Raw genomic sequence first — 72,089 nt, forward strand, 5'->3', positions numbered from 1 at the left:
GCCCCTGATAGCGGTGGCCGCATCTCATAGGCAAAAAATGGGGTGACAGATTCCCTTTAATAAGAAATTAATAAGGGAAATTCAAGAGAATTATTCCTACATGTAAATAACGATGTTAGAGAATGAGATACGGTAGAACAAGGACAGTGGGTGCACGTCACTCATCCGTCTCGCTAGCTGAACCTATGAGGACCCGGTCAATGGATGACATTTCTGAAGTGGACACCAGACATTATTTTAATTCTACAGTTAGGAAACATGATGACTTGGAGGAAAATGTGTAGAATATTCTTTACACCTTCAATAATGTGAGAATACTTACTAATCTTTCCGCAAATCTGCTGACGGCGCTACGTGTTTACGGGAAGAGCCTCAGCAGTGAAAGCTTTTCTGTTTAGCTCTCGTGGAGGCACCGGTCTAGAGCGAAGAAAGAAAAAGCTTCAACATTGCAAATATTATACAGTTTCCACACACAATATGTTTTTGTTTTTTTAGGTGACGTTTTTGCATTCGAATTAAAAGGATTATTGAAATGAAGTTTTTTTTTTAAAAAAATAAAAATTCTGAATAAAAACTGAAGATCAAAAATGCTAAAAAAAAAATCACTAAATCCATAGCACAAAGTCAATGAGGCTCTGCTTTTGCAGAATCATAAAAAAGTTGAAAAAACGCAACAGATTTTTTTTTAATGCAACTTAATTTTTGTTGGGGGAAAAGATGAGACAGATTGAAACTTGGAGAAAATTAGTGACATAAAAAGGTGATCTATATGACCTTTACCCTGAAGGATATACTGCACATAGAAGGAGAAACAGGGAAGGGCGATAAAAGCAGGAGGTATACCATAGAACGTGCAAACGGGTATTAGCTAAAAGGTCTTACAAGACATTTAGCATGTTCCACAGATTCATTAAAGGAGTTGTCCAATGTCTCGCTCTTCAGCCCGATCTGACATCAGGCATGGAAAGACTCTGTTGTAGGTGGGCAGGATGGTTGCCAAAGAAGTGTCCAAGAGAAAGGTGCAGCACAAAGCCTATAAACACCAAGGCAGATTTCATTATTTGTACTGTCAAAAATTATCTCACTACTTAATCTGTCACCAGGTGTTTGCTATCTCCTCGGAGACCAGCATGATGCAGATAAAGAGACCCTGATTCTAGTGATGTCTCACGTACTGGGCTGCTTGCTGTCATTTTTATATCATTCTTATCTTCTCCAGATCTAGCAGAGCTCTGAACGCTGAGCCTTGTATAGCCTTGCGCACACCACTGATTGACTGCTTTCTGTGTACATTGTATGGTGACATAAAGCTGCTAATCAGTGGTGGTGGTGGGGTTACACAGAGCAGGAGGACTACATGGCACAAGACATTTAGTCACATCTGCCTGAGGCCACAGGCTCAATAGGACTACCTCAGACTTGCCACAAGCCACTCCGTTTGGCAGATTCCAGAGGAACCCCAATATACTTTAAGCCCTATACAGGGATCTGTTTTAACAACAGGATTCAGTGGATTGTGTTGTGAATTATTTTTCTGGCATCCCTCTGGTTATTACTGAAGGTTGTGGAGCTGGTCAGATTGACAGAGGGGTTGCGAGTTCTCTTTCTGGGCTCCCTCTGGTGGATACTGGAGGTAATGGAGCTGATCTGATTGACAGAGACTTGCCACCTGATAATGAGGATGACGATTGGAGATCTTGGGTTTCAGAATGGGATTTAAGACAGCCGACTCCCTCTATCCCTGCTGGTGATTTTCTTCCTGTGCCTTCAGAGGTCTGATGTCTCCTGCTCTTTCCCTGCATGGTTCAGCTAAGTGGTTCATTTGTTATTCTGTTTGCATTTGATCTGGTTTTGTCTATCTCTGCTTTGTGCGGGTCAGCCAGCTCTGGCTGGGCTGTGCTGAATCACCGCCCATATGTTACTGCTTGTGCCAGTTTGTTTTGTCCCCTGTTGTATTGGTCTCTTTTTGCTTTGCTTTCAGAATATACCAGAGTGCTGATATAGTGGGGGCGAAGTCGTGTGACTTCAGTGTTTTTTGTGCTTCAGACGTGTTGGACTTTTTGCAGGGTTTTTTGCATGATTGCAGACAGTGTCTTTCCTTTCCTGTCCTGCCTAGTAAGTGTGGGCCCCATCATTTGCTCAGTCTATTTTCCTACCTGCGTTTGTGTTTTCATCTTGTCTCACCGACAATATATGTTTGGGGGCTATCTATTCCTTTGGGGTCTGCTCTGGGGCAGTTTAGATTTCCCCTTTCTTGCTTTAGGCTTAGTTAGCTCTCCGGCTGTGTCGAGGCATCTAGGATCATTGTAGTTACGCTCCACAGCTACTGCTAGTTGTGTGGACAGGATCAGGGGTCTGCAATCCGCTTAGTTACCAACCTCTCTGGTTTTCTGTGGCTTAGCCTGGGCCTGCTATCCTCCTCGGTGACGCATTCATAACAGGATTGCTACCACAGAAGGGCTGACTTCTGGAAGTGCGATCCAGAGGTAGGAATGGTCGATAAGAAGGGTCAAAGCCAAGAGGTCACGTCAGGAACAGAATCACAAAACAAGTGAGTAGTCAAATATCAAGCCAAGGTCAAGGAGCGGGAATAATCGAGACAAAACATGGAAGAACAGCACAGAGGTCTGAACCAGGATAGCTGAACTATTGACAGGCAGTGGGAAGTGACCGTCAGGGGTTTATATAGAACAGCCCCACCCAGTGCTGACAGCAGACAGAAACTAAATAAACAAGAGTAATCTTGTAGCTTCTGGACTGTCCAGGGCCACAATTCACAGAAATAAAATAGCATTGATGCTAACAAGCATCACCCGCATCAACGGTGTGGAGCCGCTTAACGGCCAAAACAGAAACGGGCACAAATGTTACACTGGACCTGTAGATATAATTTCCTGCTGATAAAACACTTATTTTATTAAAACAACAACACGCAGCCTAGGAACTGGCACATGACTGGAATGAGGGTGTCTGATTACATTAAAAAACTGCTCTCAGATTACATGGCAAACACCTGCTGACAAAGGAAGCAGGAAGATATGAGGCGAACCTGGCATGACAGTAGTTTCAGGGGATTGGTCGTTTTTCATTATTTTTAGATAAAGCTGATTTTTAAATAGAAAAAGTAGTGGACTAATCTTTTAATCCAGAACTAAGGTGGCACCTCCAGTGACTGGACTTCTTTTTTAACCCAGTCACCAGTTGTCTTTCCTTGGCCCACATTTGATAGACACAAATCACCATATTCCAGGAACAAAACAGATGTCCTGCAGTTTTGGAGATGTTTTGAATCAGTCATTATCCATCACAATGTTGACGAGTGTTTCCAACACATCAACTTCAAGAATCGACTATTCACTTTCTGCCTAAGGGCTCATACTCACTTGCGAGAGACTCGCATGATTCTCGTGCGGGACTCTCTTATGAAAACCCGGCACTGCCGCTGGCACTGGGACTGGAGCGTGCAGCTGCATAGAAATACATGTAGCCGCATGCTCCGGTCCGAGTGCCGGCGGCAGTGCCAGGTTTTACGATACGAGTAGCTGATGCTGCAATGGGCTGCCAGTAGCACGGCGCCAGTATGATATCCTCTATCCCTCCGGCTTGCAGAGAGCAGACAGGCATGTCCACTCTCTCCGGAGTCTAGAGGAGAATCGTGTGAGTCTCTCGCAAGTGAGTATGAGCCCTAATAGTTTCCATCTCTTGACATATTCTATTGTCAGATAGGCAATGTTTCTCACGTCACTTACCAGGGGTTTAATGCTGGGTGTAATCTACATATTTACATACATTTATAATATCCTTAGATCATGTGAAAAAAATTGAGAATTTCATTTTGTATAGCAGCTTGTGGTGGTTTAGCAGTGCTATAGGTTTTATATCAAGGCCCAGAAACTTGAACTTGCCCAGCTAATTCTGTATTATTTGCCCATCCGCTATAATAAGGACATTTTTTTCAATTAATACGCAAATTCAATGATAATTTAAATCTAATTGTGCAAAACTGTAATTAGCTTGAATGTAACACTTATGGTAAAGCAGCGCGTCGCAGTACCCTGATGACATTATCAGACTCCTCTTTTACTCTCTACTCCTCTACATTCACAAATTTATATGCACATAAAACATCACAAATCAGAAATCTGTCTATGAATAATTCTGTGCTAATATCCTCTCTCTCACATTCCTCTACACTTTAAATCAAATTTAATCTCAGATATAAGTTTTCATTCTTTGAAACTTTCTCTGGCGTTACCATCTGTCATATAAAATCAGCCGCCCCTGACCTATTACCGCCTAAAGAAAGGAAGCAATGGGAGATAAAAGGTATTGGTGAGCATGCAATATTCAGCCCAGGCGCTTACACAGGCTGTATGTGTTTTTCTTACCCTTTCACAGAATCTGCAGGATAAAATTGGACTTCTTACAAAATGTTTGTAACTAGAGAGGAGCGAGCCAGATCTTAATAGTTCGGCGTTTGTACAAGACAGTTACAGTCCGGTGCTAAACTCCAAACATGGTTTCCTCGGAAGCCCTTTGCAATGTTCGGAGTTGCGGGGGTAATCCGTTGTAGAGAAAAAGAGAGAGAGATGTTTTTTTCAAGCTCAAAAGTTTGGGTCCCTATTATTTTCAATGGGGTTCAGATTCAAGTTTTGGTACAGTTCTGTTAACTGAACTGAACTTTGGAGTAAAGTTCAGGTAGGGTACCAGAACCCAAACTTCCGCAGGTCCGCTCATCCCTAATTGTAACCAAACCTTGGCTCTGTTAGAGAGAAATCATGATGAGACAACTGTTACTATCGGTAAATTAACGGTGCCACAGCATCCCCCATATAAAGGAACTTCTTATTATTTTTGTTGTTCTGAATTTGACGGTCTGAGGAAGCCTCCAGTACATTCTTGGCAATGATGAATGAGAGGGCTCAGTGATGAACCACCCAGTCATCCAATTTAGAATATCACTAATGTACCAAATTCCTCAATTCTGTTTTTGTGCACCCACTGACTTTAATCATTATAGCCATATCTGGCAGTGTCATGTTAGTCCTGCTCAACCATGTTCATCTTAAACCTCTTTACCCCAAGGGTGGTTTGCACGTTAATGACCAAGCCAAATTTACAATTCTGACCACTGTCACTTTATGAGGTAATTCTGGGACGCCTCAACGGATCCCAGTGATTCTGAGATTGTTTTTTTATGACATGTTGTATTTCATGATAGTGTTAAAATTTATTCGGTATGACCTGTGTTTATTTATGAACAAAATGGAAATTTGGTGAAAATTTTGAAAATTTTGCAACTCTCCAACTTTAAATTTTCATGCCTTTAAATCACAGAGGCAGGTCACACAAAATAGTTAATAAGTAACATTTCCCACATGCCTACTTTACATCAGCAGAATTTTTGAACCCAATTTTTTTTTTGTTAGGAAGTTATAAGTTTTAAAAGTTGACAAGCAATTTTTTCCAACAAAATTTACAAAACCATTCTTTAGGGACCACCTCACATTTGAAGTCACTTTGAGGGGTTTATATGATAGAGAATACCCAAAAGTGACACCACTCTAAAAAATGCACCCCTCAAGGTGCTCAAAACCACATTCAAGAAATATATTAACCCTTCAGGTGCTTCACAGGAATTTTTGGAATATGGAAAAAAATGAACATTTAACTTTTTTTCACAAAAAATTTACTTCAGATCCAATTTATTTTATTTTGACAAGCTTAACAAAAAAAAATGGACCCCATAATTTGTTGTGTAATTTCTCCTGAGCATGCTGATACCCTATATGAGGGGAAAAAAACACTGTTTAGGTGCACAGCAGAACTCAGAAGGGAAGGAGCGTCATTTGACTTTTAGAATGTAAAATTTCCTGGAATCAATAGCGGACGTCATGTCCCATTTGGAGAGCCCCTGATGTGCTTAAACAGTGGAAACACCCCACAATTGACCTCGCTTTGGAAACTAGACCCCTCATAGAATGTATTTAGATATGTGGCGAGCACCTTGAACCCTCAGGTGCTTCACAGAAGTTTATAATGCTGAGCCGTGAAAATAAAAAAAATCACATTTTCCACACAAAGATGTTATTTTGGCCCCAAATTTTGCATTTTCATAAGAGGAACAGGAGAAATTTCACCACACAATTTATTGTGCAATTTCTCCTGAGTATGCCGATACCCCATAAGTGGGGGAATACTACTTTTGAAGCACAGTGCAAAGCTCAGAAAGGAAGAGACGCCATATTGGAATTCAAATTTTGCTGGAATGGTTTGAGGGGGCCATGTCACATTGGCAGAGCTCCTGAGGTGCCAGAACAGCAGAACCCACTATATGTGAACTCATTTTACAAACTACACTTCCCAATGAATTCATCTAGGGGTGCAGTGATCATATTGACACCACATGTGCCAGTTTTATACCATTGTGCGTTGAAGAAAGAATAAATTACATTTTTACCACTAAAATGTTGTTTTAGCCACAAGATTTAAATTTTTCTAAGCACTAATAGGAATTTTTTTTCAACAAAAGGAGGTCCATTTTTCCTCAGCGCACCAATACCTTATGTGTAATAAGGAGATATTTTTCAGGCACAGTGCAAAGCTCAGGAGGCAAGGAGCACCAGATTTACTGTTATGGCTTGAGGGTGCCATAACCCACTGGGAGAGCCCATGTGGTGCCAGAACAGCAGAACCCCCCCATAAGTGACCCTATTTTACAAGCTACACCTCACAATGAATTCATCTAGGGGTGCAGTGATCATATTGACACCATGGGTGTGTCACAGAATTTTATACCATTTGGGCACTGAAGAAAAAATAACTTAATTTTTACCCCCAAAGTTTTGATTTAGCCCCAGATATTACATTTTCACACAAGAAATGGGTAAAAATGGCGCCAAAATTTGTCCACAATTTCTACTGAATGTGGCAATATCCGATATGCGGCTGTACAGTACTACTTAGCCATACAGAAAGAATGGGGAGGAATAGAGCGCTATTTGCCTCCTGGAGTGCAGATTTTCCTAGAATAGTTAGCAGACTCAATATACCGAGCCCCTGATTGCTAGAAGAACAGAATCCCTCCTCAAGTGACCAGGTCAAGGTGTGCAGAGCAAGCCAAAGTCTAGTAACACAGAAGTCTTAGCTCCAAGGTACAGGTGTGTGTCTTGGTGAGCCTTATAAAGGTCTAGACAGATACTCACTTGGGATGAAGCCAGGTCACCTGCAAAGCCTGACGTGGAGAGCAACAGATTCTAGCGGACTTGGGTGAGGTGTCACGTCCGCCATGTCTGCCATGTCTGTTTGTCTCAAGAACTCCTGGAGCGATGTGCATGCGCATGTTTTGTCTGCTGTCCTGCATGTTCGCTAGAGCTGTGTGCAGACTCACCTCATGTCTGAGCTGCAGGATCCCTGCGTTTCTGCTCTGCCTTCTGTGATCTTCTCGTCATGTCTGGAGTCCTTGATCATGTGATGTTTCTTAAGATCCTGCACTGTCTGGTTCTGCAATCATCTCGTCATGTCTAGAATCCCGGATCATGTGTTCTTCCTAGGATCCTGCACTGGTTGGTTCGGTGATCATCTCGTCATGTCTGAAACCCTGATCATGTGACGTTTCCTAAGATCCTGCACTGTCTGGTTCTGCTATCATCTCGTCATGTCTAGAATCCCGGAAGTTCTCCCCTGGTCCTGACCTGGAGGAGGAGGTGCTATGCGCTATATCAGGCCGCCTCTTCCTATGCTCAGGGCCTGATTATTGTGTGGCTTCCCTGCATGGCTGCTTGGTCTGTGGGGTTGCTCCCTCTATTCTGTGCCCTTGCACTCTGCTCTGTCGTGCGTCTCTGCACACGCTCCGTGCTCGTATTCCGTCTCTTGTCTTGTGGGGTGTCTCTCGTGCCATGTTTGTCTTTGCCTTGCTTTGACTTGTAGTCCTCCCTGTGTTCTCTGCCTTGCCTGTTTTGCCATGTCTTGCTTTTGCTATGCTTTGACTTGTAGTCCTCCCTGTGTTCTCTGCCTTGCTATTCCTTGCTTTGTGTTCCTCCCTATGGTCTCAGTCTTTGCTTGCTCTGCCTCGCTCTCTCCTATGGTGCTCTGTAGTGCTCCCTGGCACACGCACCATTTCTCCTCTCCTTAGTGCTCGTTTCTTTGTCTAGTCCCAAGGTCTTCCCTTGGCCCGGCTCTGGGCTTCTGCCTACGCTCCGCTGCTAGACTCTGTCCTCTCTCTGACCTGGCTCTGTTTCTGCCTGTATTCCTTGCCTTGTTCCCTGCCTTGTCCTTGCATTGAACCCCGGCGTGGGTTCCCCTTGGCCGTCTCCTGTGCCGTGGTAAGTGCCACGTGTTTGTGTACAGCCGTGTGTACTGGCCAGTGTGGCGTGCCTCCTGCGTGGCTCCTAGCACGCAGCCCTTCCTTGTGCCCTGGCGTGGCTCCTAGCACGCACCCTGCCTTGAACCCTGGCGTGGCTCCTAGCACGCACCCTACCTTGAACCCTGGCGTGGCTCCTAGCACGCACCCTGCCTTGAACCCTGGCGTGGCTCCTAGCACGCACCCTGCCCTGAACCTGGCGTGGCTCCTAGCACGAAGGTTCCTTTGCCCCCTCCTGTGCCTTAGTCGTGCCTCGTGCTGGCGTTACAGCCGTGTGCATTGGCCAGTGAGGTGTGCGTCCCTGCGTAGCTCCTAGCACGCAGCCCTGCTCTGAACCCTGGCGTGTCTCTACACGCACTCTGTCTTGTACCTTGGCGTGTCTCTACACGCACTCTGTCTTGTACCTTGGCGTGTCTCTACACGCACTCTGTCTTGTACCTTGGCGTGTCCCCTACACACGCACCTCGCTTTGAACCCTGGCGTGTCCCCTACACACGCACCTTGCCTTGCACCTAGTCTTGAACCCTGGTGTGTCCCCTACACACGCACCTAGCCTTGGACCCTGGCGTGTCCCCTACACACGCACCTAGCCTTGGACCTTGGCGTGTTCCCTAAACACGCACCCTGCTTGGATATCTGTCGTGCCTCCTTGCCTGAACCCTGGTTTGCCTGCCGGATGCCCGGAACCTGCCGACCGTTGCCAGAGGTCCGGAACCAGATGACTACGGCCTGATGTCCGGAGCTGACGTCCGCAGCCTGATCCCTGGATCCTGTCGGTTTGCCAGCAGTCCGGAGTCCGATGCCATCTTGCCATTACCTGTGCCTAGGCGTGCCATCTGGCACGTACCATGTTATGGACCTTGGCGTGCCCACGCGCGCACCTTGCACGTTTTGCTTGTTTTCTCTGTATGTGATCTTGTGTTATTCTAATGAAGATACCTTGCACCTACGTCTAGTCTCGTCTTGCTTCCTGCTTGTCGTCAGACACTCGTCTAGTGTCCCCTGAGCCGGCCGTCTGGTCCCAGCAGTCGTGGTGGCTCACCCCCTTGGTCTTGCCCCTGACACTCCCTGTATAGGGGGTGGATTCTCACAAGGTCAGCTCGCCCTCGGTGGGTGGGTGCCACGACCCAGAGGGTCCACTCAAAAAATGGGCTCAGCAGGAGCTGAGTCCGTCACATGAGGGAAGCAAAGCACAGTTCCTGGACAGGTGCGTAACACTGTGACTAGCTAATTATGGTTAAAAGAAAAGTCTATTTCCAGCAGTCTATGGCTCATGGCCATAGGCTTCCGTAAAAAAGCACATTTGAAAGGTTGACTCACCAAAACCCTGACTAATGCACTAGCAGGATGCAGCAGACCTCCATTGATAAAAGCTGGGGCAGCACAGGTGCAAACCACTGATGAGAACAGCCAGTAACCCAAGAGGGTCTGTGTCATGATCCATGCTGGATTATGACAGGTTTTGAAAAAGTAACTTTTTTTTCCTTTGAGCTGGTTGCTTGGAGTTGGTTTTGCCCCCGGTGGCCATTGGGGTTATTGCATGGTGGTGTCTTTTGTTTTAGTGTGCCCCCGGTGGTGGTTAGTGTTATTGCACATGATAATGAAGCAGGTGTGATTCCTTGGGTCCTGCCTATAAAGGTGTAGCAGGTGGTTTCACTCACTTTTGGTGATATTGCTCATTTCCAACCAAGACTGGTGAAGGAAGGAACTACAGAGAGCAGCTCAGGGGAGCTCTGGTGTAAAGTCTGGTGAAGGAAGGAATTACAGAGAGGTGTTCCTTGCAGCTCTGACAAAGCTTGGAGAAGTAGCAGCTATTCTGGAGGAAAGCTGCATTCTGGTGGTGGACTCTGTTGCTGAGAGCAATAGCAACAGAGCAAAGCTAAGTGGTGTATCCCTGTTTGTATTTTTCCCTGGTGTGTATTAGTACAGCGGTGGGGCCAGTGCCTGCACCACCCAGCTCCCTAGCAAGGGTTAGGTGTAGGGTGTGCTAGAGTGACAGGTTCCGGCTCGGCAACAGGTGAGGAGCCTGTATAGGGAACGTTAGGAGTGTGAGGGACACTGACTCAGGGGAGTGAAGGAGGTCTCCACGTCCCTGTTCCCTATCACAGGGCCCACCGTTGTAACTGTTTCCCCTTCCCCCGTGTCTTGTTGTTTTAGTTACCGGCCTGCGGGTCGTGTCACACAGGACAGTTACACGTGCCGTGTCTTGTTGTCTTAGTTACTGGACTGTGGGTCGTGTCACACAGGACGGGTTCACGTGACATTATCACCAAACATAACATTTTTTTCTGCTGAGCCATGGATCAAAGGCAGACCTTTGCCCAAATGCTGCAAATCTTTACTGATGAGATTAGAGGGCTGCGCATTGAGTTGGTGCAGCAGCTGCAGCTGTTGGTGGGTTTTGGGGGTCTGGTTCATAGAATCGTAGAGTTGGTAGGGACCTCCTGGGCCATCTGGTCCAACCCCCTGCTCAAAGCAGGATTCGCTAAATCATCCCAGTTAGATGTCTGTCCAGCCTCTGTTTGAAGACTTCCATTGAAGGAGAACTCACCACTTCTCGTGGCAGCCTGTTCCACTCATTGATCACTCTAACTGTCAAAAGTTTTTTCTAATATCTAATCTGTGTCTCCTCCCATTCAGCTTCATCCCATTGCTTCTAGTCTTTCCTTGTGCAAATGAGAATAAAGTTGATCCTTCTACAATGTGACAGCCCTTTAGATATTTGTAGACAGCTATTAAGTCTCCTCTCAGTCTTCTCTTTTGCAAACTAAACATTCCCAAATCCTGCAACCTTTCCTCATAAGACAGGGTTTGCAGACCGGTCACCATTCTGGTCGCTCTTTTCTGAACTTGCTCCAGTTTGTTGATGTCTTTTTTAAAATGTGGTGCCCAAAATTGGACACAATATTCTAGATGAGGTCTGACCAAAGAGGAGTAGAGGGAAATTATTACTTCACGTGATCTAGACTGTATGCTTCTGTTAATACATCCTAGAATTGCATTTGCCTTTTTTGCTGCTGCATCACACTGTTGACTCATATTCAGTCTGTGATCTATTAGTATACCCAAGTCTTTTTCACATGTGCTGTCACTTAGCCCTATTCCTCCCATTCTATATATGCTTTTTTCATTTTTATTGCCCAGATGTAGTACTTTGCATTTCTCCCTGTTAAAAACCATTCTGTTAGTTGCTGCCCACTTCTCCAGTTTATTTAAATCTTTTTGAATCCTCTCTCTCTCTTCTCTAGTATTAGCTATCCCTCCTAGCTTTGTGTCATCAGCAAATTTAATCAGTTTACCCTCAATTCCTTCATCTAAATCGTTGATAAAGATGTTGAACAATACAGGGCCCAGGACAGAGCCCTGTGGTACCCCACTTGAGACATTCTTCCAACTGGATGTGCAGCCATTTACGACCACTCTTTGGGTCCGATCACTAAGCCAGTTATGAATCCACCTAACAGTTGCCTTGTCCATTCCATACTTAGTCATTTTTTCAATAAGGATTGTATGAGAGACTTTGTCAAATGCTTTGCTGAAGTCAAGATATACTATATCTACAGCATTTCCTTGATCCACCCAATCAGTAATACCATCATAGAAGGAAATTAAATTAGTCTGACATGACTTATTAGTTACAAACCCATGCTGACTCTGTTTAATCACTTCATTCTTATCCAGGTATTGACATACATGTTGTTTAATAATTTGTTCAAAGATCTTTCCTGGTATAGAAGTCAGACTCACCGGCCTATAGTTGCCTGGGTCTACCTTCTTCCCCTTTTTGAAGATAGGAACAACATTTGCTCTTCTCCAGTCTTCTGGCACTTCTCCTGTTCTCCAAGAATTTTCAAAGATTATGGAGAGGGGTTCAAAAATTTCTTCTGCTATCTCCTTCAGTACTCTGGGGTGTAATTCATCTGGACCTGGAGACTTGAATACATTTAGGTTAGCTAAGTGTTTCCTCACTATCTTTCTGTTTATAGATATCCTGGATTCTTCTATTCCCTTAATAGGACAGTGAATAACAGTTGATGTTACATTTCCTTTCTGAGAGAAAACAGATGCAAAATAGGAATTTAAAAGTTCAGCCTTCTCAACATCCTGTCTTACCATTTCATCATTTTCATCCTGTAAAAATCCTATAGCATCTTTGACTTTTCTTTTACTTTTGACATATCCCCAAAATCCTTTATTATTGCTTTTGACATCTCTTGCAAGCCTCAATTCATTTTCAGCTTTAGATAATCTGATTTGTGCCTTGCAGGTTCTGCAGACAGCATTATATTCTTCTTTAGATATGCCTCCTTCTTTCCATTTTATAAACATTTTTTGCTTCCTTTTTAGCATGTGCTTAAGTTCTGTGTTCATCCATCCTGGTTTCCTTAAATGCTTCCTATTCTTCCCTCTTTTCGGAATTGTTAACAACTGTGCTTTGAGAATTTCATTTTTCAAGATTTCCCATCCTTCCTGGACATTTTTGTCTTTAAGGATATCCAGCCATTGGATCCCTCCAATTCTCTTTCTGAATCCCTTAAAATCTGCCTTTCTGAAATCTAACCTTGACGTCTGAGTCTTCACAGGTCTTCCGCCTCTAGTTATCCAAAATTCTAAAATAGCATGGTCGCTACCTCCTAGGGTCCCAGCCACTTTTACCTCCTCAACCATTTCCTCCCTGTTTATAAGGATTAGATCCAGGGTAGCAGTTCCCCTTGTTTTCTCCTTTACCTTTTGGAAGATAAAGTTGTCAGCAAGAGAGGATAAGAATTTCCTTGACCTGTTAGTTTTGCCTGAGAGAGATTCCCAACAAATGTCTGGATAGTTGAAGTCTCCCATGACAACTATGTCATATTTTTTGGAGAACTTGGCCATTTGATGCATAAAGAGTTCATCCATATCTTCAGCTTGCACAGGCGGCCTGTAGTTAATGCCTACAATGGTGTCCTTTCCATTGTTCTGTCCTTGTATTCTTACCCAAACAGTTTCCACAGAACTCCCAGTCTCTGAAGCTTCAATCTCTGTGCAGATATACGCGTTTCTAACATACAATGCGACACCCCCTCCTCGTTTATCAAGTCTGTTTCTTGCAAATAAGTTGTATCCTTCTAGTCTTGTATTCCAATCATGTGTATTGTCCCACCAAGTTTCAGTGATTCCAATGACATCATATTTCTTTTCCTGTGTTAGTAGTTCCAATTCTCCTTGTTTGTTGCCCATGCTTTGTGCATTAGTATAGAAACATTTTAGTTTGTGATTGGTTTCTCTTTCTCCAATATTTTTTTTAATTAGATTCTTTCGTCTTTGTTCTTCCTTTCCACTTCTAATAGCAGAGTTCTCAGTAGCATTTGTCAGGTGTATGGCTTTTTCTGGTCTTTTGCTTCCCTTCCCATGTTGTTCTAGTTTAAAGCTCTCCTTACAAGTGTAGCAAGGCGACTTCCAAATACCTGCTTTCCAGTCTTCGTAAGGTGCACCCCATCTCTAGCAAGTAGTCCATCGTATAAGTAGTTCACTCCGTGATCCAGAAATCCAAATCGTTGCTGACGGCACCATCGACGTAGCCAGTTGTTCACCTGCAGAATCTTATTCCACCTCCTTGTTCCATGGCCATCCACTGGGAGGATGGAAGAGAAGACCACCTGCGCTCCCAGTTCTTTCACTTTCTTGCCTAAGTCTTCAAAGTCTCTGCAGATGGTTTCCAGGTCGTTTCTTGCGGTGTCATTTGTCCCCACATGTAGTAGCAGGAATGGGTAGTCATCTGTAGGTCTGAAGAGTCCTGATATCCTGTCAGACACATCTTTAATTTTTGCACCTGGAAGACAGCACATTTCTCTTGAAGTTATATCCGGTCTGCAGATAGCGGCCTCTGTTCCTCTCAACAGGGAATCCCCCATGACCACCACTCTCCGTTTCTTCTTCACAACATTTTTCTTTCTCCATCCAGGAGGACTCTGAAGGCGTACAAGGTTGCTGTTTGTTGGCAAAGTCTTATCCTGATGTATTTCTTCATCGTTTTCCTGCGTGAGAGCCTGGTACTGGTTTCTGAGCAGTATGGGTGCTGACTGCCTCCTGATCCTCCTGCTTCTCTGGGTCACATGTCTCCAATCCTCTGTTTCTTCAGGTGCACTTCGAATTTCTTCTCTTTCTGTAACATGAAGAGATAATTCTGCTCTGTCCAAGAACTCTTCACCTTCCTTAATGATCTTCAACGTAGCTAACCTCTCTTCGAGATTTTGCAACTTTTCCTCCAACAGGGTCACAAGCTTGCATTTGTGGCATGTGAAGTTTGGCTTTTCCACTGGTAAATCTGTGAACATGTAGCAAGAAATGCAGCTCACCAAATGGCTCCTGGCCTCTTCCATCTTGAGATTTCTTAAAAAGATGAAAGATGAGCCAAAATGTTGGCGCGCGGTTTCTCCGATTTCCTCTTTTCAGCTGCAACGGCCAAAACCCAGTGATCGTTGAGCTCGCGGAGACTCTTCACTTATCCCAGAAGGCACTGGGAATATGCAAATGATCTCCTCAAGACTCTTCCCCTGGTTTCTCCGATTTCCTCTTTTCAGCTGCAACGGCCAAAACCCAGTGATCGTTGAGCTCGCGGAGACTCTTCACTTATCCCAGAAGGCACTGGGAATATGCAAATGATCTCCTCAAGACTCTTCCCCTGGTTTCTCCGATTTCCTCTTTTCAGCTGCAACGGCCAAAACCCAGTGATCGTTGAGCTCGCGGAGACTCTTCACTTATCCCAGAAGGCACTGGGAATATGCAAATGATCTCCTCAAGACTCTTCCCCTGGTTTCTCCGATTTCCTCTTTTCAGCTGCAACGGCCAAAACCCAGTGATCGTTGAGCTCGCGGAGACTCTTCACTTATCCCAGAAGGCACTGGGAATATGCAAATGATCTCCTCAAGACTCTTCCCCTGGTTTCTCCGATTTCCTCTTTTCAGCTGCAACGGCCAAAACCCAGTGATCGTTGAGCTCGCGGAGACTCTTCACTTATCCCAGAAGGCACTGGGAATATGCAAATGATCTCCTCAAGACTCTTCAGGCACAGGCTCAGCCAGAACCCAAGATATCCCTCCCTGACAGGTTTTCTGGAGGGAGAGATCAATTCTTGGTATTTCGGCAAGCCTGTAAACTATACTTCAGGCTGCGCCCTCGTTCATCAGGGAGTGAAGAGCAATGGGTGGGAATCATCATGTCCCTTCTTAAGGGGGATCCCCAATCCTGGGCCTTCTCCCTGCCGGATGATTCACCATCATTAGAGTCCGTGGACGAGTTTTTTGTGGCTTTGGCGCTAGTGTATGGGGATCCTGATGGCGTCGCCCTGGCGGAATCCCGACTCCATAGGTGTAAACAGGGAGCCCGGGTTGCTGAGGAGTACTTCTCAGAGATTAGGAGGTGGGCCACTGACACTCAGTGGAATGACCCTGCACTTAGGAGTCAATTTGTGCAGGGTCTGTCTCCAAAGTTGCAGGATACTCTGGTGCAATACGCCGCCCCCAGGTCGCTGGAGGCCACCATGTCCCTTGCCATCCGGGTGGATAGACGCCTTAGGGAGAGACATACACAAAATGTGCCCCCGTTGGCCTCGCTAGGGAGGAGGACCCACCAGTGCGGACGGAGGAACCCAGACCGCCCGGTGTTGTTGGTACAAAAAAGGGGGTGTCTGTGGCTCGTCGTGGTGGGGGGGTATGCTTTTCTAGTGGGAAGCCGGGCCATTTCATTGGAGCCTGCCCAGTACGTGCCAAGTCTCCAGACGAATCCATGCGAGTAGGAGGGGCTAGTTTGTGTACGAATCTGCCTACGGTTCGTGGAGTGGTGTCAGCATGTTTTTACTGTTGTCAGACTGTTCATGTCCTGAAGGCTTGCCCAATGCCCGCCAAATTATCTATGCCATCTCAGAAGCCACATTTCCCTGGTCGCTTGGAGGGAGGTGACCAGGGAGTGTATATTTCCTCCATTTTGCCCTCCCAAGGTACTATGTCAGCAAAGGTGTTGGCTGGCAGCGTACCGAAGGTGTTAGATTGGTGGGCGAGGGAAGTGGTCAGCTGAGGGCAGTCGTGTGAGGGCTGCTGCCTAGGGACTACTGTCTCTGCCGTCTCTCTTCAACCGACCCCTTTCTCTCCAGTGACAGCAGCAGATGTGCTGCAGGAGAGTAGGGGCAAGTCTCAACCCTCGCCATTAGCCAACCCTGGGAGGCGTAGACCTCGTGGTAGAAGGGGTTGGAGGGTGGTGTACCCCGTGGTGAATTGCGGGGGTGTGAGTGTGGTGACACAGGGGGACGCCTCTGTTGTCAATCCCAGAAAGAGTTCACCGAATTGTGACACACGAATGTGTGCCAATAAACGTTCAGGTCCAGACCTATGTGTGAATGAGCATGTATGGGTGGCCACCAAAAAACATCCAGTGGAAGTGTGTTGCGGAGTCTTACCAGCTTGATTTACCCCCAAACATACACATACACAACTAATTCCCCAGGTCGGCGCTTCGGAGATGTGTGGTGCCTCCAGAACATACATTGCCAATACCGGCGGTGCTCGTTTGCCATCAACCTGACGCGCAGGTAGTTGCAGGGGTGAACTCTGGATCTGGGCGTTCCCTCTGTAGGTGGTTCCCTGATAAGGAGCGGTGTTGAGGGTCCGGAGGCACCTCATTAAGTGGAGGGTACTGTCATAATCCATGCTGGACTATGACAGGTTTTGAATAAGTAACCTTTTTTTTCCTTTGAGCTGGTTGCTTGGAGTTGGTTTTGCCCCCGGTGGCCATTGGGGTTATTGCATGGTGGTGTCTTTTGTTCTAGTTTGCCCCCGGTGGTGGTTAGTGTTATTGCACATGATAATGAAGTAGGTGTGATTCCTTGGGTCCTGCCTATAAAGGTGTAGAAGGTGGTTTCACTCACTGTTGGTGATATTGCTTATTTCCAACCAAGACTGTTGAACGCAGGAACTACAGAGAGCAGCTCAGGGGAGCTCTGGTGTAAAGTCTGGTGAAGGAAGGAATTACAGAGAGGTGTTCCTTGCAGCTCTGACAAAGCTTGGAGAAGTAGCAGCTATTCTGGAGGAAAGCTGCATTCTGGTGGTGGACTTTGTTGCTGGGAGTCATAGCAACAGAGCAAAGCTAAGTGGTGTATCCCTGTTTGTATTTTTCCCTGGTGTGTATTAGTACAGCGGTGGGGCCAGTGCCTGCACCACCCAGCTCCCTAGCAAGGGTTAGGTGTAGGGCGTGCTAGGGTGACAGGTTCCGGCTCGGCGACAGGTGAGGAGCCTGTATAGGGAACGTTAGGAGTGTGAGGGACACTGACTCAGGGGAGTGCAGGAGGTCTCCACGTCCCCGTTCCCTATCACAGGGCCCACCGTTGTAACTGTTTCCCCTTCCCCCGTGTCTTGTTGTTTTAGTGACCGGCCTGCGGGTCGTGTCACACAGGACAGTTACACGTGCCGTGTCTTGTTATCTTAATTACCGGCCTGCGGGTCGTGTCACACAGGACGGGTCCACATGCCAGTCTGGCTGCCTAGCGGAAAAAATGCACACAAATAGGGCTTGCATAGGACATCAGTCACACAGATAAGTGGGGTGCAAAGTGTCTGAGCAGCCCATTAATGAAGCCCATAGTATTAGCAGGCTTGCTGCTCAGCACTATATATATGCATCACACAGAAAAAACCAAGCCAACGTGAAGAGGTCTAGCTGCATCCTGCAAAAATGATAAAAAGTGCAAAAAGATAAAAAGATATGGGGTATTAGTTACTATTTTGGCCAAAGCAGATTAGCTCACAACCCAGCGTCAAAGGTCCCCAAATTTTGCGAGTCCCTAACACTAAATCTGAACAGCGCACATAAGGAAAAAATTCCCAAAAATTAAAAAAAAAAAAAACACATTTGAAAGGTTGACTCACCAAAACCCTGACTAATGCACTAGCAGGATGTAGCAGACCTCCATTGATAAAGGCTGGGGCAGCACAGGTGCAAACCACTGATGTTTGCACCATCAGTGGTTTGCACCTGTGCTGCCCCAGACTTTATCAATGGAGGTCTGCTGCATCCTGCTAGTGCATTAGTCAGGGTTTTGGTGGGTCAACCTTTCAAATGTGTTTTTTTTATAGGCATGCGTGCAAGAAGTAGATTTCATTGTCTATTCAAACTGGAGATGTTAAGGACAAGTTTAAACGTTTTGCATATTGACTTCCAAAAAATGGGTGCAGCTCGAAAGTGTTGCAGCCAGGAGTGCGAGGGGGTAAAAGGAACGTTTATAACCGAGTGATTGACGGAGCGAAGAGTATAAGGTTAATAGATTTAGAAGAATCATCTTTCTTTCCCACAGAAATGGAGCATTATGGGTGATGTTTGGAACTCTATGGTCAATGATGCTCACTGGCAAGATCTTTTGCACCCCAGAGCAAAGCCTTAAAAATATCTTCACCTCAAGGTTGAGTAACAATGTTTTTACTATTATCACTGCTCGTAATCCCAAGAGAAATCCACTAATTTTGACTACCCCATTGATAGGCGTTGAGCGTGCGTCCTGCAGTTTTTTGCAGTTTCCTCTATCTCAGTCTTCGCCTTCTAAGACCATTAAGAACAAAAAGAAAGTTTCTTCACTTTGGCAACCCATGATAATACAAAACAGATGATGCTCCATCTCTATCGGGAAGAAAATGTTCTTAGTTGTGACCTATAGTGAGATATAACCACTCAGGCGGCATCGATTTCTCATTTTCTATGAATGTTATGGATCCCTTTAATTTTCTCCAGCCTCCACAGTCGCATCGGGCCTGCCAGGGATGTGCCAGTTTGATAATTCAGGAACAACCATTTTCTTTGTCAGTTATAAAATGAAGCAATTAGGAACTAGTGCACCCGACAGAGAGTTCTCATCGTAGCTTAAATGTGCGGACGCAATAACATTAATGCTGCGGTGAGTAGTCACTCATCATGCTCTGGGTGGATGAGGATGGCACCGCCTGTCATGTCTGTTTTAAAGTGTTAACAATCTGCAGCTAAAGAATTACTGAAGTAAAGGCCATTCCAACTGGTAATGATTGAAAAAGCCCTGGAAAAGGAAAAACATTGTAGTCACTTATTTTATCATTTAAATTTCTCAACTCGTAGCCTGCTGAGACTATGATCCTCAATATCACTGTCACAAATCATTAAGGGATTTGTGGCAGCTCTGGGTCTGCAGGAATTTAAACATAGGTTTTTCCTTGAGTCCAGCAGGAGTTAATGTCAGTTTCTTGTTGGCAGCTTCTTTTAGGCTGGTCAGCTGATTTTGGTTGGAAACCACTCCAAACGCCCTTTAAATAGGCACATGACCCATCAGCTGATCATCGGTTATAGAGTTTTCTACTATGCAGACCAGCTAGGTGTGTGGAGGTCTCCTGTCACAGTGGTATTGCTGCTGTTGGAGTCCTGTTTACTTGGTGCTGTTTACTCTGCTGCTGGTGAGCTTGGAAGCAGATTGTGAGCTAAGTTGTATTCTGTCAGCCCCTTGTTATTATTATTTATTATTATAGCGCCATTTATTCCATGGCGCTTTACATGTAAAAAGGGGTAAACATAATGAAAAACAAATGCAGTATTCTTAAACAATAAAAGTCACAACTGATACAGGAGGAGAGAGGACCATGCCCGTGAGGGCTCACAATCTACAAGGGAAAGGGATGGGTAAGGATAGAGTAGGTGAGGGTAGAGCTGGTCGTGTAGCGCTTTGGTGGTTACTGCAGGTTGGAGGCTTGTTTGTCTCTTTCCCTGTGTAAAATTAGCTGCAGTAGTGAGGCTAGCGTCCAGTGCACTAGCCAAGATTAGTAGAGGTGACAGCCAGGGGCTAGGCAAAGGACGGAGGCAGTGGGAAGGACCCGCATAGGGCATTAGGGGAGCTTAGGGACAGGCATAGGTTGGTGTCAGGAGGTGTCCCATCCCCCTCTCCCTATAATTAGGGCTTTTCTCTCTCTTTATCATCCCGATGTACCTTTATGTTGTGCCGTCTGCCGGACGTACCTGTGGGACATGACAAACACCCTCTGCCTATGGTTAAGTTCCTACCATGAGTATTTGGTGCATTTTTTCCGTTGCCTATTTTCATGCACAAAACATGCAGCGTATTACAGTTCCAGCAAAGTGTACAGTCATGGCCAAAAGTTTTGAGAATGACACAAATATTAATTTTTACAAAGTCTACTGCTTCATTTTTTCTAATGGCAATTTGCATATACTCCAGAAGGTTATAAAGAGTGATCAGCTTAACAGCAATTACTTGCAAAGTCAATATTTGCCTTGAAAATGAACTTTATCCCCCAAAACACATTTCAACATCATTGCAGCCCTGCCTTAAAAGGACCAGCTAACATCTTTTCAGTGATTGCTCCATTAACACAGGTGTGGGTGTTGATGAGGACAGGGCTGGAGCTCAATCTGTCATGATTAAGTAAGAATGACACCACTGGACACTTTAAAAGGAGGCTGGTGCTTGGCATCATTGTTTCTCTTCTGTTAACCATGGTTATCTCTAAAGAAACGCGTGCAGTCATCATTGCACTGCACAAAAATGGCCTAACAGGGAAGAGTATCGCAGCTAGAAAGATTGCACCTCAGTCAACAATCTATCGCATCATCAAGAACTTCCAGGAGAGAGGTTCCCTTGTTGCCAAAAAGGCTCCAGGGCGCCCAAGAAAGACCAGCAAGCACCAGGACCGTCTCTTAAAAGTGTTTCAGCTGCGGGATCGGGCTACCAGCAGTGCAGAGCTTGCTCAGGAATGGCAGCAGTCAGGTGTGAGTGCATCTGCACGAGCTGTGAGGCGGAGACTCTTGGAGCAAGGCCTGGTCTCAAGCCACTTCTCTCCAGGAAAAGCATCATGGACAGACTGATATTCTGCAAGAGGTACAGGGAGTGGACTGCTGAGGACTGGGGTATAGTCATTTTCTCTGATGAATCCCCTTTTCGATTGTTTGGGACATCTGGAAAACGGCTTATTCGGAGAAGACCAGGTGAGCGCTACCACCAGTCTTGTCTCATGCCAACTGTCAAGCATCCTGAAACCATTCATGTGTGGGGTTGCTTCTCAGCCAAGGGAATGGGCTCTCTCTCAGTCTTGCCTAAAAACACAGCCATGAATAAAGAATGGTACCAGAATGTCCTCCGAGAGCAACTTCTCCCAACCGTCCAAGAGCAGTTTGGAAATCAACAATGCCTTTTTCAACATGATGGAGCACCTTGCCATAAAGCAAAGGTGATAACTAAATGGCTCAGGGAACAAAACATAGAGATTTTGGGACCATGGCCTGGAAACTCCCCAGACCTTAATCCCATTGAGAACTTGTGGTCAATCATCAAGAGATGGGTGGACAAACAAAAACCTTCAAATTCAGACAAAATAAAAGCATTGATTTTGCAAGAATGGACTGCTATCAGTCAGGATTTGATCCAGAAGTTGATTGAGAGCATGCCAGGGAGAATTGCTGAGGTCCTGAAGAAGAAGGGTCAACACTGCAAATATTGACTTGCTGCATTAACTCATTCTAACTGTCAATATAACCTTTTGCTACTCATAATATGATTGCAATTATATTTCTGTATGTGATAAAAACATCTGACAAACACACATAAAAACCAGAGGCCAGCAGATCATGTGAAAATATAATATTTGTGTCATTCTCAAAACTTTTGGCCATGACTGTATGTAATTTACCATATTTTTCAGATTATAATACGCACTTATTTTCCCCAAAATTTTGGGGGAAAATGGAGGTGCATCTTATAATGCAGATATACATTACCGGCCGCAGTGGAGCAGGGTTCCAGGGTCGCTGATGGAGGAAGCAAGAGTGGAGCGTTGCTGCAGGCCGCAGGCTGGAATGAGGGGGTGCTCGGATGTGCTCCGCTGCGGGTGTTCGGTGGTGCGGGGGCTCTGCCGACGTTTTGTGAAAGCCCAGAGCCCCCGCACTTACATGGTTTAATGTGCAGTGGACTCCCGGAAAATGGCTGCCGGAGCATACACAGATGAGATCTCTGGAGATGAGATCTAATCCTATGAGGAACGGTTACAGGATTTGGGAATGTTTAGCTTGCAAAAAAGAAGACTGAGAGGAGACTTAATAGTTGTCTACAAATATTTCAAGGGCTGTCACTTTGTAGAAGGATCATCCTTATTCTGATTTGCACAAGGAAAGACTAGAAGCAATCGGATGAAACTGAATGGGAGGAGACACAGATTAGATATTAGAAAAAACTTTTTGACAGTTAGGGTGATCATTGAATAGAACAGGCTGCCACGAGAGGTGGTTAGTGCTAATTCCATGGAAGTCTTCAAACAGAGGCTGGACAGAATCTGTCTGGGATGATTTAGTGAATCATGCTTTGAGCAGGGGGTTGGACTAGATGGCCCAGGAGGTCCCTTCCAACTCTACCATTCTATGATTCTATATAAAACCATGACGCCGAAAAGAAACAAAAAAAAGCTGAAAAACACAAAAAAGCATGAAAGCATTTAAAAACCATGTTTAAAAATGAATGAAAATAAAATTACCCTAGTAACTAGACATAAGCAAATCTATTTGAGTAGAATTAAATTCTCAAATTTTTCAAAAATCCACATTCAACAAAATGCAGATTTTTTTGTAAATCGCCTCCACATGGAATCCACAAGATAGAATCTGCTGCAGGTTTTACAATAGCCTTCACAGTCCCCTGATCTGAACATCATTGAAATTCAGTGGCTAGACCTCAAAATAGCAGTGTGTGCAAAAAGACCCAGGAATCTCACAGAACTGGAAGACTTTTCCAAGGAAGAATAGATGAAAATCCTGCAAAAAAGAATTGAAAGACTATTGACTGGCTACAAAAAGTATTTACAAGCTTTGACACTTGCAAAAGGAGGTGCTACTAGTTACTAACAATGCGAGGTGCCCAAAACTTTTGCATTGGCCCATTTTCCTTTTTGTAATTTTTAAAATGTAAAAAGTGACAATATACTGTATATACTCGAGTATAAGCCGACCCAAGTATAAGCCAAGGCACCTAATTTTGCCACAGAAAACTGGGTAAGCTTATTGATTCGAGTAAAAGCCGGGCACGCATTGTCCCCTCATCCCTTTCCTGGTATGCATGGCTTCCCGGTCCCTGTCATAGTATGCATGACTCTCTGGTCCCAGTCATTGTATGTATGGCTCCCCGATCCCTGTCATTGAATGTATGGCTCCCTGGTCCCTGTCCTGCTGTGCATGGCTCCCCGGTCACTGTCCTTGTATGCTTGGCTCCCCCATAGCTGTCCTGGTATGCATGGCTCCCTGTTCACTGTGCTGCTATGCATAGCTCCCCCATCCTGTCCTGGTATGCATGGCTCCTTATCCCCTATCCTACTCACCCACCAGCGTGCCCTCGCAGCGTCTCGTGGTCCCGGCGTGATCATGTGGCGCCACTCATTAAGGTAAAGAATATGCCCTTCACACCTATGGGAGTGGAGACGCGTGCATATTCACTACCTTAATAAGCGGCACCATATGATCGAGCCGGAAGAGCTGCTGGAAACCGGAACCATGGAGATGCTGCGAAGACGCCGGGACCACCAAGACGCTGCGAGGGCACGCTTGTGACTGAGTAAGATGTCTTCTGGAAGCCAGCGGCTGTCACTGTGCCCTGCTATAAGAGAAATGAATATTCATTCATTTCTCTTTAGCAGCGGCTCAGTTACAGCCACTGGTTCCTACCTCATGTGACCCACCGCTCGCCCTCCCCCACCGGCCTTCTGGACAATTGACTCATGTATAATACGAGGGGGGCCATTTTCAGCACTTAAAATGTGCTGAAAAACCCGGCTTATACACGAGTATATACAATATATACCGTATATACTCGAATATAAGCCGAGATTTTCAACCCATTTTTTTTGGCTGAAAGTCCCTCTCTCGGCTTATATTTGAGTCATATACACCAGGGGGTTGGAGGGGGAGGGGGGGCAGGGGTGTCAGGTCATACTTACCCGTCCTGGCACTGTCTCTGCAGCCCCCTGCTTCTCCGCGATCTACCTTCCTTCCTTCAGCGGTCACATGGTACCGCTCATTACACTCATGAATATGCGCATATTCATGAGTGTAATGAGCAGTACCACATGACTGCTGAAGGCAGGAAGGGAGACCGTGGGAGAACGGGGCTGCAGAGACCATGCCAGGATGGGTAAGTATAGCGATACTCACCTGTCCCCCGGTCCATCGCTGCTTGCTGCTGTCTGGCACTTCTTCTGTCAGTGATGTTCAGACAGCAGTGGGCGCCGTGCCCCCTGCAGTCTGAACGTCACTGACAGATGACGTGCCAGACAGCAGCAAGCAGCGATGGACGAGGGGACAGGTGAATATCTCAGATGCCAGCAGTGACACCGACACCTGGTCCCAGCGACGGAGAGGTGAGTATGTAGTTTTTTCATTTTTAAATGCAGCAGCGGCAGCACATGGGGGCATATTCTATGCAGCATCTTATGGGGGCAGCATGTGGGGGCATAAACTATGGAGCATCTTATGGGGACAGCATATAGGGGTATAATCTATGGTGCACCTTATAGGGGCAGCATATGGGGGAATAATCTATGGAGCATCTTTTGGGGGCAGCATATGGGGGAATAATCTATGGAGCTTCTTATAGGGGCAGCATATGGGGCATAATCTATGGGGCATCTTATGGGGGCAGCATATTGGGGCATAGTCTATGGAGCATCTTATAGGGGCAGCATGTGGGAGAATAATCGATGGAGCACCTTATAGGGGCAGCATATGGGGGCATAATCTATGGAGCATCTTATGGGGGCAGCAAATTGAGGCATAATCTATGGAGCATCTTATAGGGGCAGCATATGGGAGCATAATCTATGGAGCATCTTATGGGGGGGCAGCATATGGGGGCATAATCTATAGAGCATCTTATGGGGGCAGCATATGGGGCCTATTCTATGGAGCATCTTATGGGGCATAATCTACGGAACATCTTATGGGGTCATAACTTTTATGGAGCAGCATATGGGGCATATTATTCTATGGAGCATCTTATGGGGCTATCATGAACTGTATGGAGCATTATGTAGGGCTGCTGATTCAATATGGATATTCAAAAACATTTAACCTATTGATGTCTCAATTAATTTTACTTTTATTGGCATCTATTTTTATTTTTTAAATTTACCAGTAGCTGCTGCATTTCCCACCCTCAGCTTATACTCGAGTCAATAAGTTTTCCCAGCTTTTTGTGGCAAAATTAGGGGGGTCGGCTTATACTCGGGTCGGCTTATACTTGAATATATACGGAAGATTTTTTTGCCTAAAATACAAAGGAAATGTATCATCTTTAACTTTAAGCCTTTTAGAGATCATTTTTTCTTCAACTTGGGTAACTGATCACAATAGCAGTACTTTTGACCAGGGGTGCTCAAACTTTTACATGCCACTGTATGGATAGCTCTGATTGGGTCAAAGAAAACAGCCTACTTGACCTAAAACCATGGATATGTAAGATCCAACTCCAGAGGCGTTAACACTGGAATCATAATGCACAAGAATCAAAACAGAAGAATGCCCAAAAGGAAGAATGAAAAATTTTGAAGGCCAAAATATTTTTGTTTTACACAGTTTCGATTAGTTCCTAGACCGACATAGAAGGTTTTTATTTTTCCCAATACCACTGATGTCCCAAGATGTTTTGCGAGAAAATAGTTAAAATATCAGCAGAAATGCAAGCAGAATGTTTTTTCTCTTCTTTTTCTTTCTCAGTGCCAAGGCCAGTTGTCCGATATAACACACATTATTATAAGCAATTTTCCAGAAGCATAATTCTCTGGGTACATTGCTCTCCAAAGATAAGATGTATCTGTCAAGTTTAGGACAGGCTCTATGCAAAGGCCCTGACGCTGTGAGGACAGTTCCCTCTGAGTTTTCTCTTGAAAGTTGACAAGGTTAATTGACAATTAATTCCCCTAAGAGATTACGGCTTGTCGCCAAATGAGGCAGAAGAAAATTCAGAGCTTAGAGCTGTGACTGGAATAATTTCCTAGTACTTTCCGTGTTGTGAAAAGTGACACATCTCATCAGCATATTATAGAGAGGTGGAAACTTTGTAATCAGTCATATCTTTTAGTGGATGAATATATTTAATAGTTGGTTGTCTCCTCTGTCTGATGTTATATATGATATTCTTTATCAATTTTTTACTTGTATAAAGAGGTGGAAGATAAAAGATGGCTGATCTTTTCTTACAGTATTGTTAAAGCTTAGGGGCATTTATAATAGCCAGAGAGAAACGAATAACTGTTTTATGGATGATTGTGTACATGAGTGAACTGTACTTCATACGAGCATATTATTGTCACAAACAGTGTAGGACAGACTAAGTGCAGCACAAAAGGATAAAAGAAGGGGAACCAACACTAGGGAAGAGGGGAGTGGAAACCCCTAGACAGATCTATTGTCACCCTGTCTGTCCTATCATCCCTATATAGGTTCTGCACCTATGGCCGAGCAGGATACCTAATCCCTGCCTGACTCTGGCAATAAGCCTGCACCAGGAAGGACAGGATAGACGCTAGTCAATCCCCACTACAGCTAAAGACAGCTAGGATACACAAAACAAGAGGTCACTTAGCTTGAGAAGACGCAGAGAGAAACACAGACGTCTTCCAGCAACACCAAGGAGGAAGATAGCAGACTGCAATAGCTCCAAGCCGCAACAGGGAATTGGAAATAGAAAATAACACCCGCAACTCCCAACAGCAAGCAGGAGTTATAAACACCCAGATCCAGGTGACACCATTAAGGCCGGGGAAGGTGGCCACTAGTCTGCAAGGCCAACCGCTGAGTCCTTCTGCAGCCAGATGCAGTGCGACTGTCTGCAGCCTCTGAAACACCCGTGACAATTATACGGATGTGAGCTGTACATAACATTTGCACAGCACACTGACCAATGCAATTCAATAGGGCTGTTCATATGACAGTTCTTTCATACAGACTGAGTCCATGTGAAAATAAATTGCAGCATGCACTATTATCTTAAATAGATCATATAAGACTCACCCATTTAAGTCTATGGGTTGCAAACAAAAACAATCAGATCTCATATAGACCACACATATAGTATGCAATTCTTACAGATGCATTGCCATTATTAGCTAGGGAAACTCTATTTGATCTTGGACATTTTTAAAATGTTGATATATCAATGTGGATGTCACAGGAATGTCACATGGACATAAATATCAATGTGGATGTCACAGGAATGTCACAGGGACATAAGATAAAGACAAATGGATGGCAATACAGATGAAAATCATCTGAGGTTTCTGAATGACATTTTTTATATGCTTGTCTGACCTTAGCCTAAAGGGGATGGCCCACCATAACAATTCATCACCCCACCAACTGCAAGAGCTAGGCTCTGGAGCACTCTGTATAAAGGGCTCGCTCAGACAAGTGTATAATCGATCTGTGTGCTGTTCGTGTGCACCACAGACCGCACATGCATCTATTATAGTTAGTGTTTCATGGCTCCTTTTCCATATGGATTGATGATTTGCATGGAAAAAATAATAGCATGCACTATTCTGGAACGTTTTATGGGTCAGACCCTGACACATGTCTGTGATATGGAAAATCAAACAGAGCTGCACACGGGACCAGTCCAGTCTGCATTTTGCAGGCACAGCTGCCCTGTTTTTCAATTTGGCCAATAAATGGTACTCCGTACCCTTGTTCTCAAAATTAATGGGGTCCCAGGGTTAGGTTCCTAGTGACAGCAACGTGTCACTTATTCCATAGATGGGTGATATCTTGTCACAGTGGGCCAACCTATTTAAAGGTAATCTGTGACCAGTAGTGATGAGTGAGCACTAAAATGCTCGGATGCGAGTTACTCGAACTGAGCAATTCCTAAAGCTCGGATGCTCGTTTCTAGTAATGAGTAAAATGGGAGTCAATGGGAAATCCAAGCATTTTTCTAGCATACCCTACAAGGAAGTCTGGGGGGCAGAGAAAATGTTGAAATGGATGGAAAAGGTGCTGAATGTAAGGAGAACAGCATGGGAAAGATCCCTGGAAGCATCTCTGTGACTCCCTGATCGCTGCTGAGCACAATCTGAACTGACAATAAAACATTCAAAATCGAAGAGAAATTGGAATTTACAGAAAAACAGATGTGAAGAAACATTCTTTCGCGTATAAAGACTTATATAAGGCAAAATTTTAAAATGATTTAAAAAAAATAATTTAAGTAAACCAAACTTGAAATTTGATGTGTGTGTCCCTCGCCTCTCCTCCTTGGTTGGGCAAGGAAGTTTGCCCCCTGCCACTATTGTTGTCTGATGGGATTTTTTTCAACATATTTTATACAATGGTCTTCTGGTAGTTCACTATTTTAGCAGACCTCTCCGACTCAGGAAGGAAAGATGCAATTTTCTTCTTGGAGCGTGGGTCTAGCAGGGTGAACAACCAGTAATCTTTTTGGCCAAGATGAATATAAGGCAATGTTCATGCCAAAGGCAGCAGTACATAAACTCAGCCATATGTGCTAAGCTCCCTACAGCCAATACTTCTCTGTCTCCACCATGATGGCTACCCTTCATCTCCTCCTCTTCCTCCTCTTCCCCACCTCAGCTCATCCACTTAGGAGAGTTGGGACAAAGCTTGTGTGGGTACTGGCCTCTGTTGTGCTAGCAACCAGCTTCTGTTCCTCCTCCTCTTATTCATTGGTACCCAATCTGCGCTTAGCCGATGAGATGAAACTGGGCTGGGTAGTATCTCCCCGTCTCATGTCTTCCTCCATCTCCACCTGGTCCTCATGCAAAGCTTCATGTTTAATTGAGAGCAGCGACTGTTTAAATAGGAACAGAAGCAGGATCCTTGCACTGATTATGGGGTCACCTCCGCTCACCATCTTTGTGGAGTCCTCAAAGTCTTGGAGAACCGGTCAAATGTCAGAAATCCGTGCCCACTCTTCAGTTGTCATGAGTTTAGGCTGATTAGAATACCAAGGAGCATGTTGGCGCTTGTATTCAACACTGGCCTCTGCTGCTGACAAAGCCTTGCCAGTATCTGCAGTGTGGAGGTCCAGAGCGTGGTAACGTCGCACAACAGTCAATGAGCTGACACTTGCATGCTCTGCTGTAGCACTAACGGAGCGGCAGCAGCTGCAGCTGACTTGCAGAAATGGGCGCTGATGCAGGGTACCTTGACCAGCAGCACTGTCAAATCTGGGTAGGTTTTCAGAAACCGCTAAACTGTCAAGTTGAGCATGTGGGCCAAGCATGGTACGTGTGTGAGCTTGCCGAGCTTCACAGCCGCCACCAGGTTTCGGCCATTATCGCACATGACCATGCTTGGTTGTAGGTTCAGCGGTGAGAGTCACAGAGCTGTCTGGTCTGTTATTCCTTTCAATACCTTTCAAAACCAGGGACAGAAGTATGAGGAGGACAATTTGCATTTTCCAGGTGCCTCCTGGGAAAAGCAAAGAGTCTACCTCAGCAAGAAAATCGTTGGGGACAGCCAGGGCCAGCTGCTTGGAAAGCATCAACAAACCAGGCATTGAAGCTTGAGAAGGATAATTTGCATATTCCAGGCGCCTTCTGGGAAAAGCAAAGAGTCTGCATCAGCAAGAAGATCGTTGGGTACAGCCGGGACCAGCTGCTTGGAAAGCATCGCCAAACCAGGGATTTCAGCTTCTGTAGGACAATTTGCATATTCCTGGTGCCTTCTGGGAAAAGCGAAGAGTCTCCCTCAGCAAGAAGATCATTAGGTACAGTCGGGACCAGCTGCTTGGAAAGCATCGCTAAACCGCGCGCATTACGGCACACAAATGTTTGCCTCTAGGACATTATTGTAAGAAAGCTTGGCTGATTGAATAGATTACACAAGAAGGAAAAAACACAACAGATTGCACAAGAAAGTTGCACACAGTTGATTACACAAGAAGGAAGACACACAGCAAGTCAGCAGGATCTAGTAGCAACATTGCAGATGTGACAACCTACATTGTGAGCTGCAACATGTTCTTCATGTTCACAGATCGACCAGAAGAAGAATCCAACTTCATCTGCCAGAAGTGTAGACTACTGGCCCTTTTAAATGAAAAGGTGCGGGGTCTGGAAGAAATAATTGCAACTTTGAAACTCAAAGAAAATGAAGACTTCCTAGACAGAACAGAAACATCTCTACTGGTCACGGAAGGTGAAGAAAGTATCAGAGAACCTCCAAAAGAAGACGAGTGGAAGCATGTGACCAAAAGAAGCAAGAAGTCCATGGAGCCATCACCAACCACCCAACTGAGAAACCGATACCAAGGCCTTGTGGAGGACGAAGATGGCACACCTAAGGATAAGGCACTACCAGCAAGCAAAGACGAAAAGGCACACAACAACACCCAGAAGAAGTGACAACAAAAAGTACAGCCAAGAAGCGAAGAAGAGTGTTAATGCTGGGAGACTCACTACTGAGAGGCACAGAAGCAGCCATCTGCATAACCGTAAGAGAAGTATGCTGCCTCCCAGATGCCAAGATCAAGGATGTGACCGATAGGATACCAAAGCTCATCAGTTCCAAGGATGTCCACCAATTTCTTCTGATACATGTTGGCACCAATGACATGGCAAGGAAGGACCTACCGACAATCTTCAAGGACTTTGAAGAGTTGGGGAAGAAAGTAAGGGAACTGGATGCACACTTAGTTTTTTCTTTTATCCTTTCAGTAGATGGGCATGGCACCAGAAAATGGAACAGGATCCTTGATGCGACCAAATGGCTAAGACGATGGTGCAGACAACAAGGATACAGATTCCTGGACCATGGTGTAAATTACCTTTATGACGGACTCCTCGCCAGAGATGGACTACACCTCAACAAACCTGGGAAACACACATTCGCCAGAAGACTCGCTACACTCATCAGGAGGGCGTTAAACTAGAAGAAGAGGGGATGGGACGTAAAATGTTAGACACGAACATGAAGCCAGAAAATATACAGATGATGGATATGAGGTGTGGCAAAGAAGACCCAAGACAACATACTCGGAAGCGAGATAAGAAAATTTCCAAAACAATCCACAGGGAGAAGATTGGAACTAAACAAAATACTCTAAAATGCATGCTCGCAAATGCCAGAAGCCTGACAAACAAGATGGAAGAACTAGAAGCAGAAATATGTACAGGTAACTATGACAAAGTGGGAATAACCAAGACATGGTTAGATGAAAGCTATGACTGGGCAGTTAACTTACAGGGCTACAGTGTTAGGCGTTGGGTTCCTGTCGCTGCACAGCAGGAATCCCAAGCCTTGCATTCGGTAGTCTCCCATTCCTCTCTGGCCGCAGTGGAGGTAGCTCAGCAGACTCGTTGATCCAGGCGCTCTGCTCAGACCAGCTCTGTAGGTTTGGTTGCTGCTACCACCACTGGTTCAGTTATAGCAACGCATGCTGGTCAGCAGCGAGCTACTCCAGGGACTAAGTCCTCCTTTCGGTCCACTGAGCATGCCCGTGGGACGATCTCTCACTGGAGATCGGAGGTCACATGCTCAGGTCCTTCTCAAGCTCGGATTGGACCATCAGGAAGGTCAGGAAGGTCCCGGAAGGACGCGGCTATAAAAGTTTTGCATGGTCCTCAGCCATGCGCTAATATAGAGAAAGATTTAGACCATGTGGAGTGAGAGTTGTATGCACGTGTGAATGTCTCTGGAGAATGACTCATTGGAAACCCCTACCCTTGGTACGCATGTGTTGTGTAGCCTAGTCTGTTAGCGCACAGGCTGAGAAGCAAGTAGAAGGAAGAGTCAGAGACTGGCATCAACACCAAGAGGTGGCTTGGTCTGTACATCACGGTTCTCTTGGTCGACACTCCACGGTTGCCAGCGTCACTTAGTGGTGTCCGCAGTTGCGACGCCGCATGCTTAGTAGGTCTAGAGGGACTCTGACCCTGTGTCCTTGGGGCTGGGTTCTGTGACCTGATACTGAACGTTTACCTTGCCGAGTTCTGTGAGCTTTAACAGGCTCCAGCATTTATGTTCAGCGGTAGTGCGGCTCTGTGAAGCAACAGAGTCTGCCCCTGTACGCACCGGGTGATGTAAACCCACGTGTGCCCCTCTATTATACCGCCATATAGAGTCCGCCATTACCAGCAGCAGTTTATCACCCCTGCACGGTGGACCCCGGGGTGCGAACACACCTTATTACCATCTTTATTACTTGGTGCGTTCCGCCAGCAATAACATTATATTAGCGCCAGGGTCTGGCTAACAATGACGGAAGAGCAGCGTCTGCAGAGATATGTCCAGCAGCTGGAGGGCAAGTTGTCAGCTCTCGAGCGGTCAGCCTCAGCTGCGGATGTCACTGCAGTCGCTGTTCAGGCAGCTGCAGAAGCTGTCTCCCGCGCCTCCACGTCCATACCTGCCCCGACTTTGTCCCGTCTCCCGCTGCCCGACAAGTTCTCAGGTGACAGCGCCTCCTGTAGGGGTTTCGTGAGCCAGCGCTCTATCCAGCTTGAGCTACTGGCCACACGATTCCCCTCAGAATGAGCTAAGGTGGGGTTCATCATCTCCCTTCTGTCGGGCAGGGCTCTTGAGTGGGCCACTCCACTGTGGGAGCGTGGTGACCCCATGGCACTGAGTGCCGCCCAGTTCCTGACATCCCTGAAACAGGTCTTTCTGGGGCCACGGGTCACACACACAACACCTCTCTTCAGTTGTTGGCATTAACACAGGGTTCCTTCTTGGTCAGCCATTATGCCGTCCGCTTCTGGACACTGGCTTCCGAGCTGGAATGGCCTGATAAGGTGCTCATTCCTGTGTTCTGGAGAGGTTTGTCGGAGCACATCAAGGATGCTCTAGCGACCAGGGAGGTTCCCGTTAGTCTGGAGGAGCTTATTACCATCTCCACCCGCATAGATCTCCGTTTTACGGAGCGCGGGTTGGAGCTCTCTCAGTCCAGACCGAGGGTTAGGTTGGCCCCCGCCTTCTCTAAACCTCTGGAACCACCCTATCTGGGAGTCATGCCTTCGGATGCCATGGAGGTGTCTCGCATCGGCTCCAAGTCTCACCCGGTGCGAACCTCCACACTCTGTTTCCAGTGACGACAGCCTGGTCACCTGGTCAACAAGTGCCCTCTGCGGTCGGGAAATGGCCACGTCTAGTGGTAGTCGGAGGAGGCCTACTAGACACTGGAACTTTCTCCTCCAAACTGTCCTTTAGAGGGACGTTAGAGAGCAGTGCTTCCACCTGGGATGTAGAAGTCTGCGTGGACTCCGGGGGGAAGGGAAATTTTATGTCCTCGGCCTTTGTCCAATGGCACCCAGTTCCTTTGGTGCTACTTCCTCATCCCGTGACCATTAGGGTGGTGAATGGTTCGACCTTACCATTTCAAATTGCACATCCGACAGCTCCCCTTAGGCTGTCGCTCTCGCCGTCCCACCATGAGACGTTGTCCCTTCTCATTATGCCTGAGGGCATCGACCAGGTTCTCCTAGGAGTTCCCTGGTTGCGTTGACACTCTACCCATATAGAGTGGTCCTCGGGGAGAATACTGGGCTGGAGCAAGTCCTGTGAGGGTTGGTGCGTGAGGGAGTGCGTTCAGGTAGCCTCCACCGAGGCCCCTGTGGATCTCGCCACACTCCCAAAGCACTCCCAGCAGTACTCTGATGTGTTCTCTATAAAATCTGCAGAGACTCTTACGCCCCATCGCCCCTACGACTGTCCTATAGACCTTTTGCCTGGCACGGAGCCTCCTCGAGGTTGCGTGTATCCCCTGTCTCTCCCAGAGACGGAGGCCATGTCACAATACATCAGGGAGAACCTGGCAAGGGGATTTATTAGGAAGTCGGTGTCACCAGCGGGGGCGGGGTTCTTCTTCGTACTGAAGAAGAGTGGAGAGCTGTGCCCTTGTATTGATTACAGGGGTCTTAACGCCATAACCGTCAAAAACCAGTACCCTCTTCCCCTGATATCTGAGCTGTTCGACAGGTTGCATGGGGCCTGGATCTTCACTAAGCTAGATCTACGGGGTGCTTACAACCTGATACACATTCGTAAGGGGGACAAGTGGAAGATGGCCTTTAATATCAGGGATGGCCACTATGAGTATCTGGTCATGCCCTTCGGCCTCTGTAATGCATCAACCGTCTTCCTGGACTTCGTGAATGATGTCTTTCGGGATATGCTCTCCACCTCAGTGGTGGTCTATCTGGACGACATCCTTATCTTCTCTTCAGATTTGGCCTCTCACTGGAGAGACGTCTGCAAGGTCTTCGACCACTTGCAGGCGAATTCTCTCTTCACCAAGTTGGAGAAGTGTCAGTTTGAGCAGGAGTCTTTGCCTTTCCTGGGCTATATCATCTCAGCCCAGGGGTTGGCTATGGATCCTGCCAAATTGCAGGTGGTAATGGACTGGCAAGAAACCCACTCTCTTAAAGCGGTGCAGCGTTTTTGGGGGTTTGTTAATTACTACTGCCAATTCATTCCCCACTTCTCTACCTTGGTGGCTCCCTAGGTCGCCCTCACCCAAAAAGGGAACCAATCCCAAGGTTTGGTCGGAACAGGTCTCCAAGGCCTTCTCTGCCCTTAAGACCATTTTGCTGGTGCTCCTATCCTCCATCGTCCCGATGAGGTTAAACCCTTTATCCTAGAGGTAGATGCCTCGTCCGTCGGTGCAGGAGCAGTCCTTTTTCAGAAGTATGACTAAAGTTGGAAGCACCCCTGCTTCTTTTTCTCTAGGACCTTTTCACGGGCAGAGAGAAACTACTCCATTGGAGACAGGGAGCTGCTGGCAATGAAGTTGGCCTTCTCTGAGTGGAGACATCTCCTGGAGGGAGCCCGGTTTCCCTTCCAGGTGTACTCCAACCATAAAAACCTGGTGTACTTGAAAACAGCCCAGCAGCTGAACTGCCAGGTGGTCACTTTTCTTCTCCCCTTTCTGCTTCACCCTGCACTATCTGTCCAGTGAGAAGAACGTCTGGGCTGATGCCCTCTCTCGCTCCATGGTGTCAGTGGAGGAGGAAGAGGCTGAGCCTTGGCTAATCATCCCTTCCGAGAGTCTGAAAACCGTGGCTCTGGTCACTCTGGAGTCAGTGCCACCGGGCAAGATTTTTGTCCCTCCTCACCTGTGGCCAGAGGTCCTCTCGTGGACTCATGCATCTAGGGCGGGCGTTCACTGTTGTGAGTTCATTTTCCCCTTCACCGTTGATGTCTGATGAACTCCCTCTGCTGGTGAAGAGAGGTAGTGAAATTGATTGGGTTGAGAAGAACCTGTCATCTGAACAGGTGGAGCCTGATTGGACACCTGGAATCACTGAGTGGATATAAGGCAGCCGACGCCCTACAGGGGTGCTGGTAATCCTTTCTGCTTTGAGCTCTTGCAACCAGTTAGTCCTGTCTACTGAAAGCTAAGTTTTTGCTCTCTTATTTTTCCATGAGATTTTGTCTGTTTGCTTCGTGTTTTGTGTTCAGCCTGCCTTTGTTGGGACGGGCTGAGCTCCATTTTTGTCTCTGACCGGTTTATCTCTTTGCTCGGTTTTCAGAATATACCTGAGTGCTGATATAGTGATTTTGAAGTCTAGCGACTTCAGGGCCTTTTTCCCTATCAGACGGTTGGGACATTTTTGGTAGGGTTTTTTGCGGATCAGCCAGCATCTTTTCTGTCCTTTCCTATTTAATTAGTTGGGCCCCATTGTTTGCTTAACCTGTCTTTCTGTCTGTGTTTGTGTTTTCATCTGCTTTTCACCGACAATACATGTTGGGGGCTGTCTATTGCTTTGGGGTCTGTTCTGGGGCAGTTTAGATTTCCTCTTTCTTTCTTTAGGCTTATTTAGTTCTCCGGCTGTGAACGAGGGGTCTAGGGCACCGTAGGAACCCCCCACGGCTACTGTTAGTTGTGGTGAATAGGATCTGGGGTCTGCAATCCGATAGCTACCAACCTCTTCGGTTTTCTGGACTTAGCTTGTATTTTTGTTTTTTCCTCCTTCGGTGACTCATTCATAACAGAATCACCAGCCATACCGCAGATTCTAGGGTACTCAATAGCAGGAAAGATTTGTAAAAAAAAAAAGAAAGAAAAAAAAAGTGTCAGAAGTTTTTATTTTTTGTGTGTGTATATTTTTTCCTCTATGTCTTTGAGGCCGTAGGGGGAATTTTTTCTTCTCAATGGAGATGAAGCAATTGTCTGATTGTGTGGAGCAGCTCGCTGCTGAAGTGCGGGGAATTTCAGCCTATCTTGCTCATTCACATGTTGCTGAGCCAAAGATCCCTACTCCTGATGTGTTTTTTGGGGATCGGTCTAAATTTTTGAACTTTAAGAATAATTGTAAATTATTTCTTGCCTTGAAGCCTAACTCATCAGGGAGCTCCGCACAGCAGGTTAAAATTGTCATCTCCTTGCTGCCCGGCGATCCTCAGGATTGGGCGTTTTCCTTGAAACCTGATGATCCTATTCTAACTAATGTGAAAGCATTTTTTCAAGCCTAGGGGGTGTTGTACGATGACCCTAATGCTATTAATCAGGCTGAAAAGGCCCTGTTGGCATTAAGCCAGGGTCAGGATTCTGCAGAGTTATACTGTCAAAAATTCCAAAAGTGGGCGGTCCTTACTACCTGGAATGATGGTGCCTTGGCAGCTCTCTTTCGAAAGGGTTTGTCAGAAACCGTAAAAGATACTATGGTGGGATTTCCTGTTCCCTCTGGTCTTGACGATTCTATGTCATTAGCCATTCAGGTTGATCGGCGTTTGCGTGAACGCAAAACTGCACGAGAGGTGCTGCCACCTGTTGAACAAATGTCTGAACCTATGCAATGTGATAGAGTTTTGTCTAGGGCGCAATGTCAGGAGTTCAGAAGGCGTAATAAGCTGTGTTTTTTCTGTGGAGATGCCTCGCATATTATTTCTGTCTGCCCTAAACGAGAGAAACGTTTTGCACACACATTTGCTCTGGGTGGTGTTAAACCTAAGTTTCTTCTGGCAATTACTCTGATCTTCTCCCTGTCCACATTTTCCGCTAAGGCTTTTGTGGATTCGGGAGCAGCTCTGAACCTGATGGACTTGGATTTTGCTAAACGTTGTGGATTTCCTATGACACCTCTGCGGACGCCTATCCCTTTGAGGGGTATTGATGCTACTCCTTTGGCGAAGAATAAACCTCAGTTTTGGACCCAGGTGGTAATGCGGGTCGCCCCAGACCATCAAGAAAATTGCAGATTTTTGGTGTTGCATAATCTGCATGATACCATTGTTCTGGGGTTTCCCTGGTTGCAAATCATAATCCAGTTTTGGATTGGAAATCTGTGTCTGTGGTGAGATGGGGTTGTCGGTGTGCCCTTAGTGACGCTCCTGTTTTCTCCACCTCTCCCCAGTCGCATGATGTTCCTGACTATTTGGCTAATTTTTATGATGTATTTAGTGAGAATGAGTTTGCGTCTTTGCCTCCTCATAGGAGTTATGACTGTGCAATTGAGCTGAGCCCTGGGTGTAAATTTCCCAAGGGTCGACTTTTCAATTTATCTGTACCCGAGCACGAAGCTATGCGAGCCTATATTAAGGAGTCGTTGGAGAAGGGTCATATTAGACCATCCTCTTCACCCTTAGGTGCTGTTTTTTTTTTCGTGGCCAAGAAGGATGGTTCTTTAAGGCCTTGTATTCACTATCGTTCCCTCAACAAAATTACTGTTAAATATCAGTATCAGTTACCCCTGATTTCTGATCTATTCTCTAGAGTTACAGGTGCTAGCTGGTTTACCAAGCTTGACCTCAGGGGGGCGTATAATCTTATTCGCATTAAGCATGGGAATGAATGGAAGACGGCGTTTAATACTCCAGAGGGACATTTTGAGTACCTGGTGATGCCTTTTTGGCTCACTAATGCCCCTTCTGTCTTCCAGTGCTTCATGAATGATATTTTCCTAGACTTTGTGGATACATTTTTGATCATCTATCTGGATGATATTTTGATCTTTTCCAAGGATTGGGACTCTCATGTGGAACACGTTCGTACTGTGTTCCGGATTTTGAGGGAGAATTCCCTGTATGTCAAGGGATCGAAATGCCTTTTTGGGGTACAGAGGATTTCATTTTTGGGATTTATTTTGTCTCCGTCAACTATTGAAATGGACCCGGCCAAGGTACAGGCCATTTATGATTGGGTTCAGCCCACTTCTTTGAAGGCCCTCCAGAAGTTTTTGGGTTTTGCTAATTTTTATCTTAAATTTATAGCTAATTTTTCTGGTATTGCCAAACCATTGACTGATTTGACTAAGAAAGGTGCTGATGTGCTGAATTGGTCTCCGGAGGCTGTTTCTTCCTTTCAGGAGCTGAAGCGAAGGTTCACTTCAGCTCCGGTTTTGCGGCAACCTGATGTTTCACTCCCGTTTCAGGTAGAGGTGGACGCTTCTGAGATTGGTGCAGGAGCTGTTTTGTCCCAAAAAGATCCGGTAACATCTAAAATGAATCCCTGTGCTTTCTTTTCCCGAAAGTCCTCCCCATCTGAACGTAACTATGATGTGGGGAAACGGGAACTGTTAGCCATGAAATGGGCATTTGAGGAGATGAGACATTGGTTGGAGGGAGCTAGACATCAAGTCGTGGTCCTTACTGACCACAAGAATTTGATTTACCTGGAGTCGGCCAAACGCTTGAATCCTAGACAGGCTAGGTGGGCCTTGTTTTTCACACATTTTGATTTTGTGGTCTCTTTTCTTCCGGGCACTAAGAATGTCAAGGCAGACGCCCTCTCTAGGAGTTTCTTTGCTGATTCTCCTGTTGTGACCAAGCCTGCTACCATCTTAGGTGAGGGGGTAGTTCTTTCTGCCATCTCACCCGATTTGAGACGTGCTCTGGAAGAGTTTCAGGAGGACAAACCTGAGCTTTGTCACATTGGAAAATTGTATGTTCCTGACCAGTGGAGGAAGAGAGTGATGTCTGAAGTTCATTGCTCTGCATTGGCTGGTCATCCTGGTATTTTTGGTACTAGAGATTTGGTGAGTCGGTCTTTTTGGTGGCCTGCCTTGTCTCATGATGTCAGGAGTTTTGTGCAGTCCTGTGGGACTTGCTCCCGGTCTAAACCTTGTTCTCGCTCTAGTGGGCTGCTGATGCCTTTGCCGGTGCCCAGGAGGCCATGGACCCATATTTAAATGGATTTTATCTCTGATATGCCTGTCTCTCAGAGAATGACTGTTATTTGGGTGATTTGTGATAGATTCTCTAAGATGGTCCATCATGTACCACTCCCTAAGTTGCCATCTTCCTCAGAGTTGGTGCCCTTGTTTTTGCAACAGGTGGTTCGCTTGCACGGGATTCCTGAGAACATTGTATCTGACAGAGGAGTTCAGTTTATTTCTAGATTTTGGAGGACTTTCTGTTCCAAGCTGGGAATTCAGTTGTCCTTCTCCTCTGCGTTTCACCCTCAGACCAATGGGCAGACGGAGAGAACAAACAAGACTTTGGAGTCTTATTTGAGATGTTTTATTTCTGCTGATCAGGATGATTGGGTTACATTTTTGCCCTTGGCTGAATTTGCTTTAAATAATAGAGCTAGTTCTGCCACTTTGATGTCACCTTTTTTTTGTAACTTTGGGTTTCATCCTCGATTCTCTTCAGGGCAGGTGGAGTCTTCTGCCTGCCCAGGTGTTGACACTGTGGTGGAGAGAATGCACCAGATCTGGGACCAAGTGGTGGATAGGTTGTCTCTCTCCCAGGAAAAGGCCCAGCGGTTTTCCAACCGTCATAGGATCATTAGTCCCCAGTTTAAGGTGGGTGATATGGTTTGGTTGTCATCAAAGAATATCTCTATGAAGGTGGCTTCTCCAAAGTTTAAACCTAGATTTATTGGACCTTACAAGATTTTGGAGATTCTTAATCCTGTCTCTTTTCGATTGGTTCTTCCTGTTACATTTAAGATCCATAACATGTTTCATAAGTCTCTGTTAAAGAGGTTTGTTGAGCCAGTAGTTCCTGTGGTGGCACCTCCTGACCCTGTATTGGTGGAAGGTAATGTGGAATATGAGGTTGAGAAGATACTGGATTCTCGCCTGGCTAGACGGAGACTCCAGTATTTGGTTAAATGGAAGGGTTATGGCCAGGAGGATAATTCTTGGGTCCCTGCATCCGATATTCATGCCGAAAGATTGGTTCGTGCTTTTCATCGGGCCCATCCTGATCATCCTGGTGGTGAGGGTTCGGGTTTGGTGACCCCTCCTCAAGGGGGAGGTACTGTTGTGAGTTCATTTTCCCCTTCACCGTTGATGTCTGATGAACTCCCTCTGCTGGTGAAGAGAGGTAGTGAAATTGATTGGGGTGAGAAGAACCTGTCATCTGAACAGGTGGAGCCTGATTGGACACCTGGAATCACTGAGTGGATATAAGGCAGCCGACGCCCTACAGGGGTGCTGGTGATCCTTTCTGCTTTGAGCTCTTGCAACCAGTTAGTCTTGTGTACTGAAAGCTAAGTTTTTGCTCTCTTATTTTTCCATGAGATTTTGTCTGTTTGCTTCGTGTTTTGTGTTCAGCCTGCCTTTGTTGGGACGGGCTGAGCTCCATTTTTGTCTCTGATCAGTTTATCTCTTTGCTCGGTTTTCAGAATATACCTGAGTGCTGATATAGTGATTTTGAAGTCTAGCGACTTCAGGGCCTTTTTCCCTATCAGACGGTTGGGACATTTTTGGTAGGGTTTTTTGCGGATTGCAGCCAGCATCTTGTCTGTCCTTTCCTATTTAGTTAGTTGGGCCCCATCGCTTGCTCAACCTGTCTTTCTGTCTGTGTTTGTGTTTTCATCTGCTTTTCACCGACAATACATGTTGGGGGCTGTCTATTGCTTTGGGGTCTGCTCTGGGGCAGTTTAGATTTCCCCTTTCTTTCTTTAGGCTTATTTAGTTCTCCGGCTGTGAACGAGAGGTCTAGGGCATGGTAGGAACCCCCCACGGCTACTGTTAGTTGTGGTGAATAGGATCAGGGGTCTGCAATCCAATAGCTACCAACCTCTCTGGTTTTCTGGACTTAGCTTGTATTTTTGTTTTTTCCTCCTTCGGTGACTCATTCATAGCAGTTCACTTTGGGACGAAGTGGACGACGGAACTCTTGGCTAGGACATATTAGTGGCCGCATATGGCTCGGGACGTGAGAGAGTACATTTTGGGCATGCGTCTCCTGCGCCCAGAACAGGTCCTCTAGGCTGAGACCGGCCGGACTACTTTACCCCCTACCGGTGGCGGACAGACCTTGGGAGATGGTCGGCATGGATTTCGTGGTTGGCCTGCCCAAGTCCAGTGGCAGCACGGTCATCTGGGTGGTCACCGATCATTTTTCTAAAATGGTGCACCTGGTGCCACTCTCGCGACTGCCTTCTGCCCGAGGTCTGGTGGTGTTGTTCATAAAACACGTGTTTCGCTTGCACGGTATGCCGGACAAGATAGTTAGTGACCGGAGTCCCCAGTTCGTGTCCCGGTTTTGGAGGGAGCTCTGCAGACTGCTCAGTAATGAGCTAAATTTGTCTTCTGCCCCGAGACGAGCGGGTTGGTTGAGAAAGCTAACCAAATCCTGGTCACATACCTTCGACATTTTGTCTCGGCCAGGCAGGATGACTGGGCATCCTTACTACTGTGAGCAGAATTTGCCCTGAACAATGCTGCAGCTGATTCCACGGGTTAGACCCCGTTCCTCCAAAAGCGCGTTCCTGTCCCGATGCCAGTGTCGTCCACTGATTCCAGGGTAGCAGACTGGGCAGTGGAGGCTCGGGACATTTTGGACCGTACTCAGGATGCCATCCGGGCCTCTAAGGAGAGAATGAGGGCGTCCGCCGACACGCACGGGCATCCCACTCCAACTTTTGCCCCTGGTGACTTAGTGTGGCTCTCTGCCCATAATATCAGGCTGTGGGTCGAGTCCACTAAGTTTTCGCCGTGCTACATTGGTCCCTTTAAGGTCTTCGAGCAGATCAGTTCTGTGGTCTATTGACTGGCCCTTCCACCACACTTGGCTATCTCTGACACCTTCCACGTGTCCCTTCTTAAGCTGGTCCATATGTCTCGATTTTCCGAGTCATCTACCGGAACATCAGACCTGTCCTCAGACGAGTTTTAGGGTAATGCCATTGTGGGATGCAGGGTGGTACGTGGAAAAAAGTTTTATTTGGTGGACTGGAAGGGTCATGGTCCAGAAGCTCGGACCTGCGAGCCAGTGGAGAACACCCACGCTCCGCTCCTCATTGCGGCATTTGAATGTAGCGAGGCTCAGAGGGGAGGGCGCCCTAGGAAAGGGGTAATGTTAGGTGTCGGGTTCCTGTCACTGCACAGCAGGAATCCTGAGCCTTGCATTCGGCAGTCTCCCATTCCTCTCCGGCTGCAGAGGAGGCTGCTCAGCAGACTCGTCGATCCAGGCGATCTGCTCAGACCAGCTCTGTAGGTTTGGTTGCTGCTACCACCTCTAGTTCAGTTTTAGCAATGCATGCTGGTCAGCAGCGAGCTACTCCTGGGACTAAGTCCTCCTTTCAGTCCAATGAGCATGCCCATGGAACGATCTCTCATTGGAGATCGGAGGTCACATGCTCAGGTCCTTCTCCAGCTCGGATTGGACCATCAGGAAGGTCAGGAACGTCCTGGAAGGACGTGGCTATAAAAGGTTTGCATGGCCGCTCGGCCATGCACTAATATAGAGAAAGACTTAGACCATGTGGAGTGAGAGTTGTATGCACGTATGAATGTCTCTGGTGAATGACTCATTGGAAACCCCTACCCTTGGTACGCATGTGTTGTGCAGCCTAGCCTGTTAGCTCCCAGACTGAGGAGCAAGTAGGAGGCAGAGTCAGAGACTGGCATCAACGCCAAGTGATGGCTTGGTCTGTACGCCACGGTTCTCTTGGTCGACACTCCACTGTCGCCAGTGTCACTTAGTGGCGTCCGCAGTTGTGACGCTACACGCTTAGTAGGTCTAGAGAGACTCTGACCCTGTGTCCTTGGGGCTGAGTTCTGTGACCTGATACTGAACGTTTACCTTGCCGAGCTCTGTGAGCTTTATCAGGCTCCGGCATTTATGTTCAGCGGTAGTGCGGCTCTGTGAAGCAACAGAGTCCGCCCCTGTACACACTGAGTGACGTTAAGCCGTGTGTGCCCCTCTATTATACCTCCATATAGAGTCCGCCATTACAAGCAGCAGATTACCACCCCTGCATGGTGGACTCCGGGCAGGGAACACACCTTATTACCATCTTTATTATTTGGTGCGTTCCGCCAGCCCTAACATACAGTCTGTTTAGAAGGGATCATAAAAATCTGAGAGAGGAGGAGGGGTTTGCCTTTATGTAAAGTCTTGCCTAAATTCCAATTTAAGGGAGGATATTAGTGAAGGGAATGAGGATGTCGATTCCATATGGGTCGAAATACATGTAGGGAAAAATAGTAGCAAAATTCTCATTGGTGTCTGTTACAAACCCCCAAATATAACAGAAATCATGGAAAGTCTACTACTTAGGCAGATAGATGAAGCTGCAACCTATAATGAGGTCCTTGCTATGGGGGACTTTAACTACCCGGATATTAACTGGGAAACAGAGACCTGCAAAACTTACAAAGGCAACAGTTTTCTTCTAATAACCAAGAAAAAATATCTTTCACAATTGATGCAGAATCCAACCAGAGGAGCAGCACTTTTAGACCTAATACTATTTAATACACCTATCAGAATATCAAATCTGCAGGTCGTCGGGCATCTAGGAAATAGTGACCACAATATTGTACAGTGTGGCGCCCCTGAGGCTCAGTCGCCACAGAGGTACTGCACCTCCTCCTGAGGTGTGGTGCCCCACCATCCAGGTAAGTTGGAGGCTCCTGACCACGCTCCAACACTCGCTCCCCACACAACAGAGTAGTTCAGCAAAGCCACATTGCGGCTCCCTGCTTGGAGTGTAGCAGAGCACCTTTGGTGGCTCCCTGCTAAGAACACGAAACGTGCTGGGAGGCGGGTGGAGTTGAGACTACATAAAAGAGCGGGAATGTTTAGGATTACAGGTCAGTCTGAGAGAGGAAGCCACTCAGAGAGGAGTAAGGAAAGAAGATCCCTGAGAGAGGGATGGAGGAAGGAGGTGCTGCAGCAGACCTTAGTGACCTGGGTCTGCTGGCACGGGAAAGGAAAGAAGGAGAAAGACATTGAACTGAAACTTGATCTTCCATAAGAGAGAGAGATTAGTACGTAACGAAGGAGTAAAAGGGAACAGAGGACGTGGGTTAGGAGAGAACCCTGCCTAGAAGTTCTAAGCGCAAGGCTGGGGCACGGTCCCCGAGGTTGTATGGATGCTAATGGTCCTGCAGCAGACACCGGTGGAGTAGTGGGCTGTAAATGCACTACTCCCATCTAAGACTTGGGGACACAACAGCAACTTGGATAGTGAGCCGGGACTCAGGAGTGAGGGGTCCCCAAAGCAGGCTACAGCTGTCTGCCGAACAAGTAGAGTTCTTGGGAACATCTGTCAGGAGGAACTCCAGTGTAACTCAGTACTAGGAGATCTTCACACTTAAAGGCGCTATAAGAGGAGACGTTCAGAAAGGTACATGTTGGCGGAGCGTTGGAAGGGAGCATTCCATCTGACCTGGAGGTTGATTGGGCCTCTGACCCGGAGGACACAGTACAGAGACAGGCACCTGTGTGTACTATAGACTGAGAGTAAAGCTTTGGAACTACAAGCCCTGGTGTCCTCCATTGATTCTTGCGTCAGCACACCAAGCACTGCTACATCGGGGTACCAACTTCCACACGGCTTGTGCCTCTCCTCTAACTCCACATCTACACTGCCCTGGGGCTATAGCTTCACCTGTGGGGAGCTTCACCATCTTGGCTGCAACTCACCACCAGCCCCAGAGGATCTGCAAGCAGTGTCAGCTTAACATCTCACTTGCCGAACACCACAGGTGGCGTAATGAACTATTCCATTAACTACATTCCTCCATTCAATTTCCCCCATTAATTGGGCGCCCAGGGCCATGGACCGGGTCACCGCTGCTGTGACACATCCCGCCGACACCGGCCCGGTACTAAGTACCCCACAGCCCTGGGAGGGCGACCCATACAGTTTCACTTGTCTTTCGCTACGGGGATTTGTCAGGGAGTCGCAAAAATACTGAACTTTAGGAAGGCAAAGTTTGATCTGCTTAGAGATGCCCTTAATCTGGTTGACTGGGACAATGTCCTCAGAAATAAGAATACAGATAATAAATGGGTAATGTTTAAGAACATCCTAAATAGGCATTGTAAGCGGTCTATACCTTGTGGGAATAAAAGGACAAGAAATAGGAAAAACCCAATGTGACTAAACAAAGAAGTAAGAGGGGCAATTAACAGTAAAAAGAAAGCATTTAAACTACTAAAGCACGATGGCACCATAGAAGCTCTAAATTAATTTATCTTAAAAACTAATTAAAGCTGCCAAAAAAGGAATCAGAGAAGCACATTGCTAAGGAGAGTAAAACTAATCCCAAGCTGTTCTTCAACTATATCAATAGTAAAAGAATCAAAAGTGAAAGTGTAGGCCACTTAAAAAATTGTGAGGAAAGTATGGTTGTAGATGACGAGGAAAAAGCTAATATATTAAACACCTTCTTCTCAGTGGAAAATAAAATGCAAGGTGAAATGCCCGAGAGACAAAGAAAACCCTATATTAAGGGTCACCAATCTAACCCAAGAAGAGGTGCGACACCAGCTAAATAAGATTAAAATAGATAAATCTCCGGGTCCGGATGCCATATACCCTCGAGTACTAAGTAATGTAATAGACAAACCATTATTTCTTATATTTAGGGACTCTATAGTGGTGGAGTCTGTTCCACAGGACTGGCGCATAGCAAATGTGGTACCAATATTCAAAAAGGGCCCTAAAAGTGAACCAGGAAATTATAGGCCAGTAAGTCTAACCTCTATTGTTGGTAAAATATTTGGTTTCTGAGGGATGTTATTCTGGATTATCTCAATGAGAATAACTGTTTAACTCCATATCAGCATGGGTTTATGACGAATCGCTCCTGTCAAACCAATCTAATCAGTTTTTATGAAGAGTTAAGCTATAGTTTGGACCAAGGTGAGTCTCTGGACGTGCTATATCTTGATTTTTCCAAAGCTTTTGATACCGTGCCACACAAGAGGTTGGTACACCAAATGAGAATGCTGGGTCTAGGTGAAAATGTGTGTAAGGCTGGTTTCAGATTTGCATTCAGGAGGGCGGCAGATGGCAGCCTACTTCCTCCTTTCTTCCTCCGTGAAGCTCCGCCTACTTCTGTATGCATCTTGCGATAGGTGTTGTGTACCTATCTTTAACATTGGGTATGCAGGGACATGCATTGTATGCGGATGCGTCCGCATGCGGCGATTTGCGTTTCCGTGTGGTCGCCACACACGTCAAATCGCCACATGGGGACGCATCCGCATACAACGCATGTCCCTGTGTACCCAATGTTAAAGATAGGTATGCAGGGAAATGCAGGACACATACAGAAGTAGACGTAGCGTAGGCAGACGTAGAAAGGAGGAAGTAGGCTGCCATCCGCAGCCCTCCTGAATGCAAATCTGAAACCAGCCTAAATGGATAAGTAACTGGCTTAGTGATAGAAAGCAGAGGGTGGTTATAAATGGTATATTCTCTAACTGGGTCATTGTGACCAGTGGGGTAATGCAGGGTTCGGTGTTGGGACCTATTCTCTTCAACATATTTATTAACGATCTGGTAGAAGGTTTACACAGTAATATATCGATATTTGCAGATGATACAAAACTATGTAAAGCAGTCAATACAAGAGAAGATAGTATTCTGCTACAGATGGATCTGGATAAGTTGGGAACTTGGGCCGAAAGGTGGCAGATGCGGTTTAACAATGATAAATGTAAGGTTATAGACATGGGAAGAAGGAATCAATATCACCATTGCACACGGGAAACCACTGGGTAAATCTGACATGGATAAGGACTTGGGGATCCTAGTTAATGAGAAACTTACCTGGAGCAGCCAGTGCCAGGCAGTGGCTGCCAAGGCAAACAGGATTATGGGGTGCATTAAAAAAGGTCTGGATACACATGATGAGAGCATTATACTGCCTCTGTACAAATCCCTGGTTAGACCGCACATGGAGTACTGTGTACAGTTTTGGGCACTGGTGCTCAGGAAGGATATATTGGAACTAGAGCGAGTACAAAGGAGGGCAACAAAATTAATAAAGGGGATGGGGGAACTACAATACCCAGAGAGATTAGCAAAATTAGGATTATTTAGTCTAGAAAAAAGATGACTGAGGGGCGATCTAATAACCATGCATAAATACAGGGTGGGCCATTTATATGGATACACCTAAATACTGTAAAATGGGAATGGTTGGTGATATCATCTTCCTGTTTGTAGGGCACATTAGTATACGGGAGGGGGAAAACTTTTCAAGATGGGTGGTGACCATGGCAGACATTTTGAAGTCAGCCATTTTGGATCCAACTTTATTTTTTTCAATGGGAAGACGGCCATATGACACATCAAACTTATTGAGAATTTCACAAGAAAAGCAATGGTGCACTTGGTTTTAACGTAACTTTAGTTTTTCATGAGTTATTCACAAGTTTATGACCATTTATAAAATGTGTTCAAAGTGCTGCCCATTGTGTTGGATTGTCAATACAACCATCTTCTCCCACTCTTGACACACTGATAAAAACACTGCAGAAGAAATGCTAGCACAGGCTTCCAGTATCCGTTGTTTCAGATGCTGCACATCTTGTATCGTCACAGCATAGACAATTGCCTTCAGATGACCCCAAAGATAAAAGTCTGAAGGGGTCAGATCGGGAGACCTTGGTGGTCATTCAACTGGCCCACGACAACCAATCCATTTTCCAGGAAACCGTTGATGTAGAAATGCTTGGACCTGACACCCATAGTTCTGCCCATTCTGTGCAGCTAGATATTTTTTAAGTGCTGTTCCAGCTATTGCCAGTAGGTGTCATAAGCTGCCCTTCTCTTTTTATTCATGTGTTTGGAATTTTCTGTTCCCCGAATGGTTAACTGTTCAGAACCGCCCCTTCTTCCTGCCTTGGCCAGCAATATGTAACCATTTTTCCAGCCATCTCCTCCAAAGAGGGCGAAGAAAAGTATGGGTCAGACGTCAGATCCTTCGTAGAAAAGGATTTCTACGTAGATGACTGTTTGAAGTCCACACCGACAAATGAGGCTGCAATTAGTCTACTGAAAAGGGCTCAAGAAATGCTCGCAGAGTCTAACCTAAGGTTACACAAGATTTCCTCCAACAGCCGAGAGTTGATGTACAAAAATACTTGGCACTGAAAAATGAAGAAGCAGTATATTCTTTAGTTAGCATCCAGACAAAAATAGACTCATATCGTATGAACGTTTTCGGTCCAACAACGGAACTTCATCAGAAAGGTTTTTTTGGTTTCTTTTGGTAGAAAACTGCAAAAGATGCAGAGGGTAATAGATATCCTTAGGTGGTAGCAAAGTCTATGCTGCTGGTATTATATAGAGGCTGGAGCACGAGTCTATCTGGTTGGAGTTAGATTAATGTGACTGGATATAGCAGGGCTACAGGAATGGGTTAACAGCGCTAGGAGTGCAGGCTCTGCAAACAGATACAGCGCTTAGTGCCCGCAGGAGGAATCCAGGGTGACGCCGTGTAAGGGTGCGTGCCTCCTTACACGGCGGCACCCTGGATTCCTCCTGCAGGCACTAAGCTCTGTATCTGTTTGCAGAGCCTGCACTCCTAAAGCTGTTAACCCATTCCTGTAGCCCTGCTTTATCCAGTCACATTAATCTAACTCCAACCAGATAGACTCGTGCTCCAGCCTCTATATAATACCAGCAGCATAGACTTTGCTACCACCTAAGGATATCTATTACCCTATCTGTATCTTTTGCAGTTTTCTACCAAAAAAACCTTTCTGATGAAGGTCCGTTGTTGGACCGAAAACGTTCATACGATATGAGTCTATTTTTGTCTGGATGCTAAATAAAGAATATACTGCTTCTTCATTTTTGAGTGCCAAGTATTTTTTTACATATTTATGGGTTGGAAACCTTACTTGAGCACCGAACAACCTTCCTTTTTCTCTGGAGTGCCGTGTTCTTTTGCCAGCCGAGAGTTGATGGAAGCCTTTCCCTCTCAAGACTATTCCAGCGATCAAAAGAACCTAGACCTAAGCATTGACTCCCTTCCCATGCAGCACAGCCTTGGATTGCTTTGGGATCTGTAGACAGATGCATTCACCTTCCATATCAGCAAAGAGGAGAAACCCTTCACGCGCAGAGGAGTCCACTCTTTTGTGAATAGTCTATACGACCCCCTGGGATTCATAGCTCCAGTGACTATCCAAGGTAAAATGATGCTAAGAGACTTCACCCAAGACATGTCCGATTGGGATGATCCACTTCCAACAGAAAAGGCAGTGCTGTGAGAAGAGTGGAGGAGTTCTCTCAAGGCCTTGATCGACCTTCATGTGAAACGACCGTATGCTCCTGTGCCGTCCACAGAAGTCAAGACACGAAGAGTTTGTATCTTCTGTGACGCATCAGTCAAAGCGATCGCAGCAGTGGCATAACTTAAAACCATAGACATGGACGAACAGAGCCACATCGGGTTTGTGATGAGCCGGACTAAACTGGCATCACTCCGGGAACACACGATACCCAGACTGGAACTCTGTGCTGCTGTCCACGCAGTCAAGCTGGCCGAGCTCATCTCGGATGCTATGAATTTGGAGATCAAAGACAAAGAGTTCTACACCGACAGCAAGGTGGTACTAGGATACATTTGCAATGAAACTCGACCCTTTTATGTCTACGTCAGCAACCGGCTACTGAGGATAAGAAGATCCACCTGCCCTAATCAGTGGCACTATGTGCCTACTCACCTCAATCCTGCGGACCATGCGACTAGATCCGTTGCTCCAAGTAATCTTAAGGACACTACATGGTTCACAGGCCCTGCTTCCTTGAAATGTTCGATGCCCCACATTGACAGGCCCGATACGTTCGAACTAGTGGATCTAGATGCTGATGAAGAGCTCTGTCCTCTAGTGTTTGCTGTTGTGAGTTCATTTTCCCCTTCATTACTGAGGCCCGAGGAACTCCCTCTTCTGGTAAAGAAAGGTAGTGAGCCTGATTGTCAAACACCTGAGGCTGATGATTGTGACTGGCTGAGTGGAGTTACGGACTGGATATAATGCTGCCGACGCCCTTCTGCCCTGCGGGTGATTTCTCTGTGGGATCCTTGGAGACCAGTCTGAATTCCTGCTCCTCCAAAGCTAAGTTTGCTGCTCGGCCTTTTGCTTTTGTGCTTTGACTTTGTTTTTGCTTTGTTTTTCTGGATTTCTGCCGTTCCCTGCTGGGGTGTGCTGAATTCATTTGGCTCTGTCTTCTGAAAATACCTGAGTGCTGATTCAGTTTTTGAAGCCTAGCTGCTTCGGGGCCTTTTTCATATCAGCTGGTTGGCTTATGTCTTTGATAGGGTTTTGGCAGATTGCAGACAGCAGCCTTCCTGTCCTTTCCTATCTAGGTAGTTTTGGGGCCCCGTCTTTGCTCAGTCTATCTTTCTGTCTGTGTTAGTATTTTCATCTTGCTTCACCGTCATTATATGTTGGGGGCTGTCTATTGCTTTGGGGTCTGCTCTGGGGCAGTTTAGATTTCCCCTTTCTTTCTTTAGGCCTATGTATTTCTCCGGCTGTGATCGAGGGGTCTAGGGCATCGTAGGAACCCCCCACGGCTACTGCTAGTTGTGTTAATAGGTTCAGGGGTCTGCAATCTGATAGTTGCCAACTTTTCAGGTTTTCTGGACTTAGCTTGTATTTCTGCTTTTGCCTCCTACGGTGACTCATTCATAACAGTCTGCTCTGCATACAAGGATTTCAAGCCATCACCTGGAATCTCATCGGTTCAGCAGGTTCTCAACCTGGAAGCCACTTGTTTGAGCCATAGCCTGTCTACTTCATGTGGCCCAGTTCTACAAGTCAGCATTATCTGCAAGCGAGGGATCTTGTAAAGGATGGCATCACTGCAAGCATGCGTTTACCGCCCTCAACCAAAAGAGCCAAATTGTGGCATCTGCTGATGCCAAGTGGGGAGTGTTCTGCCCATTCTGTGCAGCTAGATATTTTTTAAATGCTGTTACAGCTATTGCCAGTAGGTGTCATAAGTTGCCCTTCTCTTTTTATTCATGTGTTTGGAATTTTCTGTTCCCCGAATGGTTAACTGTTCAGAACCGCCCCTTCTTCCTGCCTTGGCCAACAACATGTAACCAATTTTCCAGCCGTCTCCTGAGTTGCTCACACACCTGCTCAGCTCTTTGCAAAACCATTGCTTATAATAAGTGGATTCCGGTAAGGATAATGCAATTATTAGTTATACATCTCTGCTAGCTGGCCATAATGCATTGCTCATGATGTTTGCAGTGCATGTTTAGCTCCTGCAATGCTAGTACACTGCATGATAGTTATGCATCCTCCGTTCAGTGAGTGTAAAGCTGGCAGCCATTAGTTGTTAGATATTTCTTTCCCTTTTTCTGCTGTGTACTGTATGTTATATTGCTCAGCTCTTATATAATGCATGATAACAGCATCTTGTATTAATGCTACTGTTGTGATAATGCCCTGTATTGTTGTATATTACCTACCAGTACTGACATGCTGCATTATATCTGTCTCTTATAGTTTTTACCTGAATCATCCATAACGGTGTTTAACAACTTCTGATCTCATCTACTACTGTGTTCTACTATACCATCTGTTATCATCTCCCATTGTTGTCCATATTATCCCATTAAATAATAGACTTAAGCACCCATACAGTCTTGTTTCTGGGAGTGGATGAAAGGTTAAGCCGTATGCTGGAATCCACACAGCGTCATACGTGGAAGAAGGCAGAACACCCATAATTGATGGTATAGTAAAGAATCTGACCCCCTTATACTAGCATTTCTTCTGCAGTGTTGCTATCAGTGTGTTAAGAGTGGGAGAAGAGGGGTTGCATTGACAGTCCAACACAATGGGCAGCACTTTGAACACATTTTATAACTGGTCATAAACTTGTAAATAACTCATGAAAGAATAAAGTTACGTTAAAACCAAGCACACCATTGTTTTTCTTGTGAAATTCTTAATAAGTTTGATGTGTCACGTGACCCTCGTCCCATTGGAAAAAAATAAAGTTGGATCCAAAATGGCCACCATGGTCACCACCCATCTTGAAAAGTTTCCCCCCTCCCATATACTAACGTTCCACAAACAGGAAGTTGATATCACCAAACATTCCCATTTTATTTAGGTGTATCCATAAAATGGCCCACTTTGTATATTATTATTATTATGCATTTATATAGCGCCATTTACTCCATGGCGCATTACATGTGAAAAGGGGAAATATAGACAGGTACAATAAACATGTGTAAGACAAGGGGCACACAAGTACATAAGGAGAGGGGGATAATACATAAGGAGATAATACAAATATATCTCCAAGGAGCTGTTTATACAAAGGAAGGTGATGGTCACAAGGGGGCATTCTCTGCATCTGGAGGAGAGAAGGTTTTTTCACCAACATAGAAGAGGATTCTTTACTGTTAGGGCAGTGAGAATCTGGAATTCCTTTCCTGAGGAGGTGGTGATGGTGAACTCAGTCGAGGGGTTCAAGAGAGGCCTGGATGTCTTCCTGGAGCACAACAATATTGTATTTTACAGTTATTAGGTTCTTTAGAAGGACGTAGATCTGGGGATTTATTCTGACGGAATATAGGCTGAACTGGATGGACAAATGTCTTTTTTCGGCCTTGCTAACTATGTTACTATGTAACTCTGCTGCGGTGTGTGGTTGCCGCAGCTTGAACTGGAGCGGTTGTGACGGCTGATGTCAGAACGTCCAGGCTGGTGTTAACAGTCTGTATATAAGATAGGATCTTGTCTTGCTGATCTGTCTGACAGGTCATCTCTTGGTACAGGTCTGAGATTGGAGCGTTATGAGAGTCAGTGAGTTCTATTTGCTACATAAACTGTCATGCACATGGTTTGGAACCACTGTGCCTCTGTCTGTGGAGAGCCTGGAGAGGCATAACTAAGCTACCACCTGGTTCTTCACTAGAGCCCCTGATGGTTAGACGAGAACCCAAATGGACGCCAGCTGCTACACTAGGACAGACCCAGGAGCCGCGGCAAGTGACTTCCAAGGGCAGGGAAGCAGGTCCGGCCAAGAACTGGATGAACAGGGAATGTGCGGCTGGTAAACAGAACAGGTACTTGATTAGGAATGTGCAGGATAGGTTTAGGAACACAGGTCAGACTCAGGTACAGGATTACAGTTGCAGGTTCCGACTGGACTGGTGAGGGTAGCGGTATAGGTGCAGACATGACTGATCAGGCTCTGGACTTGGTACAGGCAAGATGGGCTATGGAATAGGTTTACAGCAGGGCGGACAGGAACCAGTTCAGATAGGGCAGGCAGGATTAGGTGCAGGGAGGACAGAAGGACAGATTCAGACAGGATCAGGTTCAGACGGGACAGACAGGATCAGGTTCAGGGAGCACAGATACATGGACCTTATACCTTGCTAGCAGGAAACTCACTGAATACTAAGCTTGGAAAAGCTGGGTGCCTAGAGCCTAGCAAAGCTGAGTACTGTGTGCCAGAGACTGTAACATACTGAGTGCCAAAAGCCTTAATGTATAGTGTGCCAGTGTGGCGCCCCCAGGAGTATGTTCGCCACACTGGCATTGCCTTCCTCCAGGGAGGGTGATGTCAGGCTTGGAAGCAATGAAGGGTCTCTCTGGCAGTTAACCATAACATGCAACACAGTTTCCACTCCAGGCCAGCAGAGGGAGCTCTGAACCAGAATTGGGGGAGGAGTGCGCTCTGAGGGCCAGGAAGGGAAAATTAGGAGTTAGTGTGAGGAGGCCGAAGTGTGTAGATGTGGAGAGAGAAGCTGGGATACTGAGCGGAGTTGAGAGCTCATTCCCAGCTGGAGCACATGATCTGGAGCCTGGTCTCCACGGTTGTATGGATACTGAAGGTCCTGCAACAGAAACCAGAGGAATAGGAAGCTGTAAATGCTCTATTCCCAACTAAGACTCGGAGGCACAACAGCAACGGGTGAGCCAAGAGAAGCGATAGAAGGCTACAGCTGTCTGCCATACGAGGTAGATCCAAAAGGAAACAAGAAGGAGGAACTTCAGTGTAACACAGTACTGATTGTACCTCAAGTAAGCGCTAGGAAGGAGACTACACAACCTATCTGCATAGAGAGATTCCTGAGTTGCTTCCAGGCTAATCAGCTCCTGTGCCATCTGTAATCTGGACCCTGGACTGCACTTACAAGTAAAGGTAAAGAAACTACATTCCGCTGTGTCCTTGCCTTCTTTCTGCAACTTCTTCAGCACTGCTACATATCTGTGCCAGACACTGCACCCTCTTCCTCAACCCCTATTCTCTTCATCTACACTGCCCTGGGACTACAGCCCTGCCTGTGGAGGGCTATAACATCACTGCTGCACTACACCATCTGTCCCAGAAGATCTGTCTGCAGCGTCGGCTTAACACCTCCCTTGCCGAACACCACAGGTGGCATCACAAATCACTCATAAACTTTATTCCACCACTCTACCCCTTTTACATGGGTGCCCAGGGCCACGGACCGGGTCACCGCTGCTGTGACATTCCCCTCTGAGAGACCGGCCCGGTACCAAGTACCCCACAGCCCTGGGAGGGCGACACACCAGAAATTTACTATACTGTGTAAAAGAGATTTTGTAGTATTGCTAAAAGAATTATCTGTATTGAGTAATGGTGAGTTTGTAAGGCTGTTAAATCATCACCTCACTGTGCCATTGTTTCCTGCGTCACTGTTACGGAGTGCTGGGAAAATAGCTGCGTCACAGGCTGTGTGGGCTTATCAAGTTACAGCCAGCTGAGAGGAATGAGCTGCGGTGGGCGGGGCCAGAGAGTGAGTGCAGAGATGATGCCCATCCACCACCAACATCAGCATGTGATGCAAAGGTGTCTGTCAGGAGGAATGACCCACCGCCTGTATTACTTTGATAGGCATAAAGAGCTGAGGAAAGCCAGTCCCCGGAAGATGTCAGGGGTGAGCAGGAAGAACACAGGAGACAGAGCAATAAACATGGCAGCAGCAAGGTATGCAGAAGGAGGCAATAGCCTGAGTGCAGAGAATAAAACATCTATGCAGAGGAGCTGAGTAGCCAGCTCCAGGATCTGTCTCTGACCATAGTAGGAGGATGGGAGTCAGAGCAGGTCAAACCACCAAATACAGCAGCTGCCGCTGACCCAGTCATCGGGTCTGAGGATACCCTGATAGGTCCCTTCCTGTCCCCGCAGCCCCTACACCTGGATGGGCACATTATAATATAGTGTGTGATCGGGCTACCCAAACCTCGGTGGTACACCCGGAACAGCTAGTGATCACTGGTGTAGTTCTCCATACAGAACTGTCCCAGCCAGGGAGCAGTGAATGTCAGGGGCTACCCTGGAAGAAGAAGTCAGAGTAAAAATGTGAAATAAATGCTTAAAGTTTACCTGGTTAGAACTGTGTTATAGTTCATTGAAGAAATAATGTGTTTACCTGGTTAGGTTTGTTTTATGGTTCTTTAGAAAGACTATGAGGTTTTGAACGGTGAATAATCCACAACTTTTAATGTAAATAGTTAGCACTTCTTAAGGTGCTCCATCTTGGTTTTACGTCAAACCCTAGGAGAGTGTTTTTAAACGACCGCAGAACAAAAACCCGTTTGGCGTGGCCAAAAAACGTGGTACAAAGTACAGATCAACTATGCCTTGTAGCCCGCCCAAGGCCTATGTTGGGGGTTTACAGACGGGTCCCGCGCATCGCACCAAAGGAAAATACCCCGGTCAGGGATGGACTGAACTTTGAAAGAAAAATGTTTTATTCAAATGAATCACATAAATGTTTATATTTTAATGTTGAATCTCTGACTTTTGATACGAGTATTTATATTGAAAAGATGGTATTTTATTAATTTAATTTTATAAGGTATATATTTAAGAGAGAATAGTCATTTGCAATGTTTAAGAAAACGTGCCTCCCATAAAGGAAAGAAAGTTATTTGCTGACTGTTCAACCTGTTGAAATGCATTTCAGAAAGATTTTTGTAAGTTTCTCTTTAAAACCTGTTTTGCTCTGTTTCAGCCCTCGGACATGCTGTTTTAACGCGGGAATGTGGTGCCCCTGAAGGTCCAGCCACCACAGAGGTACTGCACCTCATCCAGAGGTGTGGTGCCCCACAATCAGGTAAGGAGGGAGCACCACCCAGGACGCCTATCACTCGCACACAACACACTCTAGTTAGTCAGGGCATCTGGGTGTACCCTTTGGGAGGATGGCCTCATCCCAGACTGGCTAGGAAAGGGTGTTGGAAGGTGAGCAGGAAAGGTAGGTAGAGGGGGAGGAGCTTAGGCAGTGGAGTGAATGAGGACATCCAATCAGGGAGAGAAAGGTGACAGTTGCTGGGTGGAGCTAGTCTGAGGTAAATAGATCCTTCCAGAAACTAGTCAGTCGGTGACAGGACCAGCGAGAGAGCAGGACTGACGTGAGGAGAGTTAGAGAAAGAGAGACACCGCTAATAAGAAGAAGCTCCCAGGAGATTAGAAGGGGTCCTAGGGGCACCGGTAGGGCGACTGGCCACCCGTGGGGCCCGCATCCTGGAAAGGAAGGACAAGGCCGCAGTAAAGGAACCAACCCCTGAGTCTAGTGGAGAATACCAAACAAGGCTCAACTAGTAAGTTGGAGGCTGTAGTGACTGTAGTGCGACAGCCAAATCCACTAGTAATCCTTCAGAAGGCAGCCGTTGAGATAAAGGACCCCGGGGCCTGACCCACGTCGCTCGGAAAGCTCCGAGGCTGCTAGACGAGGGACACTGCTTGTGAGGGCGTAGAGTGAGAGACGGCCAAGAAAGAGGAACATAAAGAGGAGTCCTGAAACGGTGTTCCTGATCTACCTGGGAGTTGGCTGGACCCCTCACCCGGAAGACACGGTACCAAGTGGGCACCTGTGCACATAAGACAACAGTGAGTAAAAACTCTGAAACTGCACCCATCTGTATCTTTTGTGTCCTTAACATCTCACCTGCTTTACACCGCATTTCACCATCACCATGACCGGCTCAACAAACCTGGGACACAGCTCTGCCCGTGGAGAGCTTCCCCATCACAGCTGCAGCCATACCACCATCCCAGAGGATCTGCAGTGCAGTGTCGGCTACCCTAGTCGAATACCACTGGTGGCGTCACGATTTTCCCTTTTCCCCTACAATTATCCTACCATCTTTCCTCTCATCTGAACTTCTATCATCACCACTGGACACCCAGGGCCACAGACCGGGTCACCATCACCACCGTGACACACATTCCCTTTAAAAGAGCCTGACCGGCCCGGTACCGAGTAACTCCCAGCTCTTACACCATCATAGAAGGAAATTAGATTAGTCTGGCATGACTGTTTTTTTGCAAACCCATGCTGACTCTGGTTAATTACTGTATTCTTATCCAAGTATTTCCATACAGGATGTTTAATAATTTGTTCAAAGATCTTTCCTGTTATAGAAGTAAGGCTCACTGACCTGTAATTTCTTGGCTTCATCTTCTTTCCTCTTTTGAATATAGGGACAACATTTGCTCTTCTCCAATCTTCTGGAACTTCTGTACTCCAGGACTTTTAAAAGATTCTGGCTAGTGGTTCTAATTTCCTCTGCTATCTCTTCAGTTCTCATGTAAATTAGCTAAGTGTTCTCTCACCATCTCTGTTTATAGATCGTGTGGATTATTTTATTCCTTTGGTAGCACAAATCAGTTAATGTTACATTTGCTTTCTAAGAGAAAACAGATGTACATTTTCTCACATTTATCAATGATTATTCAAGATATACAGTTGTCTATCTGCTTCACAGCAAAGATGAAGTCCCAGAGAAACTTGAAATATATCTCACTGAAGTGTATAACACATTCTGGAGAATGCCAAAAATTCTTCATGCAGATAATGGAACTGAATATACAAGTAATGAGACACAATGCGTTTAAGGAAAAATGGAATCGTATTTACAACCAAAAGTACCATACAACCCTAAATAAAATAGTGAAAGAAGGAACCTTACGCTACGTGAAAGTGGATGAAATATGCTATTTGACGCAGATTTGCCAACCACATATTGAGGTAAAGCAATCATGACAGCTTGCTATCTTCAAAAAAGGCTACTAGTTAAAGCTACTGAGAAAACTCCATTTGAGAAATGGAACAGCAAGAATCCTGAACTACAAGACATAGGAATAATCGGAAGTAAATTATTTGTACATATTACCAAAGAAAAATGTACTAAGTGGGAATCTCATGCAAAACAGGGTATCCTGGCTGACTACGGTAAAACCCAGAAACGCTATAGGATCCTGCACCCAAAAATAAACAACATCGCTCAAGTTTCATGACATAATATCAGTATTCCAGGTGAAGCAACAACTATCTCAGGCACAATTTCAAAATAATGAAAAAGCAATAAAAAATCAGGAGAACCTGAAATCAGGAGACTATCAAGATCAAACAAGGGTATACCAGCTAAGCATCTATCCTGCTTTGTAAAAACAGTACTAGAGTCAGAGCAGCAGTCATTGGATGAGACGCAACAACTACCTGTCCATGAAAAAATGAAGTGGATTCATGTTGCTAATGAGGAAACTAAGTTCCTTCATCAACTCAAAACTTGGACACTCACCAAGCTACCTCAAGGCAAGAAAACAATCAAATGTACCGTACCTTATTTTTCGGATTAAAAAATGCACTTTTCTCCTCCAAATTTGGGAGGAAAATGGAGGTGCTTCTTATAATCTGAATCTAGCTTATGGGGGGAAAGCTGCGATAGATCAGGGACACAGGAGGCAGGGTTGCTGCTGAAGGAAACTGGCAGTGGCAGGAGTGGGATGATGCTGCTGGCACCAGGCTGGATGGGGTGTCACAGCACTGCAAAGCTGCGTGCACAGGGACTGTCAGAAAATGTCAGCGTTTAGCGGAGTTCCCACACTTTCCCGTTGATTTTCCTGCCGTGGTCGCCTTGAAAATGTCCACCAGAAGCGACACATGTGCAGATTGAGTTCTCGGTGAAGACTATGACGCCACACATTCTCCAGTTGGTAAGGAGACCACATTCAGGACTCTAATGGCTATAGCTGCTGTACAGAAAATGATTGTCAGACATTTTGACATCAAAACTGCCTTTTTAAATGGTGACATTGAATAGGACTTGTACGTGACTCAACCTGAAGGTTATATTAAAGAAGGTGAATCTGGTTTGCAACCTTCAAAAATCTCTCTATGGTCTTAATCAATCAGCATTGAACACCAAAATGAACAACAAAGTCTTATTGGAAGAAAGATTTAAAAGAGGTCAAGAAGATCCATGTTTATACACAAAATGTACAGACTTTTCCCAAGTGTAAATTAAAATTAAATTGTTAGAATGAATTTTTGTAAACTTGTCTTAAATAATTATGGTTTAAAAAATGTCCTCAATTGTTTTTATTTAGTAATTGCAAGTAACAGTTGCCCATGTAAATGTTATATATAGAGGGCACCCTAAATATGATATGGCTGAGTTTAAAAAAAAAATACCCTTCTGCTCCACAGGAGGTTTCTGGCCTCCCTGAGCTCACCATAGGACACCTACGTTATGGTTAGACAGGTGTGCCGCCACAGTCAAACTCCCCACCTACCACTGTCCCCGGGGTCGGTCTCTCATATGTGAGCGATGTGATTATGGTTCATCAAGAATAAACTAAAAATGCAAAAATGACAAATTATTAATCAGCATTTTGAAGTAAATATCTTGGAAATGTGACATATTATGTAGGAATCCAGGTCCAAAAAGAAAAAGATGGAAGCTTTCTTCTAAACCGAAGTGCAAAAATCGACTCAATTCTGAATCAGTTTGGAATGTCAGAAGCCAAAGGTTTATCAACCCTAATGGAACCATCCTAATTAAAGTTGGAAGGAGAAGATGATCTGTTATCTAACAATGAGAAATACAGACAAGCCGTGGGGGCACTTATATACATAGCATCTATTACTTGACCAGATATATCGAAGCAACAATTGGAATTCTCTGCAAAAATGTGGAAAAACCACGCCAAAAAGAATGGAATGCCATTAACATAGTTATTCGATATTTGAAAGTCTGTGAGTTTTAGGTCTCCTGTTGCAGATATCTTTAAATGTATGTCTTGATTCTATGTGAATGCAGACTGGGCTGGTGGCTTAAGTGATCGTAAACAGACTATTTGTTCAAGCTTAGAGAAAGTTTAATTTCTTGGCCTAGCAGAAAACAGGTGTCTGTAACCTTGTCATCTACAGAAACAGAGTATGTGCCTGTAGCCCACACAAGTCAAGAGTAGAGTTGAGCGACTTTGGTCGGATTGGGTTTCATGAAACAAAATTTCTTTCAGATGAAACTGGTCCGACTAGGGCAAAAAAAAGTCGGACTTTTGTCCGAAACCCAACCCCAATGCAAGTCAATGGGGAATAAAAGTCGGCATTGAGTGGATTAATGTCATCTGCTTTTTTTTGCCCTAGTCGGACCAGTTTCATCTGAAATAAATTTTGTTTCATGAAACCCGATCCGACCAAAATCGCTCAACTCTAGTCAAGAGGTCGTTTGGTTAAACTAATTATTAGGCATCTTGGTAAGTCATTAATTCAACCGATGGTAATTTATAAAGACAACCAAGGATGCAATAAACTTTCATGTAGTGAGAAGATCAATGTGAGAACCAAACACATTGACATTAAACATCATCACCTGTGTGATTTCATAGAAAATGACATAATTGAGTTTGTTTATTGCAAGACTGACCAGATGATATCTAATGTTATTGCAAAGTCACTTTCAAGAGCCAAATTTGAAGAATTCAGAATCACTATGGGACTAACAGAATAAGTAGTTGTTGAGTGTGGGTGTTGGAATAATACTTATTATTGTATATATTGCAACAGCTATTATTTACTAGAATATGAGTTTCTGTCTCAAGCAATATTGTTATAATGCTACCAAAGCGCTGTTAAAAAAAACAAAACTGGAAGTTTCGGTTCACTGTGTTTGTAGTTGGAGGACAGTTTTACTTTCACTTTGCAAACTGACAGAAAAGATAGGATCTTACCTAAGCTATAATGAATACCAGTTGTAAGCTGTGTTATCTTTTGTCACACTCACGCCCTGACTGGTGGGCGTGAGCCAGGGGGTTGTGGCCCCACTGGGCCACAAACCAGACTACCCTGGAAGAGGCGTGACTAGGACAGCTGCCTTGGTTTTCACTGGAGCCTCTGATGGTGAGGTCAGGCTTGTGCAGCAGGCAGCTGCCAGGTACCACTCCCGGGTGGTGTCTGGCTTTGGCTGCTGATCCCACTTGGGGAGATGGTGGCATGGCTGAGACACCGGCAGGCACGGCACAGACACGAGCACGCAGTTACAGCTGAGACACAGGACAGGAGCACACGGCAGAGACACAGGGCAGGCTGGCATGGCCGAGACACAGGGCAGGCTGGCACGGCAAAGACACAGGGCAGGCTGGCACGTCTGAGACACAGGGCAGTCTGGAACATCCAAGACACAGGGCAGGCTGGCACGTCCGAGACGCAGGGCAAGCTGGCACGGCTGAGACACAGGGCAGGCTGGCACGGCTAAGACATAAGGCAGGCTGGCAAGGTTGAGACACGGGGCAAGCAGGTGTGGTGTATGAAGGAACAGGTAGAGACCTGTTCACACAGCGGGTGCTAGTACTTGTACAGACAGGAAAGAGTGGAGTATGACAGAACAGGTTTGGACCTGTTCACACAGGAGGAGCAGATATGGGTACTGACAGGAAAGAGTGGAGTATGACGGAACAGGTTTGGACCTGTTCAGACAGGAGGAGCAGGTACGGGTACTGACAGGAAAGAGTGGAGTATGACAGAACAGGTTTGGACCTGTTCACACAGGAGGATAACTGCAAGTCTGTGGAGAAGAATAGTAGAGCAGCAAGAGGTTCTGCAACAGCAGAAACAGAACCAAGCAGAACCGCAAGAGTACGGAGCACAGGCAGAGCCTGAAGAGTACAGAGCAGGCAGAGTAGCAAGAGAGCGGAGAACGAGTAGAGCCACAAGACTGCGGAGAAGAGTAGTAGAGCAGCAAGAGGTTCTGCAGCAGCAGAACCAAGCAGAACCACAAGAGTGCGGAACACAAGCAGACAGGGAGGGCACAGGGAAAGACAGAGCAGGGAAAGAAGCCAAAGACAGGGAGACAGACAGATAGAGGTAGGATAGAATTCAGACAAGGTAACAGTGCAAGACAAGGTACAGGACCAAGGACACAGGGACCAGAGTATACACAGGTACAAAGCAAGGCAAGAACAAAGACATAGAGATCAGGATATTCTGCCTCCTGGAGGGCAGACAGACAAGTACCAAGCAAAGCAAGGAGTAAAGCCTCCAGAGAAGGAGGAGCACAGAGCAAGACCTGGCAGCTCAGTAGCAAGACACTAACTGAGTAAACACATTGCATAGGCAAGGTTCCACTGGGTGGAGCTGCCCTAAATACTAGAGGGCTCTTGGTAATTGGTCAGGGACACATTAGACAGGTGCACCCTGACTCCATAAGAACCAGAGAGTTCTGGCGCTGCCCCCCTATGCACACAGTCTGGAAACATGCACAGAGCGGATAGGAGATAAGCGGCACAGAGCATGGAGCTGGCAGCAGACAGAAACCACATCAAGGCCTGGAGCAGTGAGTAAGTTGGTGTGTAGGGGATGGGAGGCCATGCAGTGATGCCAGCAGGGTTGTTACATCTTTGTTCCTGAATAAATACTGTATATATTCACAATTGAACAGCTAGACAGTACAGAGATTAATCCACCGTTAATCCAGCCTTGTACTTACAGTATGAGCACTTACATAGCCCCTAATTTACAGTATGAACCCTCATATAGCCCCCTAGACACTATATGGGCCCCCACATAACTGCCTGTAAACAATATAATCCGTCATAATTCCCTACACACAGTATGGGCCCTCATATAGCCTCCTATATACAGTATGAGCCCACACATAGCTGTCTATGTACAGTATGAGTCGTCACATAGCCTATTATATACAGTATGAGCTCCCATATAGTCTCCTAGATACTATATGAGCCCCCACATAACTCCCTATATACAGTATAAGCCCACATAGCTCTCCATATACAGAGTAATCAACATTGCTCCCTAGATACGGTTTCAGCTCTCACATAGCCTCCTAGATGCAGTATGAGCCCCCACATAACTCCCTATAAGCAATATAAGCTAACATAGTTTCCTATATACAGTAGGAGCTATGACATAGCTCACGAGATACAGTATGAGCCCTCACATAGCCCCCTAGATACAGTATGAGCTCCCACATAGCTCCCTATATACTGTATGAACCCCCCACATAGCAACCTATATGCAGAAGCCCTCACATAACCCATATGTATAGGCAGACAACCCATACACATATTAAATAAATTTAAAAACAACACATACTCACCTCTCTCCTGTTCCCCTGGCGCTCTGCTCTGGTTTTCGAGGCTCTACTTCTATGTGTAGCTAGCATGTACATGCACACGCTGGCTGGTGATGTCATCGCGCTAACACATCACAGCAGAGGCAATGGGAGCTCCCCTGGAGCTGTGCTGCAATTGAACAGACAGCCCCTCCAGATATAAACCATCACCAGACAGCTCCCCCAAGCCTAACCCCCACCAAACAACCCCCCAAACCTAACGCCTCCACCAGACAGCCCATAAAACCTAACCCCCACCAGACAGCCCCACCAAGCCTAACCTCTGACCAGACAGCCCCACAAGCATAAGCCCCCACCCCAAATCCCAGACAGCCCCATAAACATTAACCCCCACACCAAATCCCAGCATGCAGCCCCCAAGCATAAACTCCCAGACAGTCCCACTAAGATTAAACTCCCACCAGATAGTCCACAAGCATAACCCCTCACCACAAATCCCTCCAGATAGCCCACCAAGCATATATCTCCACCAGACATCCCCCCAAGCATAACCCCACCCAAAATAGCATCAAACAGCCCCCCAAGCATAAACTCCACTACAAACAGTCCCTAGCATTAACCACCCAAATTTCACCAGATAGCCCCCCCAGTATCGAGTCACCTCAACTCCCCAAAAAACAGCAATTTAAAAAAAAGAATAAAAAAAACTCCTGTTTTTCACTTTGAGAGCACTACCCTTGCTCGCCTGCAGCTTTATCGTCCATCAATGCAGGCCAGGGCACAAGCGAGTAGCGCACTGCAGGAGGCAATGGCGTCCACTAATGAATAGCTGCTTTGTGCTTTGCTAAATCAGAACATGCCCATAACACACAATGGAAATGATGTTATACCTGGAAGAAGACCATACATTCTAGCATCTACCCTGCTGGGATATGAAACGAAACATTATAATGAGGGCAATTGGGCCATGGGCTCCCCTGGAATCCGCCTATGTGTGTACTGTATAGACGGATGTTGGGGATTTCAGAACATTTTCTTCTGTTGTACCCATGGATGACTGAAAGCCTTCACTCATGTTCCTCGAACCTCACATACATATGCACTGAGGTTGGACAAGCTTTCATGTGGTCTCAGTAGGTAGACAGGAAAAAAACAACAGACACCTATAGCAGTGGCTTACCATCATAAGAAATCCAGCTGCCTGATCCTTATACATAGGCATGTCCTGTTGGGGGATCTTCAGGAGGTTCTCATACACATTAGGGGCTTGATTCATCACAGCTTTTACACCTGCAAATTGTAGAAAAAAGTTTAATTTTGACGTAACTCAAGGCTACCCTACAGCTTTGTGATTTTCGGTGCCCTCGTTCCATTTTAGCCCAGCTCCTACAAAGTTGGTGGAGGTGGGCGGGACGGGGGCATGATGACCGCTGCTCGTCAAATTCATAATGAGCAATGGCGTTCACTGAGCCACAAATCTTCCATCAGCAGGGACTGAAGTAGGATTTGTGGCAAGGACGCACCCAGAGGTCCATACCACTCTTCCGACGCTTCTGATTCATGAAGAAGCGGACTCCAGCATTCTCCCTCATCAAGACCAATGTGAGCAACGCTGTTCTTGGTGAATCGGGGCACTAGATGTTCAATCGGTCCTGCCAAATTTCCTTTGATAGTATGTCCTTATGGTCTGTGTTCCTGAGGATGAACAACCTAGAAGATTTGATGCCGTGTAATATCCTAACTGTCTTGACTGTGACGCCATCTGCACATTTCATTCGTCCTATGGCAGACTTGACAATTTTGCTCTTTCCAACAAATGTTCCTCTGACAATGTGTGTGGGTTTGTGCTTACAATCTCTAGGGATCATTGTTTTATCCACTACATGTTGAAAACTAATTGCAAATGTCTTATCATATCACACGCGATATATATAATTAATGCATTGAAAGAAAAACAGCATTCCAGCTCACAGCACAGGCAGGAGGATCATAATCCAGGATTAGGTTTCTCAGTGAACAGCAGGAGATTTCTTGTGCAAACATTGCTTGGCAAATACTAGGCCATTTGAGAGAAGTGTCTATTATAGTGGCAGAAAAAAAAACATTCTATTGTGACAGGTATCCACAATGGTCCTATAATCGCATAGTTGTATAAATGTAAAACAGCGGACATACCAAATTTACAATGGAATGTGACAACGTGAAAACCCACAATTTAGGATTGAGCAACGCTGTTCTTACAGGTTTGATTTCTTGAGAATTCCCATTTTTGGCATTGAAAATGTTATTACATGTCAACATGGAGGAACAATCATGATAAAGAAAGACATCTAAAACACCTGGAAAAGCTAAATCTACGGCACAAAAAACAGCACAGAAAGGTCTCGTCACTGTGTATTACTTGGTCCAGAAATTTCAATTTTTCAACCAAGATAGTCTTAACCCCTAACAAATATGACAGTTTTTTGGGCGGCTTTAGTTGTTCGCTGTCGAAAGACCTTGTTTTTCTTTTTTACAAGTTGTAGTTTTGAAAAACACCATTCATGTTACCATATAATGTATAGAAAAATTGAAAAAAATTTTCAAGTGACGTGAAATTGGGAAAAAAAAGCAGCAATTCTGTTGTTGACCATTGGGTTTTGTTCTTATGATGTTTTTCTCACTTTAAAATGAACTGATAACTTTGTTTGAAGGTCAGTGCAGCTACTGAGAAACCAAAGTTAGATATTTTTTAGATATATTTTGCAAATAAAAAAAACCCTGCAAACAAAATTATTCTCTGTTGCCATATTCTGAAAACCATAACTATATTGTTTTTCAATTGATTAGCCCATTTTGATTTTTTTCAATATCAGCATTCCCTAGATGAGATAAATATTTTAGAACTTGTTAGTTTAAAAAAATACACTAATTGCTCTTTTTTTTGGGGGGGGGGGGGAGAGAAGAGGGAGAATTTAAAATATGCTTTTTTTTGTTTTTTTTTCTTAATATTTTTTAGTGTGACTAATGTATTTTGTACTTGCACATCTTACTGACTGTGTACTGACAGTGTACTAACATACTTTAATAACTGTACACTGAGACACCTTATTGACTGTGTAGTGACGCACCTTATTGACTGTTTAATACACTTTGTCATTTACAGTATAGGTAATAGACAAGCTCCAAAAATACTGATAGGATGACACTTCCAGAGATGCACAATCTCTGTGCTTGAAGGTAACAACAGTCGAAATATTTATAAAATTGTTACATTTTGGCTACTTATTATGATACATTCATGATTGATTTTTAATTGTTTATATGTTGCTGTAATAACATTTGAGCTATTTAAAATATTATGACTGTTGTTACCTTCATGTTCAGAGATTGTGCTACTCTGGAAGTGTTATTCTATCCTTATTGACTGTGCAGAGTCACAACTTATTGACTGTACTGTGGCACACCCTATTGACTCTATAATGACACACCTCATTGACTATGCAGTGACACACCCTATTGACTGTATAGTCACAAACCTTATTGACTGTATAATGACACACCTCATTGACTATGCAGTGACACACCCTATTGACTGTATAGTCAAAAACCTTATTGACTGTATAATGACACACCTCATTGACTATGCAGTGACACACCCTATTGACTGTATAGTCAAAAACCTTATTGACTGTATAATGACACACCTCATTGACTATGCAGTGACACACCCTATTGACTGTATAGTGACAAACCTTATTGACTGTATAATGACACACCTCATTGACTATGCAGTGACACACCCTATTGACTGTATAGTGACAAACCTTATTGACTGTATAATGACACACCTCATTGACTATGCAGTGACACACCCTATTGACTGTATAGTCACAAACCTTATTGACTGTATAATGACACACCTTATTGACTATGCAGTGACACACCCTATTGACTGTATAGTCACAAACCTTATTGACTGTATAATGGCACACCTCATTGACTATGCAGTGACACACCTTATTGACTGTGAAGTGACACACCTTAGGCTGGGTTCACAAAGCGTTAATGGGCTGCGTTTAATGCATCCATTACACAGCAGCATTAACGCTATGTAACAGATGGGTTAACGCACCCATACACAGCGCATCGCTAAAGCATGCCATAATTGGCATGCGCCAGCTAAGTGCCGTCATTCTGTGATGGACCCTCGGACGCGGGCTGCTGCGTGTGAGGCTCCGTCACTGCTAGCACAGATGAATCATCTGCGCTAGCGGGAGGACATAACGCGATCACGTTATGTCATAGCCTTAATGCAGTCCATCAGCGCTATGCATTGAACGGACTGCTGTTAACGCTATGTGAACCTAGCCTTATTGATTGTGCAATGACACCCCTCATTGACTGTGCAGTGACACACCATTGACTGTGTAGTGACACAACTCATTGACTGTGCAATGACACCCCTCATTGACTGTAGTGACACACCCTATTGACTATGTAGTGATACTCCATTGACTGTGTAGTGACACAACTCATTGACTATGCAATAATGACACACCTCATTGACTGTAGTGACACACCCTATTGACTATGTAGTGATACTCCATTGACTGTGTAGTGACACACCTTATTGACAAGCATAGCGTCAGTAGCCAGTTGGAATGACAGAAGGACATCAAATTCCTCATTATCTATTTATATAATTGCCTTGTAATGTTTCCATTTCCTGTTCTGTCTAAATGTCACCGTATCCCAGAATTCTAAGCAAAGGAAGTTCACTGACCGCCATATTAGGATATCCAAGTGATTGGTGTCTCAATATGGAAACTGCTGCTGGTACCAACTTATTGCACGGTACCACCAGCGGAACACCGTCGCACCACACACACACACACTCTCACACACTCATGCTGCCTCTTGTGTGGTACCACCAGTGTAACACCGTCGTGAGCGCGCTGCCGCCAGGATCAGCCAAATGATTCACTGACTGCTGCCATCTTTGTACAGGAGGAGCGAATGCACAGTTTTAATGTGACCGCTGCTATCTGTCTGCACAAAGATGGCGGCGGTCTGATTTACTGTGCCTGCACGAATTTCGCACAGGTGCAGTGAATCAATCAGCTGATCCTGGCAGCAGATGCAACATGTCTACAGGCAGAGGAAGTCGGTCACATTAAAGGGGTTTTCCCACGAACAAAAGTTCATTGTACAAATTGACTGTATCTGACCATGTACGGAGCATACCACATCTCCTGGGCAGGGGAGGAAGCAAAAGATAATACTGACATTACAGCAGGGGATCACAGAGGATTCATTTTGTGGTATAAAATATTTCACTGACTGTTTTTAAAAAATATTTTACCTCGTTTATGGGAAAACCCCTTTAAAAAGCAAATATCAACGCCAACATCAAAAAAATACCAAGAATATACCATCAAAGAAAAGGATGGCTATCTGCAGAAACATGACAAGGGGGATAGCACATGGGGTAGAAAGGTCAAAGAAGAGAGCACAGACGGGAGAAGTCAGCACATGGGGAAAGAGAGTGGATAGGTGGGTGAGTATATGGGGGGAGAGATTCTCAACAGTGGCAAGCCTGCCCCCATCGCGACATTACCGCCCTCCTGATGCGATAGCATCGGGTCTCCATCTAGTTTGACAATAAAGGATGTTTGTCATTTTCTGGTCTCTGAGAACAGTCTGTGTCTACAGATGAACAGAATGGAGTTGAAGTCTAAAACAAGACACAGCCCATAGGCAAGAGTGGCGCAATTTTGAGGGAAAATAACAGAACCCTTTTTAATCCTGGAAATCCCTTTGAGGTGGTTAGGATTTTACCATATTTGCCAAAAGTGGATATTCTAGACTTATTCTATAGTTTAATGGTTCATGCCACAGGGAATAGATCTCTTACAAGTTTTTCTGTTGCTCATAATAAAGAGTAGTGAAGTGTGAATTAGTCAATACAGTGCACTGAGGTCCTGCAATGCTCAACACATCTAAATCCTTATGACTCCTTGTTGTGACAGTCTGGAAAGTAATGGACCTCTGCACAGCATGAGCTGAGGTCTAGGAAAGAATAGTAATGATAAGCACATGCCGGGGAACACTGATGTGGAACCTTGGCAGGGCAGGGACCTTAAGGTTAATGGCTGTGCCAAAACACATGTATCTTTACAGACGGGGAAAGATTCACAACATTCCGCAGGGCAAGAGATTGCTGGGGATTGGAGAGGTGGCTTCTATCCAGGCAGAAGATTCTGCCAGAGGTGACACTTTATGTGCTCTTACTGTGAACTGCATGAACTCAAATAAAAGGGGAAGTGCAACTGGATGTTCTAACTTATCCACAAAGTAGACGGAACTCGAGTTTTAAAAATGAACGTATAATTAGATCATTTTATTGTTAGAGAGAATAATTTGTTGTCCTTCGGAGAGTAGTGATGAGTGAGTATACTCTTTGCAAGGGTTTTCCCGAGAATGCTCGGGTATCCTCCGAGCATTCTCCCTCAGCGCTCTGATTCTCACCCTAGGCTTCTATTAAAGGGATCATTGGTATGGAATTCAGGGCAAATCCACTCAGCGCTCTGGTTCTGACGCCAGGACTCTCTTAAAGGGATCCCCACTGTGGAAGTTAGGACTGTTCCACTCAGCGCTCTGGATCTGACTCCAGGCTGACGGGATGATGTGGGATATTAGGGGTAGTAGTTCCGTGACTCTGGCTGATGGGATGATGTGGGATATTAGTGGTAGTTGTCCGGTGGCTCTGGCTGATGGGATGATGTGGGATATTAGGGGTAGTAGTCCGGTGGCTCTGGCTGACGGGATGATGTGGGATATTAGTGGTAGTAGTCCGGTGGCTCTGGCTGATGGGATGATGTGGGATATTAGGGGTAGTAGTCCAGTAGCTCTGGCTGATGGGATGATGTGGGATATTAGTGGTAGTAGTCCAGTGGCTCTGGCTGATGGGATGATGTGGGATATTAGGGGTAGTAGTCCGGTAGCTCTGGCTGACGATACTATGTGGGATGTTAGGGGTAGTAGTCCAGTGGCTCTGGCTGATGGGATGATGTGGGATATTAGGAGTAGTAGTCCGGTGGCTCTGGCTGATGGGATGATGTGGGATATTAGGGGTAGTAGTCCGGTGGCTCTGGCTGATGGGATGATGTGGGATATTAGGAGTAGTAGTCCGGTGGCTCTGGCTCACGGGATGATGTGAGAAATTAATGGTAGTAGTCCGGTGGCTCTGGCTGATGGGACGATGGGGGATATTAGGGGTAGTAGTCCAGTGGCTCTGGCTGAAGGGATGATGTGGGATATTATGAGTAGTAGTCTGGTATCTCTGGCTGACGAGATGATGTGGGATATTAGTGGTAGTAGTCCGGTGGCTCTGGCTGACGAGATGATGTGGGATATTAGGGGTAGTAGTCCGGTGGCTCTGGCTGATGGGATGATGTGGGATATTAGGGGTAGTAGTCTGGTAGCTCTGGCTGATGGGATGATGTGGGATATTAGGAGTAGTAGTCCGGTGGCTCTGGCTGATGGGATGATGTGGGATATTAGGAGTAGTAGTCCGGTGGCTCTGGCTGATGGGATGATGTGGGATATTAGGGGTAGTAGTCTGGTAGCTCTGGCTGATGGGATGATGTGGGATATTAGGGGTAGTAGTCCGGTGGCTCTGGCTGATGGGATGATGTGGGATATTAGGAGTAGTAGTCCGGTGGCTCTGGCTGATGGGATGATGTGGGATATTAGGGGTAGTAGTCCGGTGGCTCTGGCTGATGGGATGATGTGGGATATTAGGAGTAGTAGTCCGGTGGCTCTGGCTGATGGGATGATGTGGGATATTAGGAGTAGTAGTCCGGTGGCTCTGGCTGATGGGATGATGTGGGATATTAGGGGTAGTAGTCCGGTGGCTCTGGCTGATGGGATGATGTGGGATATTAGTGGTAGTAGTCCGGTGGCTCTGGCTGACGAGATGATGTGGGATATTAGGGGTAGTAGTCCAGTGACTCTGGCTGACGGGATGATGTGGGATATTATGAGTAGTAGTCTGGTATCTCTGGCTGACGAGATGATGTGGGATATTAGGGGTAGTAGTCCGGTGGCTCTGGCTGACGAGATGATGTGGGATATTAGGGGTAGTAGTCCAGTGACTCTGGCTGACGGGATGATGTGGGATATTATGAGTAGTAGTCTGGTATCTCTGGCTGACGAGATGATGTGG

Source organism: Dendrobates tinctorius, unplaced genomic scaffold, assembly GCF_039654945.1.
Source record: "Dendrobates tinctorius isolate UK_male_01 unplaced genomic scaffold, ASM3965494v1 ptg000047l, whole genome shotgun sequence".
Classification (NCBI taxonomy): domain Eukaryota; kingdom Metazoa; phylum Chordata; class Amphibia; order Anura; family Dendrobatidae; genus Dendrobates; species Dendrobates tinctorius.